Here is a 72,089-nt window from a genome sequence, read left to right as displayed (position 1 = left end):
AAGAGTAGAGGACTCAGGATGGAGCCCTGGGGAACTCCATAATAAAGCCCTCTCTCTTCAGATCGGACGTCTGAAATTCCAACAAATTGTTTTCTATCACTAAGGTTACGATTCGAGCTACTTGAGAGGCACTCCTCGCACCCCGTAATGTCCCAATTTGAGAATGAGGGAATGGTGGTCAACACAGTCAAATGCTTTCGATAGGTCGAGAAATACACTCAACGTGTCTCCTCGATCTTCCATTACTTCTACTATCATGTCGACCACACGAACGACTGCGGTCAGTTGTTGACTTTCCACTTCGGAACCCGAATTGGTTTGCTGATAGTAGGTTGTGTTTTTCAAAAAAATTCACACATCGAGTGAAGAAAGCTTTTTCAAAAAATTTTGCTGAAGACCGGCAGCATTGAAATTGGGCGATAATTTTGAGTTGAAAGGGGGTCGCCCTTCTTAAAAATTGGGGGTAACTTTCGCAATTTTGAGAGAGGGTGGAAACGTTCCCGAGTGAAAAGAGAGATTAATCAAATGCTCGAGTGGCCCTCAACAAATGCTTGGAGCACAGTTTTAGAAGCCACGTTGAGACATAGTTTGAATCATTCGATTTTTTCGAAGAGAGTTCTCTTATCACTCTGGCGATCTCCTCCTCTGTGACCGGGGGTCAGAGCCATTGAGGCTGCTGGACTTGGTATCAATGATGGGGATTTTTGGTTCTGAAGCGGACTAAGTCCTTGTCAGTCCCAACCGAGGCAAAAAATTTGTTGAACTCCTTAGCGATCCTCATTGGGTCACTAATATGTTCATTTTCAATTTGGAGATCGATTTTCTTGTCGATGAGTGAGGATTTATTGTTTATTATGGCCCATGCGGTTTTTGAGACATTTTTGGACGTGAGCAATGCTTTGTTTACATCATAAGCTTTCGCAGCTTGATAACCGTTCTGTAAATTCTTTTGTAATTTTGAAAAAAGATTTTGAACTCTTCATCTAATGAGTGCTTATTAATTTCTGAGAGAAACAATAATTTTTCTCTCGAAATTAGAATACCTTTGGTGATCCATGTGCACTTTTGTTGCCTCGTTTTTTGTTGAATTTTTATCAGGGGACAGCTCACGTTTTAAGTGGTGGTTAAAGGTCGATTCAAAACTACTGAATTGTGTTTTTCAAGGGGATCTCCAAAAATTTAGAAAGCTCCAATTTTTTTGAGCGAGAAAAAAATTTAAGAGCTTAATATTTGCGGGCCTTGTGTTTCTGATTGTTTTTTTGTTGACTGGATCCCTTGCTGGTTCATGACCATTGATTGTGACTTGTTGGCCATAGTGATCTGAAATGGCTGTGTTGACCACTAAAGCCTCGGTGTCTGACAAATTTGTGACGACATTGTCAATCGCAGTCGCCGAAGTGGTCGTAACTCTCGTGGGAGAGGTGATCGACCAGTTAAGGCCAAACGACCCCAACAAGTCAGCGAGTTTTTCTAGTCATTGGACTGTTATCATCTAAAATGTCGATGTTAAAGTCCCTCATGACAATGAAATTGCGCTTTTTCTTCGTCACGTCAGACAAAATTTGTTCGAAATTTGAAAAAAAAGATTCATCGTTTCCGTTGGGAGACCTGTACAAGCCAATCACATCAAATTGTGATTGACTTGTTCTTATCTTTACCCCTGTAACTTCAAAATGTTTGTCTACGGATGTGCCAAACGTGCGAGGGGTAAAGGAAAAGTTGTTTCTCAAAAAAAATTGCTACACCTCCTCCTTTGGAGGAGTTGCGGCAGAAAGAGTTTGCCAATTGGTAATTTTGAATTTTGAAAACTGTCAATGTTGCTGTTGTTGAAACCGTGTTCGGTTACAATCAGCAGGTCGGGATTGAGTTCTTCACACATGAGTGACAGTTCGTCTCCCTTATTTGTAGCCACTTGTGCGTTTTGATACACCCAGAGTGACCTTCTTTGAGGATAATTGGCTTTTCAGATTGGATTTTTTGATTGTTTTGTTTTTTCCTGTCAAATTTTGAGCGGTGCTATGAGTGGGGTCCCTAAAAAATTTTGCATGTTAATTTCATCCAGTTGAGATGCATGGCCGGGGTCTCGCGTAGTCGGCGAAGCAGCAGCTCCACTGAGAGCCTCTGCATAGGTCACGTCCTGGTGGTTCGATGTAGACCTCCTGATGGCTGGATGTCTGGTGGCTGCCGGAGTGGGCTCGAACGATGGCGGCACAGTCTTCACGGGCCTCTGAGTGGCTGTGAGGCTCTTCACAATAATTTCAGCCAGCACCCGTTTACCTCGCATGGAGAGGTGGTTGACCGTGCCTCGTGAAATACCTCCGGCTTAACTCGTGGAACTTCAGCACCCGAAAGTTTGTGCCGAACGGCCAGTTCTTCTATATAGGCATTCACGAGCACGGTCTCGTCATGGATGGGGTGGGCTGGATGCAGGTCGTGTCGGTGCGGGTAATGTGGCCACGAGGAGCTCGGTGTTGCTGGCTCTGGTTGTTATGTACGGCTCAAGGTGTCGGTAGATGTTTTCGCTGCGTGCCAACGGCCAGGTCATTGGTGCCGGCGATGAGCACCTCGCAGCGTGGCCCTGGTTCAGGGAATGTTGGGGTCGGCTTCAAAACATCCAGCAGGCGGGCCCGGGCATGCACTTGCCCTCCAACCGATGTCGCAGGGCAGGTCAGTTGGTCTACAAGCTCGGCGATGTGCCGAGTGTGGGCTGTCACCATTGATGTGGACTTTGTGGAGGAAGGGGATAGATGTTTGGGAAGGTTTTCGGTATTTTTGGGACGGATGTTTTTGTTTTGTTTTTTCTATGGGTGGACGTTCACTTTTGGGATGGTGTGGAGCTTTGGATTAGGATGTAATGGTTTTGGTTGGTGGCGTATAATGTCGGTTCATAGTTGTTTGTCCAGTTGGTTTTTTTTTATTTTTATTTTTGTTTTTAATTTCCGTCCATGCCTGTTTATGAGGCTGATCACCACATTCGTACGCTTTTAGTTGCTGTGGTCAAGTACTGGTTATCAGCCTCAAGGACTTCCGAAGTGGTTTTTAAGCTTTTATAGAGTTCAGCCGTTTCGGTTACAACCGCTGCATTGTACAAATGGTGGTTTGTGTAGGTACGTCACACTGGACCCCGCAGTCCACCATCACGGAAGCACGGACGTTCTGGTCGACGCGAGATGGGGTGTTCGCCCGTGAAGATCTGATCTGTGAACTGTAACAGCCTGGTGTCCTGACTCTATAGTATGAATTTAGCAGATCGTCCATACTCTTTTTTTAGGCGCTCAATCTCCCTCCTCAGCCGCAGAATCTCCGCTGTCAAGTCTCCAGGCGCAGATGGCTCCCGATCTGATGTAGACGTGGATGGTGTGGAAGGTGCAGGTGGTGCTGGCGCAGCGGCGGCGCAGCGAGTGGTGTGGACGTGGATGGCGCCGGCGATGGTGTAGTCTTAGTCAGCGGCGATGACAGCGACCGCATTGTGACTGGGTGCTCTCCCGTGTGTTTTTTGGTTGCACACCGTCACTTGTGTCATATTCGCATCTGTTTTGATTGATGCTCCACATCTCTTCCAAGACAGCGCCACGATACGTCTTTATTTTTTTTAAAATTCTCTGCTGTCTGTATTTTACATTGTTAAAAACGATACATGGCTTTCCTGATTTCGTTTTCCTCTCAATTGCAAAAGACATGTTTGTCAACAAATAAATAGAATAAATAAATAAATAAAATAACAGTAGATAAAATTTTAAATAAATATTTAAATATTAAACTGGGTACAGGCGTGATACTAATAAAATTTGTGATAATTAAAATAATAACATTATGTATAACGTGGTGATTTTTTTTTGGGGCAAAAAGATGCATTGATAGTCTCTGGGATCGAACTGGTGATCTCTGAACTTGAAAGCTGTACTGCTACCGATTGAGCCACGCTATCTGACTTGACCTTTATTGGCTTATCTGTTGTTGATAAGACGCGTCACTACCAGTTTCGTTGAACGTGCCTGCTTTTCAGTTTGCAAGTCTAACCTCGAATTAGTTAGGTGGTTAGCTGTACACTGGTAAAACTACTTACAGGAAAAATAAAAATGTGTTCTCATCACTAAAAATGCTTGTGGTTTCAGTCGATATCGTAAAATATAGTGTCCAAAATGGTCCCGAATTGATAAGACTGTCCTAAATTTAATAATGATATAGATCGATGTGAACAGCGTGTACACGATGTAGAACCAGGCCTACCAACCAATCATACATGCATTGAACTCGAATTTGCTATATAGGAAGAAGCTTCAAACAAAGTAAGAAGTGTATAGATAAGATAGTTCTTGGGATGTAGTATGGACAGTTAGGTAGAGAAAAATTAAATTTCCGAACTCCCTAGAGTGATAGGCTTCGCCGATGCTTAGGAAAATTATATTTGCGAAGTGTATATATTTGTTATTATATAGAATGTTAAGTAATATATGAAACAATATGATGAGACCAATTCCACAACTGTGTTTTTTATTCTACTCATGCTGAGTAGCCACACATAACGGCTGGTTTTGTTGTTAATAAATTTAATAATCTAAAAAAATTCATAATAAAATATATGGATATAAAACATGATTTGAAGTGATGTTTAACAATATTACATATTGTTAAGAAAGCAAAAGCTATGACAAATAATATTTTTATCCATTGTAAATCAATTGATTAAAAACCCAAAAAATATCATAAATATATATCGCAGAAGGTATTTTTTTTTTCTGAAATATAGAGACAAATTTCTCGTGCTCTTAATTTGGATACGCTCTTTTTATATTGAGGTTTTCTAAGTATTTTTCTACTTTAAATCATGATAAAGACGTACATTATAAATAGAGTTACAGTACAGAACCTGTCAGTATACAAATATTGACAGAAGAGAATTTTATTTTCCATTATTAACAAAATAATCGCATTAGTTTTTAATTCATTAACACGTAATAAACCAATTTATTTAAAACTTACTTTACGTAAAATAAATTTTATTCAATTAACGTTGACAAGGAATAATGGACATTTCGTTAGAAACGTCATGACAACAATGCATTGTTTAAACGGACAGTTACGAGTGATGCAGATGCCATAAACAGTCCATGGCTGAGTGAGCATCTCGGCCAACAGTTTGTGTGACATACAGGAAACGTCCATGACAACAATGCATTGTTTAAACGGACAGTTACGAGTGATGCAGATGCCATAAACAGTCCATGGCTGAGTGAGCATCTCGGCCAACAGTTTTGTGACATACAGTAACTTCACAACAACAATGCATTGTTTAAACGGACAGTTACGAGTGATGCAGATGCCATAAACAGTCCATGGCTGAGTGAGCATCTCGGCCAACAGTTGTGTGACATACAGGAAAAGTCATGACAACAATACATTGTTTAAACGGACAGTTACGAGTGATGCAGATGCCATAAACAGTCCGTGGCTGAGTGAGCATCTCGGCCAACAGTTGTGTGACATACAGGAAACGTCACAACAACATTGCCTTGTTTAAACAAACAGTTACGAGTGATGCCATAAACAGTCCATGGCTGAGTGATCATCTCGGCCAAAAGTTGTGTGACATACACTACGTTAGCTGTACTTGAGTGTAGTTCTATATTGACTTGTCTGACTATTGACGTCAATTTGACACTGTAATTGGCATTCAGCGCAGTCAAAGTGACAACCCCAATCATAAAAATTTATCAATTAAGTTGACAAAACAAAATTTGAGTCTACGTAAAATGCTGTCAAAGTGCATGATAACATGTCAATAATATGAGATTTTTAGTAATAATTAATTTGATATGTAATAAAATCAATCTTTTTTACAACATTATATAATGTTTATAAAATAAAATGGTGTATACAAGTGTATAAACGAACACTTTAAAACTACTATAATTATATAATGTTTTTATGCACAGTAGAGTTTTTTGCGCTGCCTATTCTTTTACAACTTGTTACACAATGTAAGTAGATGTTATATTAATATCATCTACTTACATGGGTACTTAGTACCCACTTACTTAAATAGGTACTTACATTCACACAGGGTTATAACACACGATGCCATTTTGATATTATACTATAAGCAATAAATGATGATTCATTTACTAATTCAGAATACGGTTATCAAGAAGAATAGAGGATTAATAATGCACGTGAAGAAAAGCAAAACTATAAAGACTTAAGCGATAATCAACAACTACTGTAAAGAGCAAAACAAATTTCTACTAAAATACCAAATGAATCCAACCAGGGGTAACTGATTTTCCAAATGGCTTTCCTTCCGGTACTGCTTTTATGTTCTTAAAGTGCTTTTAACTCCACCAATATTTTATTTAGTAAAAATTCTTGCTATTAAAATATTATTTTAAGTTGTATGATATTTTAATATTGTTTCAAGTTAAAAGTATATATCCAAATTAAACTATTATTTCAACAAAGAAAGTATGAAAACATGAACAAAAACTTTAGGAAGTAAAAAGTTTACTGTATTACGTACATTAGTTGTTAGGTAGATGTGTTATTGGCTGACTGTAAGCAAATCCTGGCATTCCATGGGGCAAAAAAAGTAATTTGTGTATGTCTGTTCGCACAATAGAACTAAGTGACCCATAGACTTTTAAAAACTGAATGAAGCTTTGAGATTGAATGTGTTTATTGGGATTAGACTAGGTGCTGGAAAACATTTTTAATTCATTCAACCATAAGGATAAAGGGAAAATTATAAAACAAATAAACAAACTATAATTCTTACACAAATTTAGTAGAATTGTATTACTCTTTACACGCGATAAAGTAACGCATATCATATCTACGTGAATGGATTCTTTAAATTTACAGACAACCTTAGTAGAACCGGTTACATGTACTGTGGCTTATTCTCACAATGAATAACTTAGTATATATAACTAAGTATATACGCGTATTTAAAAAATATAACTGTTTTAATTTTAGTACGGTAATTAAAACGAAATACAGCCACTATTTAAAAATGTGCAATTATTTAAGCTATATTTATTAAGAAATTCACCCAACAATATTTAATATATGAATTGCTTTTCTATGTACCATAAATTATTGGAAAATCAAATTATGCATTATAAAAGGTAGATGATGAGAAGAATAAATATGTAACATATACTTACAGAAATATCTACATCCTGAGGCATTGTGCATTGCATGATTTTTGTATCTTTCTTTTTGGTTTTTCTTCGAAAGTTTTGACATATGCGATAGAGAGCGGACGGGGGGGGAAATAGTTGAATCCATCCTATTCAATTCCTTATTCAGAATTGGACATGTCACTCAAAAGGAAGCACAAAAAAGTAAACTCTAATATACGGTTGGATCAGAGAAATAAATGTCAACCTCATCCGTTATTTATTAGAATATCAGATCTTCGGAAGTGAAACATAGGCCTACACTTTTTGTTTTTTATAATCTTTTACCTTATAATAATTATTGTTCTAAGACCGGTGAAATTTGGCATACCAGTTTCAAAATGATCTGTTTTTGAAATCAGTTAATTACTGTTTAAATATTTAACACCTACTTGCATTATTTTACATTTAATTGTGTGGAAGTAGAATGTAAACCGTTTCTGTGCTCTGTTTCTATAAACCATGAATGTGGAGATTAAAATAAATACTGAAAGGTAAAAGTGCTCTGCGTTAAAAATATTTTATGCATGTTTACTTATCAGCTGTGTGCAAAAAGTCCTGAATGGTCTCTTGGCAGGGATATACGATAGAATCTCCTTACTATTTAGGAGTACTGTTGGTCAACTAAATCATAACAGAAAAATAGGAATGATAATTTTGTGTGGTTAGGTTTAATACAATCTAACACCACTCTAATATTATTGTTTGCTAACATAATGAACTTCCTTTAAGGATCTGCGAATTAGATCTCTACACTCTACAGTTCTCTGGAGGAATAGTTCGCTTGTCTGATTTCAGTAATAGCCTCGTGTGATAGCTAGTCAGTAAACTTGTATACCCTACTGTAAGTACTGTATTACGTTATCTTACAATATATTTGTAGTGTAATTTTATGACTATCCCAATAATAAAGCCGATCTAATTTAATAGTGTAAGAGTTTTAATGCAATATAACAAAAGCATTATACATACATAAATATACAGGATGTAAAATAACTTATGTAAAATCTTCACCATACTTATTAAAATACCTTTTGAATTTCCTCCCATTTTTCAATAAGGGGTATGATAGACAAAACCAAATTTTGGGTGTGATTTAATTTAAAGATTCGAAAACAGGGATATCAGGATTGGTCATCTTTTTAGTTTTTTAAGTAACCATTCCACTTATTGTAAATAGCCGTGATGAAGAATTTGAACTTTAACCCACAAGATGCTAAAATGTACATGAGTTCACTCCTAAAATGGTGTCTAATAAATTTTATGAACACCCATTCAAATCTCATCAACTATGTTACTACTTGAGTAATTTTTTTTCAGTAGTAAAGTTTGATCTAAGAGAAGAGGATTTTGTATAGCTAACGCCAAATGCATTCGGCGTGAAAATAACCGAAGTATAGCTCATTTATGTCCACTAATCATTTGACATAAGTTTTCTAAGAGTAGACTGCGGGTATTTTCGTGCTGCTATAAACATTTAACCTCTAGTATTAACTATCCGTGCTGTTCCTAGATAGCAGCACAGAACAGCTGCACATTCATTTTCGAGCCTCAAAGATCCATTATCCAGCTTTCAACGAACCGCACTTTGTACTTAATGCCGTCTTAATCTTTTAAAATAGAGACATGATATTATCCAAGTTGTATCAATATAGTGAAGTTTTTAAAAATCTCCCCATATAACTACGAGTATGTAATCTAATTGTTAATATATTAATTAGTATAGAGTTAATAATAATACATTTATATCGTTAATTACTATAAGTTTTGTTTCCAGTAAAATAATACACGAAAGCCTTACAAATAATATATGATAATGAAATATTTTTTTATTAGTTCGTATCAATGTAAGGGCTAATATACTTTTTGGTTAAAATACCAACAGTTTTAATCACGTATACACTTATAAATAAACTTACATAAAGGAATATACTTGTACTAAAATTTAAACAATTGCATACAGTTACAACAAATTTACATAACCAAACACTTACTTAAATATATATACTTGTATTGTTTGGATATTTTGGACTCTATATACGAGTTATAAAAATATAAATTATGTTGAGAGCTACTTTAATCATAGTTTGCTTATGGACATACTTAACACATTCACTGCTGCCCGAATATGTGCAGTCTTTCCCCATGTGCTGCACTCTTGATTAGTATTTATACATAATATATTTATATAATATCATGTATATATATATTAGCTATGTCATTCTCACAATATATATACATTGATATATGATGGACGCACATGACCTAGAATTTTCATTGTCATATGCTGAAAGCGCATTTGTGCGTCCATGTTTATTTCACCATGACTACCAAAATTTCGTCTTTGGATATTCTATTATTAGCCAGTTTATGTAACAACTAATTACGATTGATAAAATTTTTGGTCAATAATGTAATTTTGTTCTCTTATGAACAAAATCGTGGTATAGATTTTGTAAAATACGCGTAGTTTGACAAATGGAAAATTAAAATAAAACATTCAATAATTTACAAAAATTTATTTTATATATTTACAGTAAAATATATGTACAACAATTTCTTGAATTTGATATCTGAATTTAGGAACTGGCGCTTCATTTGTGGTATTCCGTAAAACATGCCAAACATAGTCCGGGATAGCCGGGACAAGCTAGGCAGTGAAAAATTGTATCCACCCTTTTGCCCTTGGATTTGCAGTTCCTACACTTCTTCCTCATCCACTTTACTAGTAAGACCTTTGCCACCCAATTCGTCTTGTTGGCCAGTATAAATCAGAGTGTTGAGGACGAGTCCATTTGGTTCAGGGAGGGTATAAGTTTTTATACTATACTTGTGGCGTTTATTTTTTATGTACTTTCTAAAAAACAAACGTCCTCGCCACAGTACCATAGTCTCGTCTAGGCTAAGTTCCTTTCCCGGTTAGTACACATTTTTCATTTTGTCATGAACATGATCAACAATCATTCGCATATTGAAAAGCCGGTCATCATTTTCTTCATTGTTGTTCCAGAAATGTAAGCAACGCAAAATTATCAAGAAACGATCACGACTCATGTAGTCAGGAATGGTATTTTGAACAATTGACCTGTTTTCCAATAATCATTTATACATGGAATGATGATATTTCCCATGTGAAGGAAAAAAAATTGAATTAATTCATTGTCAAGTCCTTCCATTTATTTATACGGGCATGTACTGCCAAGTCTGCATTAGTGAAAAGTAGTTTCAAGTAGTTCATTTGGTCTGGTATGGTGTAAATTAACAAGATTGATTTGCTCATTCCATTTTACCTGAGGTAACCTATCCGCACGTCTAGGCCTAGGCCTAGGTCTTACAGGTTGATTTTCATTTTGGTTCTCATCACAAGCCTCATCTTGTATGTCGTCATTAGTGTTGATATTACCAATATCAAGCTCTAAAATCTCTGATTCAATTTGTGGATGTTCAAAAACCTAATTTTCAAAGTGTTTGCTCAAAATCATCTTCAGATTCAATGTTTGAGTCTTCTTCTGGCACATATTCATCTTCATTCTCTGAGAAAAAATCTTGATCGGAATCCACATACAACTCGTCAAATTCACTCACTGTAAGATTGTTTACATCAATGTACTTATTCACTGTACGAGATCGTTTGGACCCGGTAGACGGACCCGCTTCTTCATCACTCATTTTAAATATTTGTACTGACATTGAATTATAAGCAAACTGCAAAAAAATCACACAGTAGCACAGCCAACAACCTATCCAACAAGTTTTTCATTACCCATAATCCCACGAAACTGTCAGCTGGATATGAAAATGGCGGACAACCACGACGCTCCACGAAGCGCGCAAGTGCGCCTGCAGCACATCGGGCGAGCATACGCCAAGCGCGCATGTGCGTCCGCAACAGTGAACGTGTTAAGGGGATATATTACTAAAAACTACATGAATAATATTAAATTAGCAATATTAGAAACTTTTTTTACTGGATACATACACTCCACCTATAATAAAATCTCATATATTTGACAATTAAGTTCTAATATTTCTATAGATTCCTAAATAAATAAATATTTCAAAAAGTTTTGCGAGAAACTCGTGATTAGAATAAGCAATTTTCACAGCTTTATATAATAATATTCTCCTGTAATACAAAGTTAAACACTTTCTGCATATGCAATTTCTAATTACACACGCATGACAGTTTCAGGTATTACAAAAGCAGACCTAGTCGTGATATAATATTTACAAACAGCTGTGGACAAATATGAGGTGTCAAAGATCGCACACCACCTCTCAGTGGTTTGTGTAATATTTCACTTCCAGCTCTGACTCACTGTTAATGTAAAATACGTATCACTGTCCTTAATCGTCTGAAGATTCATCTACCACCTTGTAAAACCTTGTTTATAATAGTTACTATTCTCATTTTCTAAATAATTATCCGTAGGCTACATATGAGTATAAGGCAATAAAAAGTTTAACAATACTTATGAATGTGAAATGTAATTGACCGTTCTCTGGTACTTTCCATTTTTAATACATTAAAATTTCCTTGCAAAATATAATATTTTATACGAAGTAATTCAATGCATACAGTCTATTACAGTATTCTATATCTAATTCATACTATTGCAAAATATATAAAAACAATATCTTTGTAGGAATGCAAAACGAGTACATACGAATCATGCAAGTAAATTCCAAATTCTTCAATCCGATTATTACAGTAGTGGGTTGATGCCGCTGTAAATAGATATAATTATTTGTAATTAGTTTACACTTCAGTAGGTATAGTTATAAATATCTAGTAGCAGTCACATTATAAAGTTAGTCTGTTTTAATTCAAGCGTATGTCATCGGTTAGTTATCAGTTAGTTTAATCTGTCTTTAGTTTTAATGAAACTAATAAATAAGAGGTCATTTTTATAATAATCCGGGTTTAAATACTGTGAATCTCCAAATTAAATCATGTAAATTAAAACCAAGTTTCTTAGAACTTCTCTTGTATACTCCTAGAACAAATTACACCTAACTTCATTAAAACTTAAAAAAAACATTTAACTTTTTCCCCGTAACATATTAATGTGTTGTGAGATTACATAATATTATAGCAGCAATGACATTTCCATCTTCATATTAAACGGATTACTGCTTCATCTCATCAGCCTTTTATAAAAAATTTACAAAGCAGTAAATAAGAGATTATTCATTATATATACTTCTCCTATACCAGAATATTACCACATCACTGTCATAATACACTGTTTAATATTTCTTACAAAATTATTAGCGATAACCTTTCAAGCGTAGGTTTCGTTACCTCTATTACCTACCATATTAACCCGAGATACACGCCATCGTATTTTGTCTTTTTTAAGCAGCTGTTATTTAAATTCAGTACAATATATGATAGTAAATCTTTTAATCTTGAGACGCATTTTTATGGTTGTGGTAAGATTTTATCATAATCAGTATGATTGGGGTTTACCAAGTAAGGCTTTGTTGTGAAGTAAGATACATTTAATTAGTAAGTTCAATCGGAAATACAACACACATAAATTATTCAGCACATATTTTATTTTTATAAAAATCAAATTATTTAGAGATTAATTTAAATAAAATCAGAGATCAATAATATACAACTTGTGGCAACAATTTTAACATTAGGTATGAATAAAGTTTGATATTGGATTGAAAATTATACGTTATATTTCATTGACTTTAATTTTTACTTAAACATTTTTCAAAAATTTATTAATTTTACTTTATCTTGATTCATGAACTAAGAGTGGTGACATTTAATTTTATAGTATCGAAACAGTTACATATTTTTCGTAATTAAAATGTATGAGTTACTTTTCCAAATAAAGAAAATTTCCATAAACAAAATTTAAAATATATATAAAATATAAAAAATGAAAAGCAAAGTAATGTGTGAGATATAAATCAACTAGTTTGTTAAGCTTTGTCGGGATACCTTAGGAACCGTCTATTGTGTGTGTAACTAGGCGTTGAGAACCAACTAAAACAATCCGATAATCTTTCAAAAACGCCTGGAATATAATTAAACCAAACACAAAGCAATAAAATACTTCAACATTTTCAATTCTCAAACTTAAAATTAATAATAAAATTATTGATGATCCATTAAAAGTGGCAATTGCGTTTAATGATTTCTTTTCAACTGTTGCTGGAACAGACAGTTTTTTGAATCAGAATATACCCTGCGGAGGGTTATTGACTAGATCGGCCTCGTCCTGTGAGTGAGGTGGAGGTGGCCCGTATCATGCATGATCTCAAACCTAAGAGGTCTTGTGACATTAATGGAATGTCTATGTGGTTAATAAAAAAGTGCTTTAAGCATATTAGACACCACTCACAAAATTAATAAAAATTAATCTCTCTTTTGCACAGGGTGTCTTTCCGTCCGTATTGAAGATATCCACTGTGATTCCAGTTTACAAAAAAGATGATCCTTGCACCTCAAGCAACTATCGTCCAATTTCTATCCTCTCAGTTATTAGCAAAGTTTTTGAAAAAGCTTTTTTCAATCAGCTTGAAAAATTCCTGACCACTTCGAAATTCTCTGTCCGGAACAGTTCGGGTTTAGGAAAGACAAATTGACCATCGATGCCGTAACTGAACTTATTCATAATGTTGTCGATGGCCTGGAGAGAAGAGAACGTGTTATGAGCATATTTCTCGACCTCTCCAAAGCCTTTGAATGTGTGCATCATGCTACACTGCTGCACCAGTTATGGACTAGTGGTATTAGGGGTTTGCCGTACGATTGGCTCTCGTAGTATCTTAAAGGTAGAGAACAATGCATACGGAATGCATCTGTCTAATAGGGTTAAAATGCCCTATGGTGTCCCTCAGGGATCAATATTACAGACAGTTCTCTTCCTTATTTATGTCAACAAGTTGAATACATCAATCCAGAATGGAAAGGTGATTCAATATGCTGATGACACGACCCTCTGTATTAAATCGAAATATAAAACTGATCTTGAAGTGAAATCATTTATCGATTTAAATTCATGCATCGAACATTTCTCAAGACTCAATCTGAAAACAAACAGCTCAAAATCAAACTCAATAAATTTTTGACTTCGGCATCGACAAGAACAGGAGTATCGTCCCGCGGTAATGATGGACGATGTTCTCTTGGAAGAGGCCGAATCCGTTAAGTTCCTTGGAATTTACCTTGATCGAGGACTGACATGGGACTTTCACATTGACAGCATCTGCTCCAAGGTTGCTTCTGGCATTTATGTTTTGCGTAACCTTGCAAAATTCTGTTCTATTGATGTATTAAAAACTGCCTACTTTGGCCTGATACATCGATATTTATCTTACGGTTTGAGACTGTGGGGCAGCTGTTCTAAATAAAAATTCGAAAGAGTATTAAGAGCTCAAAAGAAAGCTATCAGAATTATTTACAAATTGAATTTCAGAGAGGCAAAGATGCCTTCAGAGAGCTTGGATTGTTAACTTTACCCTGACTCTATATTCTCGACGTCGTTCTATACTGTCGACTTAAATGCGAGTTGATCCAAGGCAGTGACGTCCACCAATACGAGACAAGAGGCAGGGACAACTTTCGGATTGTACAACATAGAACGAATGCATTTGAACACTTGCCGTCCTAAGTTAGTGTGAAACTGATAAACAAGCTGCCTGAGGGAATAAAACATATAATTGATTCTAAACTATTCAAATCTCGATTAAAACACCTCCTGGTGTCAATGGCGTTTTACTCCGTTGAAGAGTTCATGTTGAGTTGCTGGGATGAAAATTATTTAAAACTATTGAAATCAAGAATAAAATTAAACCCCCAGTTCTGTTATACAATTAAATAGCAATAACTGCAATGGAACTATATATTATTATGAATGTACTTGACGCATGCATGCAATGTAATAATTGTTGACGCAATAAAGATTATTATTATTATTATTACTATGTGGCTTGTCAGTATGTTTAACATGAATATCTCTCTCTCTCTCTCTCTCTCTCTTCCCACCCCCCTCTCAAACTCTCTCATTCTCTCCCCCTCACCCTCACAACTCCCCCTCCTCCCACTCACTCTCTCTCTCTTTATTTATATTTATTACACAATAAGGTATTAGTTGCTCAATATACATTATGCCCTCTTGTATCCAAGACTAAACACCAAGGCTGACGTCGGAAGAGAACTAAAGTCTCCACTACTTGCTTTATAAATATAATAAATTGTTGTAACCAAACGCTAATTTAGAGCCCGCTTTATTATTTCGTGGAAAGCCGAGTCTTAAACGCTAATTAATATAAAAAGGTACGTGAGACCTGGTTCGTGTTACTTTCTTTATATCCGGCAGTAAAAAGCGTCATTACTTCCAGTTATATCGTGACGACAGTAAGACTAATGCACCCAAGATCATTTTTAGAAAAACAGTTGATTAACACCTAGTTCTTCACTTTATTCTTTTGTAACTTGTATTTTTCCAAGTGTATAACTTTCTTTAATTTACTACACAAAATAAATCTTTTCTAATTTAAAAAAAATACTTTTGATACCAGGGTATTAAAATTACAAGAACATTATTACATAGAGTTTTTTTAAACCCCTTCATACCCGTCCACAAATATAAATATACTATTTATAAACTTATACCCCACCCATTTAGGTTACTTTTAGTTGTTTATATATTATATCATTGATAAACACAATTTTATTGGCCCCATGCCATCTTATATATTTTTTATATTTGCCGATTTATACACCTAAATGTAAATATTTTAAATTTTTCCTTGTTCCTCCTACGCTGAAATTTAAAGTGATTTAAAGTATGATATAGATAAAGTTTTGAACTAATTTTCAAAAATATTTAAGAATGAAAGAGACAGTTCAATGTCAATCATTATAAATTTACACAAGGCGTATTATTTTATCACTAATACGCAAAGACATATAAATGTTTAAACGTATCACTCAGGTTGAACTACTTTACATGTAAATGTTTACGCTTTTGTCTATGAAGCAGACGGAAACTTAATGTGTCATGTCTGTAAAGTCTTTCAATATTTCCGTTCCGTGAATATTAAGCAGTGTACTATCAAAAACAGTAACGGTTTAGTGTTGTAACTGTAACATAATACTGTGGAACATTACAATCACAATACATATACTACGTCACAGATTAGTTCTATATATTTTAGCTGGATTATTAATACACATTTAGATTATTATATATAGATTATGACCAGGTATGCAAAAGATTTAGTATATTATCGTGTATATTACGTAATTGCTTGTTTATTTTTTCTTCTTACATTAGATAATTTAGAAACTGGTAACAATTTTATAAGTAATTCCGGATATATTTTTATGTCGGTAACTTAAAAAAATAATAACCTCTTTAGATGATTTGAATAGTAAAACAATCTTAAATGTTATTCAATGCATAAGTAAAATAATGGTGGCTTATATTTGCAGTATCACGAGCACTTGAATGTGCAACTCTCTGTATACGGTCTGTGGTCACTCGACACGACAACCGCTCTCCTAGCCTCAAAGCTGCTTAAGAGGTACTACACCCGGTTCTGTCTCACCATTGGTTAAATGCTAAGTTAAGAGTATTTCCTAGGATTGCGTTTGGATGGTCTTTTAAACTAATATCCCTTAATGTTAAAATAAAAACATGTGCTTCATATATAATTTGCAAGATAAAAAATAATAAAAAGCGCCTAACCGTACCAAAAAATAATTAAAAAACCTCTGATCATTTGTAACGAAACACAGTGCAGCAGTTATTAATACAAACCTGCTTGCAGTTATTTAAGAAGAGAAAATTCATTATAGCATATCACATCACATTTACAATCTTTAAGAGAGTTTACGTCCTGGCTAACTCATCCATTCGTACTCAATATAGCATTGTTATACTCTGTTTAAAATCATGCACAATGAGATACAATTCGACCAAGACCCTTATTTCAAACTTTTAAGACATCCTGCGTGCTTAGGCCACTTATAGTGGTAAATAAATGGAGTACATTAAATTTTTGGTTGAAATATACTGCTTCATTATAAAAAACTAATATTTATTATTTTTCTGCTTTCTTAAGTGCTATCTCGATCTTCATTGCAATACCATAACAACTCTGCGGAAGACGTTAATCATTCAAAATCTTAAGAACCGTAAAAATATTTATCGGAAAAATATACTATTTTATATTGTATGTTATACAAATAACATTTAAGGAACTCCCCAAAAATTATGTAAACAAAATAATAGTTAGTGTTTCACACTCCTAAAATAAAGAGCAATAATATGTTTATGTTATTGAAGTGCCGTACCTTGGAATAAATGAAAGTTGAACCTGAGAGAAAACAAAAAGACAACAAATAATATACACACCACTAATTGTTTATTCTGTGGTCCAAATACTCCACCTCGTAGACGGGCATAATTTCTTTGCTGAATATTGCATTTTCACTTAGCTGTAATATCAGATTTATAGTATTTCTAATAACTTGTAAGGTATGGTTTAATTAATTTGTTTCAGTTTTGTTATTGTTGTAAGTTGTTTTAAGGGTAATAAATATACATTTTGAAATAAGTACAGGAACTAAAAAGGAGACAATTTATTTTGCATTTCCTTTTCCTACATCAAAGTATTTCGATTTTGCAAGTTTTGATATATGGGAATAAATTTTATTTCATTTAATTTTCATTGATATCTTGAAAAGATATCTCATAGTTACCGAGAAAGTGTTTTCCAATGTAAGACTCTACCGCCAAGTTAGCACCAACGCGTCACAAGGGACCACTGTAGTAACAAAGTTACAAAGAACTGTAGTAAGTTGTGCGTGACGTCAGCTCGAGTCTGCTGCTCGCTACGTGTTCACAACTCGGGACAGAGTTATATCCTCAGAGATATTACAGTTAATAATCCAGTAGCGAGGGCGATACACAGTTCTACTTCCTAAGCAAACTTACTTGTAATTTTGACGACCCCGTTTAAATTGTTAAATTTTGTACAATCATTTCACATTTAAAAAAGTGAAACACAAATAACGTGATCAATAATGTACCCTATACCTGTATGTCTACACAATATCTCGAAAGCGAACAGGAATGTACACATGTAATTTTTCCTTTGGCTTTACTTTTATATAATCACAATTATGCAAGTTGGCGGTGCATGCCACCCAATAGATTCTGGCTAATCGTCAGCGAAAATGTTTTAATTGGTTTAATATAACCATGATAGTAACGGTATTTTTAACGGCTGCGTAGAAAAAGAATAATATCAAGACACCACTTTTTTATTATACTACAATGCAAGCTTTACTGATGTACAGCATACAAAATGTGATTTTATTTTAAATATATGAGTAGTACTCTCAAGTTTCAAATATTAAAAATACTATATTGCATACACTTATTCTACAATAAATATTGAAATGGAATATTATCGTTTTTCCATTAGGTGATGGAGGCTATAACACAGGGAGGTATAACAGATACTATCTCAATTTGGAAGAAGTGGAGACTATCTCCTAGTCTCTTCCGGTCCTCATGTACAATAAAAGCCACTCTTCATCATATTTAGACGTTAAAAACGTTTTTAAGGGGGCAGCACTACCCTAGTAATAATCCTAAGTAAACTAGACATTTAACCTCATTATCTCGACATTTGTGCTTAAAGATATGCCGGTCTGGGATATTGGGTGATTTACCCAGATTTAAGTGACTCGTCATTAATGCGTACTCAGAAAACACCCCACTGGTAGGAATAAACCAGCATGAAGTAGACACTGCTGTAATATTTTTAAAATTTTCATTGATACAATATTTTCTATAATTCAATGGCTTTATACGTAAATTAAATATTTTTAGTCTCCTACCAGAAAATTTAACAATGAAATGATTGTACAACTATTATTAAAAGTAACATATGATAAATATTAATACTCTCGACAAAAACTTAGTTTTTTAAATTTATACCACTTTGACTAAATAATTGTTTTAATATCCAGAGTTTTATTGATTATTCTATCGAAATTTCTAACTGACTTTTCAGGTTAGAATACTTAAGAAATGTATATGAAGTCTTACCCTTATCCTACTTAGGTTACCTCAATCTGTCTGTTTGTGTCAAAGAAAAAGCATTATATCCTTAAGTGGAATTAAGTTACATAATTCAAACTTGCAAGCATATCTCATGAAAAGTATATGTGAAGAGTAATATATGGATTTCATTTAGAAGAACATTTTAAAACCAAGATTATTTCATAATGACAAATAATAGATAATTAGAACATATTTTACTGAGCGCCATACCTCAATTAAAATACACTAATGTTGTTTTCGATAGTAATCAGCTGATGTTTGCATTTAAAATTTGAAATTAACCACTCTATAGAGTCAATTTATACACTCGTTAAGCATTTTTTTTATTGTAGTACCTTTAATTTTGAGGAATTGTCTTTAATTTGAGTTATTAGTTTAATTATTAGCCTGCCTGTATTATTATCGCTTTATTATTGCAATGACTTTCATTATTAATTTTTACTCAATTTATTAAAATATTTTATACAAATATATCTAGTTTGAGCTATTATACCACTAATAACAAGACGATTTTAATCTATATTTCTATAAACTGTACTTGAAATGTTATCTTGAAACTGTCCTGAAATTTCTTTTATTAGGGAATTGAATACCCAATCATAATTAATTAATTCATTTACGTGATTTAGGTGATTATTTGTTAGCCTTTGAAAGCGTTTAATTTAGGTGTCCTATTTACTCATTACATAGTTCAATTAACCCATTGTGTTGTAGCTTCAGTAGACTTTGTCATGTTCTGATGTAATCAGTAGTAATTAGTTTACACGTCAGTTAGCGCAGCTCCACATATTGAATGACAAAGAGAGAATAGAGTTACTACAGGAGCTTTACTATCCACTATTGAATGCCTCATCAATAAACAGTTACAAGTACTTTGATCGATGACTATTAAATATAAGTAAAGTCGAACATATTATACCTATGTATCTGCATAGTTATTAAAGTATTTTTATATGCTATGTGATGATACTGCCGTGTGGGAAATAAACTGAATTAAAGTTATTTGGTTGATTAACAAAAGTATATTGACACATAATATGCAGGTACAACAATCTTGTACATTTAGATTATCCTAAATGTTCAATTACATGATCATTCTAACTCTAATTTACATACAATTTCGTATCAGTTGGGAAATGCCAATCATGTGTATTTGTCTGAGTACTAGTGAAGAGCTATAGTATTTTAATTCCTAACTGTATGTGAGACATCCGCCTGTCTAGCTTTCCACACAATACCTCAAGAACAAACTATAGATTTGAAATTTGTCATGAAGCTTAAAATACGAGCAATGGTAGTGAGTTAAGTTACATTTTTATGTAGTATAAACAAAGTATATATATATATATATATATATATATATATATATATATATATATATATATATATATATATATATATATATATAAATTCAACCTCAGCCTTTTACGAGATACATGATCTATCACCTAAGCTGTACAGTTTAAAACTGTGTAACTTATTTTGTTTTTTATGCAAACGTACATGCCTTTTTTGCATATTAAAAACTGTTATCTGCACCTTTACTTTTATCTTATCTAGTGTGATAGTTATATTTCTTATTTTAAACCAATTTTACTACATATTAGGTTTAAAAATTTACTTGCTTCTCATAATTTAACTAAAGTAACGTTCTAGCAAAAAAATTTAAACAGTAAATACACTGGACAGAAGTATTATTGTCGATCTAACAGCGAGATAGAACTCCAATATTCACTAACCACTCTGAAGGTAAAAACATAGATAAATAACATTTAATTGCACCTGTCGAACTCAGGGCTAAGAAGCCATCTCTGACACAAATAACGGCTCAGGGGTAACATCCGAACCACCACAAGAGGTTGAGTAGATGGGCTGCTTAGAAGGACAGGATTGCTCAGCGGTCACCAATCCAAGCAGTAACCACACTCGACGTTGCTTGACTCGGCTATCTTGCGATAATCGCCGTACCCACTGCACAGGCTTAATGTTTATTAACTTTCATAAAACTTTAATGCTTTCATGGACTATCAAAGTTTAAAACTCTGTGTTCTTTCGAAATTAAAATCAGAATCATCCAAAACTCATTATGTGAAGCAAAAATTATTAGAACGTTCTAAGAAAGAGAAGTTCGAAACTTATTGCTTCAACTTAAAACAAAGATAATTGCTTTTTTGGTTTGTTGTGATTCGCCTTGTCCGGACCGCAGAATTTCAAAATGAATCTTTAACAAATAATAAGAGACTATATGATTAAAATGTTTACAATACGTCAATCAAAACCATTTGTTGGTATGATTATTTGATGGGACTGTAAGTACTTATGTTTTACAATATGTCCAAATCTTTGAGACGAATTGTAAACTCTCATTTTTTTAGAACGTAAATATTTTACTAAATACCCCACAATTACTCGGATTATGTAAAAACCACTAGAACAATACGCAATGTAAGTACAATACAACAAAAGATCTACAGTACATACCAAACGCGGGTATATTTCACTGCTATATTGTACAACATGAGAAGTAGCTTCAGACTTCCGCAATATTACATCGTACATTGTGTGGAGAGGAGCACTAACAATACTGTACAATGTAGGGTAGGTCGCGTCAGACTTCCACAATCGCTCATCGCATATTGTATAGAGTAGAATCACTGACATTACTTTACAATTTGATATAGATCGTATCTGACTTGTCCTATCTCACAGTATATTTACTTTAATGCACAGGTCAAGCCAGACTACCACAATCTCACGTTGCACATTGTGTGGACAGGAAGCACTCACATTACTGTACAATGTTGGTTAGTCCGCGTTAGACTTCCACAATCTTATTTCGCACATTGTGTGCACAGGAAGTACTCACATTACTGTACTATGTTGGTTAGGCCGCGTTACACCTCCACAATCTTCCAATATATATATATATATATATATATATATATATATATATATATATATATATATATATATATATATTCAAGAAAGAGTACTTATCATCACATAAATCATTAGCGATGTAAAATATTTTCAGTTAGTGTATGCTTAAAAAAACAATAGATATTCTAAAACCTACCTTATAAAAGCATTGGAGCAATTGGAAAAGTTATGAACTAGACGTTAGTAAAGCATCACTTTTCAAATGTTATTCTTTTTTTTGCCGAGGCCTTTTTATTAGCATTCATCAACAGGAGACTCAACTAATACATTTTGGGTTAGAAAAATTTTTATTTATGAATTACTAAACGTAATACGCTAAACATCCTTAGTATAACTTTAATACAGTCATGTTTTAATTATTTGAAAATAAATGGTGTACAAATATTGCTAATTCTAAATGTAACGTTATCAAGTTGGCGGAAGCTTTTTATTATGCATGTGTGAGTTACAATTTTATATGTATATTTTTGCATCCATCCTAAAGTGATACCCCTACAGGATAAAAATAATCGAATCCATTTTTAGTGTATCTATTGTATGAAGAATTTGTTTTTTAATAACTTTTAATTTTGTTGAAGAAAAACATCATTGAATATGAAGGAAATTTTTCTAAAACTTTAAGAACTCAGTAATAAAGATTACAAAATATAATTTATACAAATAATTACGGTTTTATAAAAAATTTTAATACAATAAACTTTCTCTTTTTGAACTTTGCTGTAACAAGAATTTATAAAATTATCACATTCTACGGTTTAATGACAAAATTTTCGACATATATTTCGTTAATTTACCAATTCGTAGGTTATAATTTAACGACTACATTAATTTAAGCAGTAAGTTATCATAAATGCCCAATACATATTAGAGCAGTATAACTATTTTAATACAAGGCAGACGTTTCGCAGAAAAGACTTCACTGAGATTCAATGGAAAATTTCGAAGCTATAACTCTTTTTACATTTAAGGGATATCCTACTGGCAGCTGTACAGGCAATAATACAGCAAATATATTTTTACATCCCTGACCAAATATTCAAGCCACCCTACTGAGTGATAGACTTCAATGACGCTCAGCCAAATTCCATTGATGGGCGTAAAACATTATATAATCCTTCATGTTTATGTGGAAGATTTATGCAAAGTTTAAATTTAATAAGGAAATCTTTCTCGCCATTGTAAACTATAAACTGGAGATTTACATTGCATCAACCCTTTACACTATAGCTACTTTATGTATTAAAAATGCTGTTTACTAGAACTTGAGTGTGTGAAAATTGAATGATAATAATGATATGATTAAATATGAAAAAAATATAAATAGTTTCTGACGCATCATAATTGAAATAGACAATTTATTGAATAAGGTTTTAAAAAAACTAGTTTGGGAAAACAACGAGAAGTAAGAGGGAAATGGATGATACAGTTATGTTACTTTACAGTTAGTTTATAATTTGATACTTCATCAAATTATAAACTTGCTTTGTTCTTATTTTATGTTAGCTTAACAAACTTTGCTAAGACTATAACATTTGCATCGATTATTAATTGACGTTATAAACTAAACGACGCTAGTGAATTGAATTAAGTAGAGACTAACTTTGTCAAGTCGAGGATTAACAGTTTACTACATTACATTATCACACAATTTCTAATATATCATAATTTTAATTTTATTCTATAATGTTTGTAAAATTAAGTGTTGCACAACCAATAACATTTTAATTTTTAAACAGTTAAACATGTTGAAATCTTAAAATATATTTCATAACATACTTAAGTTATGGCTTTTGGTTTTAAGATCTTAAAAGCTTTAGTAAAACTTTCTCAAAGTAAACTGCCAATACTTCGCGTATGTCTCTACAGGACAGTTGAAAAGTTGCGGACGGAACTTTCCTTTGATTAGCTGAGGAATTATTAATAAACGACTAAAATAACAAAGACTGGTCCTTCTGGTTTCGTTACTACTAATTTTGGCTACTGAGGTTTTAACAATATCACTCTACCTTTTTTCTAGATAATTTCGTTATTTTTTATAATCACTTTTAATAATATAAGTGTGGAGTTTTATTTTATCGGATTATATTGAATGTTTACATTTGGACACTTGTTTTGCTATGGTCTATTTTCCCATATATATACTTTTGTATGAATCGTCACTCATTTGTTTGTGTAGTATAGAAATTTATCCGGTGGCAGTGAAGACTGTACTGTAATTCGAAATAAAGTAATAGAGATTTGCATGCAATACTAAGCACTTTAGAGGTACTCACGTTTTTTCATACTTTACTTAAAGGGATATTATGTATTGATAAGTTCATTAATTTCCTTTATAAAGTTTACTATAAAAGATTATTGTATGATCTACTTTAAAACAACATAATAATATTTGTATATTAAATTTGCACTTGATAATGTATACTTTGTTGTGTTGCGTTTAGTTTAAAAATATTTTATAAATTACATTATACAAAAATATATGCATATATAGTATTGTTATCGATCAACATGAAACGCCTTACAAAGAGATAAAGACAGAACGTATTGGACAGAGACAGTAACGGTAATGGGTCGACACGTATGGGAACAAATGTCATCACAAAGTATGGAACGTGGTCTGACTACTGAAACTCCTTACTTTACAGTTTTTCAGAGGATTTTGTTATGAGAGTGATAGTTTTATTTATTGGAACTCATAGAGTTGTTTTAGCAGTTACAATTAAGTTATAGTAAACTAAAATCTAAACTGTAAAATTAGAAAGTAGAAAATTTGTGTCTGGATGTGGTCTTTTTCATATTTTAAACATTTATCACAATACTATAGGTGATAGAAAGAGTCACATTTATCGCAGTGGCGGAATTTTAACAAATTTGACATACATAATGGGAAGGTGAATCCTTGAGATAATATTTTCGAAATATGTCTTAATACAGCAAGTTTCCTAAATTATTTACAAAATAACCCATCATTTAGTTTCAGAAATTTTGTCACTTGCATAATTTTTTAATTAATTTTCGAAATAGATAATTTTTTAATCTATAAAAAACACTTCTGCCTTAAAAAATCTTAAAATGGTTTTGAATACGGACATTTAATCAATATGGGCTACTAAAAAATTGGCTGATCACTCGAGAGGCTGAAAACTGTATATCTCTCTGTCTGTTGGTCAGGACGATATCTTGCAAACTAAATGACCTACAGTCTTAATATTTCTCAAACACTTTTATCTGAATATTCAAAACACTGAGTTCGGTGATGGTGAATATCAGAAATAAAAAAGAACATTTTCAAACTGTTCAAACAATTCAATCTACTTCTACTGTCTTTCAGAGAAGTTTATTTTTATTCTGAATGACTATTGTGTATTTGGCTGCTAATACCATGCATTAAGGTACCATTACTAGGTTTCATAAAACGTTTATTTTTGGGGACGTAGCTTCTTACTCATCAATTACCTGACCATTCCCTTAATAAAATGTGTCATCAATATAATATATACAGTATACTTATACACAAAATACATCAATACACAGATGCATTTATATAATGTATTGTTTGTATGCATTAGCAATGTATTCTTTTATTTGCTGAACCTTAAATTTTGTTGCTATGGAAAAAGGTTTGGCTAACCGACCGTAGTGAGGTAATACTCGATGAATATGTGGTAATTAGGCCCATGTACAAAGTAAGCTTCTGTAGTGAGAGTAAATCTAGGCGGGGATGTTTGATGTTGCCTGATTTGTAGTAATGACATGTTAAGCCTAACGTTTACCAGTAATCTGTTTATTTGTGAATTTTACACTAAACAGAGGCAATGCACATGACCGCAATATTTTAAACTTACAGAATTCTCCTTCCATAACGAGTTGGGAATTTGCTTTAATGATCCTTTTCTTGGAGACTTCATGTAATGAAAATCTTGCTTAGCACCAATTCCGCTATTTTTGCTATAAAACGTTTAAAACCAAGCTGTAGCAGAAATGTTCTTCTTGATGTGTAACGAGGCTGCTATTAGAGCCTACTTCGTAATGGAATCGCAGTATGGGATCCCCTACCTATTGGAAAAAATTACTCAAATTCCAGAAAAGGATTCTGAGAGTAATTTTTGGCTTATTTCTAAGACTCCTTGCAAGATGGTCTTTCGTAAAAATTATATTCTTACATTGTTTTCGCTTTAAATCCAGGAAATAGTAATATTTACATTAAAAAATAATTTAATATTGAAAAAACTGGATATTTTCAGGGGTTCCATACTAGAAAGGGATGGATGCTGAGTTATGCTTTTTATATAGTTTGCCAGACAAAAAAAGCGATTACTTCATTATCATCTTTAAAAACACACTGACATCTTGGCTATGCACCGAGGCCTTTTATTGTCTTCTGAATTTTTAATTCTCTTTAATTAAATTTTCATGAATATTTTAAATGTTGGTCCATTCCATTTTTTGTAACCGCATTGAAGTTGAATTAAATTGAACTCATTTTCTTTTATTTCAACCAATTATCTGTAAAACATTTTTAGATTAACTATTCCATATTTTGCATTTATATTACGATTAGTGACGAACCACAACATATGTAACAAGTCAATGTAGGCAAATTAAGATGTTAAAATCTTAAAGAAAGGTAATGGCTTCTGCTTCGACTGATTTTTGATCTTGGACTTGTCCTCTCAATTAGAAATATTTCAGTGACGTGCATTCTAAATGCGCCGTCTACCCTACATTCAAACATACTAACTTATTTCACGTTAATATAAAAACAAACACAAATTGGTTTACGTGTTTTTGATAGATTTTCCATGGACAAACTCCGCGCCGCCGCAACTGTTATAAAAGAGAAACTGCTTGCTGCTTTGAGATACCAGCGTAATATGAGTAAATTATTACTTAGATTTTTATTTTGATACTATATTTATATTATATTACATTTACCTTTAGTTTTTTGAAAAGGATGTATAAGTCATTAAAAAAATATTGTCTATACGGACAGAAACACACAACAAGGAATCTGCTTCTTCTGTCATAAAATTTCGGGAGAAGTGCTGTTAAACGCTCAGCCTATTAGAATAAATACTTTCTGATTTTAGTAAAACAATGCTAGCCTTTATAATCAACAATTTTATTGCAACATTTTCTTGTACATAATCTGTATTTAGGTACAAATATGCCGAGTTCAATTAGGTATGCAACACCAAGAAAATAAACCAATGTATAATAATTACAAGCTATTTTAACGTTTTACACGAAAGTCCCACCCATACGTTAGGCCACTGTCCTAGACTATAAGCAAACAATCTAGCAGAGTGTGTTGACACTCTCGGTACATCAGTAATCTAGGTTACACCCGGTCGGAATTCTACCCTTGGTGCATGTTACTCCACAACGACAGCTGTTTGCTTACAAGTTTATAACGTCATGTTTATTAAATAGCTTAAATAAACTTTCGTTCCGATCAAAAGTTTATGAGGAAAAACAACTAAGGTTTTATCCACATATTTCCATAATATCTTTATTTGTAATTAAGCTAAAAGAAATGGCTATTTAACGTTCTAGTATATAATTAAAGTAAGCAATTAATACACACAAATGAAAATACTAAATCCCACTTGGTATACGATCCATTTGGGATATGAATACGTCAGTCAAAAGAACTCAAGGAAACATAACTTTGTTGGAGTGTAAAATGATTACGTACAGAAGAATTCCCAGTTGACAAGAAGTGATTTATAAGTGATCATTGATGTTTGGCTTGATGCTTTATTATAGAAAATATTTGTAAGTGAGATAAAGTATTTACCATCCGCAAAGATTAATCTTTTAATTTAAAATATATTTTCCTTGTTCTTTGATGAAGGTTTTACTTAAATCTATTTAAGAATGTAATTTAAAAGAATATAGCTTAGGTGTGAGTTTTATCAAGGGAAATCTTTCTTTGAACAGGAAATTGTAAATAAATAGAATATTAAATTTCGTATAGAAGATAAGAGTACGCTCCACAACATCCTGATTAAAAGGCTTTGCTAAAGTTGCATGTAAAATTTGAAGTTTATAGTTGCTAATTTCCTCTTGACAGGCTAAGTTACATATTTTACTACGTCACAAGTTAACATTCTATGTGATTTTAGTCAGTTTTATGACAAATTACTCTGTGACTTTCTAGTTGCTAACTTGGTTACATATAAAACAAATAATAAAATGTTCTCTATTGCTCAGCCAAATAATAATGTAGTAAAATATTACTGTTTGCATACATATATAAAGGTCCATGGAAGTTTTGAAGTGTATACGTCGGTTCCTTTTTCAGAAATCGTTTAATCAGTCAAAAAAGGACAAATGACAGACTGAATGAACTTTTTCGGAACTCTTGAGTGGTAGGAATAGGAAATACTCCCTGATTTACATGCTAACTTTACTGTTTGATGACATTTAAAAGTGGTTACTGTTAGGAGTGCTTTTTGCCATTTCTAAAAAATTTAACATTTATATTAACATTCAAAAACAATTATCTTAGTTGTTGTTGGAAGGGTTCATTTAATATAAGTATTCAGCTTAGCTTAAGTTCACATTTTTCTTTATGGTAAGTCTGAAATCTGATGCTGCTATTTAACTCCTTGAATCTAGAGTCATGTTCGTCTGACAAAGTCGGTGATGAAGGTGGAAATGAAATTATTATATAGTTTCGACTACAGAGCCACCTAAACTACAAAATATAGTGTAGCCTAGGCAAAAAGGTGTTATCCTGATGAGCCAATAAAAATACCTTTGCAGGTTTTAGGATGTTCTTAGACGAACATGGCTTGAGATTCCAGGAACCAAATCAGATTCTAGACGTTGCTCTAAGATGAAGGTGAATCGAAGCTAAGCTCAACATTCAAATTTCAAAACAAAATAGTTTTTTTATAACCGTTTAGTTGGTTATCTTGGACCTTGAACATGTTCTTTATTTTTATGATATGAAAGAATTGATCGCAACAGATTATACACAATATGCCTATTGATAACTCTATCGAAAATCACCATATGATTTCACATGCAAAATAAGGATGGAATTTACATACCATATACCATTTTATTTCCTATTTGGCTTAGGTAAACGTAATTTTGTAATAGTTATTTAGTGGGCCAGAACAGGTTCAAATCTTATTAATGTATTACAACTTTTCGCTCCACTTTATTTATATATAAAGTCTTGATAAAAGTTTTACCTTTTTATTAATAATATTAATCATGATATATACCAAAATCAATTAAAATATGATTCGTAACTAGGCAATAACGGTTTTGAATTACGAATATTTTTTATTAATTAAAAAAATATAATTATAATACAAAATATAACAAGCACTTTTAAATTTCTTAAATTATTCATTAAACTAATATAAAACACTAAAGTAATATCAATAAAACTTTTATGTCACGAACTCAAGCTTTTTTAGACGTTTAAGCATGAAATATAATAACTGTACATTTTATGAAATGTTAAAGATGATACATAAAATAAATTTATAAAGGTTAGTGACTTCAAAAAAAACTTTCCAACTGACATCCGAAAGCTTGTGTGTATGATTTCTCTAGAGTAATATATAAGACAGAGGCAGGAAGACGCTCACAATTACATTATAAGCAGATTGAATTACTTCAAGACCTCTAAATTAAGAATAACCTCAATTTAACAGAACTGTTTGACATTGCTTTACATTTACAGCTTTTTAAAAATACAATGATGGTAATTTGGTCGTTTACATTATTGAATAAATACAAGAAAAAAACAGTAGCAACATACATTTATGTAAATTTTATGTATATTTACGATTCTAAAATTTTCTAAAAGTAGTGCTAATTACAATTTTTAAGAGTGAAACTTAAGCGTTTTATATCAATCTGATAACACGTATAGTATAAATATCAACTAAAAACAACTGTACAGTCTTTAGGATTACAATTTTTACAAAAGTTTATTATTTTACTAAGAATGTATTGTATCGTAAAGGATTTTAAAATACACTACATATATATTAAAGTAGTTCAGAATAGTCATATATATTAAAACCTAGTGGAAATGGTTTGGTTGATTATACATAAATGAATACGATCATATTGTGAAGACATATTCCTATAGCTTTGTTTGAAGTATCATTCAAAAGTGGATACAAGTATAACCCCACAGGAGTTGATTGTAATTGAGTCGTTTGAACTCAGTGATAAAGGATCAGATCGTCAAAGCTGTCTGATCTGTGATTGGTACTGTACTTTGAACGTCTGATTACCCTGTAAACACAAGAAATTATCGGATTGTACCTCATTAGAACTTTTATACAAACGTGTGCTCTCAGTTCAATGCTTTAAATGCTATAATTTAAATAGTATTTCTAAATTTTTAAAGACTTATATCTTGAAGCAGTAGGAACTCAAGGCTCCTTGGGAAGACGTCATTAATTCTGCCTATAATATTTCAATGTCCCCGGCACAGGGCCTGTCCTCCCATTACTTGTAGAAGGATGTCCTTCTCGTTACATATCATTTCACAACATTAAATTCTATTAACGTTTGGAAATTCTAATAATGAACACCCACACGGAGGATTAGAATTACTTTTAAATTTATTTGCATTTTTACACTATTTGTAAGTTTCTATGGAAGTGCGTATTTTCTAATGTTTGTGGTGATGAACCAATGCAATGGTTCAATCCTGCAAACTTCTTATCCAGTTGTTGGTCAAGTAAACTCAGTCTTTTGAATTCTTGCTATTTAATTACTGGAGCTTCTCAGATTAGTGGGAAGTATAAGCAATTTAAGTTGTTATGACCGATTTGCATTATACTCGCAAACACCTATTTTTAACTATAAATACAGGAGTTCGTCCAAAGACAGAAATCAATTTTAGTTTAAAGCTTCTTATTGGCAATGGAAGGTTTGATAGGATAACAGAATGTCAGGCATTTGGAATGTTTATGCTTGAAAAAGTATGACACAACATTTAGGGGATTGGAATATATCCTCTTCGTCAGGTGGGGAGATACACACAAAATAAAAAACAGAAAGAAGAAAAGAAGGGAAAGAAAAGTGTTCAATCATACCCAAAACCTGTTTGGAGTCTAGTCCTGATCACAAGTCATGAATAAGAAAAACATTGTGTGATGTATGTATGTTTATTTCAAATCTTCTATTGTTGGTTTAAAGGGGAATACTGACTGGATTTTATAATATTTTCATATTCAATAAGCCTTTTCCAAAATGTATGATATGAAAATTAAGTTTAACCCTCCAACTAGCAGTCATTTTTTCCTGTAGTGGCGGCATGTTTTCGAGCCTCGTGCAAGGGTTTTTTAAAAAATGTATTAAAAATATAAATTAAAAGTAATATATATATATATATATATATATATATATATATATATATATATATATATATATATATATATATATATATAGAAGTATATATTTTTGTGTTCAGAATTAAACATATAATAATATTAGTATTTAAATTTGGCCTTAAAAAAATGTTTACTAAATATTTTTTTCCATGAAATTCAAAATTTCAATTTTTTTTTTAATTTGGGGGGGACCATACCTAGCAAACCAAGTTATAGTAAGAAAACTATAAAAGTGAGATAGCCATTTTGTGTCAAATTTATTCTAGTTTCAGAAACACATAAGCATTATACAAATTTATGAAACTATAATAACACTATATAACAAAAAGCAGCGATGCGCATAAATTGTGAAAATAGGGTGTATATGTAAGAGTTTGCTAATAAAAGTTGTACTAATACAGTTTTACTTCAATACATCTTATATTGCATATTTTATTACTCAGAATGATGGAAACTATACAGCAGTAGTAAAATAAATTCCATAACTTTTTTTTGAAGAGTCGAAAAAAGTTTCATTTTGTCATTACTCAAAATTTTTGCGAAAAATTTTCGATAAATTTATTTATTCTAAAATATATTTATTTGCACTACTGCAATATTTAACAATTCACCACACACTAAACACAACACTAAAACACAAATAAACCTACTAAAACTTACTAATAAACACGACTCGTCACATCAACAACTCAGACGGCATCGACAACTCACAATGAATTGCATCATCTTCTTTTACGTTCCAAACTACGAACTTGGTACGTTGCAACTACAATACAAAGAGGAATAAAACTATAGTATTCCTTAGGCTTTTTTCCCCGAATCCAATGGTGCATGAATCGAATCGATACGTTGCCGGAATATACTGTAATGAGTGATTATGCAAGGGAATGTTTGATCATCAAAATTTTGACGAACAACAATCCACAATGGGTTGTGTTCATCAAAATTTTGATGAACAACAGTTGGAGGGTTAATTAAATTATGCAAATATTTCATATACGTTTTTAAGATTTATTTAGACACGTTAAATATATAATTTAATCAAAATGAAACGTATTACACAGAGATACAGCTAGAGCGTATTGGGACAGAGACAGTTACGGTAATGGGTAATTATATATTCGGTAATTATGTTACTTTTTTCCATAGTAAAATAATTCAACTGGGCTAAATTCGTCCCTATGCACCAGGTATATACAAAAAAGTCCAGCTGGTACATCGAAGAATGGTCCCACAACTGTATGAAGTGGGGTATATAGAGTGTTGATAACAATGTAACCTGTTCTACTGAGGCTTCCTAGGTCACTAGTAAACAGTGCATGAGAACATAATATGTGAACCACTCTCAATTCTGAAAAACTACTTAAAATCGGTATTTTTATTCACTGATATGTTCATGTGCGAGGTGTTAATTAAGCGTATTACTTCAGGTTATAGATAAATAAAATTTCTACTAATAGCTCCCTAAAAAAACATATTTCATAAAATGCACTCGCTAGTAGATTTTGCATGATATTAAATATCTATATTGACATGATGGAGTTCGATTATGGTATGTGTCACTCTATGGGATATGTTTGATCTTTAGCAAACACTTTTTCACTGGTCTCATATATAGGTCTCACTAAAGCTTAATGTACAGGATGTGTACAAGATATCTCTTGACTGAAACGAGCTATAAATTTGAAACGAAATTGTAACAAAGTCTATTACCCGACATGTGACAGGTATATTGTACTCCAAGTTTCAATCTCTGTATACAGTTTTCATTTCTGATAGCAAATTTGTACAAATCTGGTATTTATACATGAAAAATAAATGCTTGTTGCATACAAGTTACGACAAAAAACTTAGTTAACAAATTTAAACTATAATATCATACAGGAAATAAAAAAATATTATTAATGTAAATTTAAATATAATAAGATGTATCACTGTTAATTTTGTTATCTTTAAATTTAAATTAAAAGTGTGTAAATTATGTATAAGCATAATAAATATGGAAAACAAAAGTTTTGAAGTTCGAACGACGGAAATGGCACAAAGAAAGAGACTCTCTCTTTGAAAAAAACGGGTGACGTTTTCAAGGCATTGAAAAAGTTAACTCAAGTGAAAAGTGAGCGCTGACAATAATGATTTCTGCACCACCGTGATTTAAACTATCCTTGCAAAAGAATAGAGGAATCTATACTCTTTGCTCTTGACGCTGTTAACACAACATAGTTGGTGACGTCATTGTGTTTCGTCTTGACCTTCGTGTAACGGTTTCAACAGATTTAATATAAGAATTAATATAACACGGGACAAGGTACTGTAAGCCTTAGTTGTGGTAGAAAACTGTTGTTTAATACATTCAGGCTGAGGTATAAAGTTTAAACTTCGCATGGGTATAAAGGATTTTGTGCGATATCACTAGCTTTAACGTCATTTAACGCAATTGCAATTATTAAGTGAGATCTCCTCATATTATAATAAAGAATAAACGTATGGACTTGCAATGGTATGTCTAATACTTCAACTATTTCTGTTTACAATAAAACCTTTCTACTCAAATGTCATCGTTTAAGAGATTGGAAAATAAAACATTTACTCACTTAGTGTAAATTCTGTTGGGTAATAAGATTGTTATAGCAAGTGTTACAAATATTGTTATTTATGGATGTCACAATTATTTGTTTGATGTTTCTAAAATTGTCCATACAATCCTTCAGAAGTAATTTAATGTTATGTGTTGTGCGTTTGTGTTGTGCTTTCCTCTTGTTCAGTCATTAAAAACATGTTCAAATCATCTTGTGGTGTCTTTTACACACACAAACACACACACACACACACACACACACACACACACACACACATATATATATATATATATATATATATATATATATGTATGTATATAATATTTTAGTAGGTTTCAAAATTTATTACAATCCTAAGGGTTTTAAATAAAACCAATCAGTTTTTTCTTTGCCATACTTGAGGAAAAAAGTGACCGAACCAAAATCTAAATAATGTTTATTAGAAATAGGTATTTATACTTATTTGAGAAATAAATACTGCTATAAGATTTAAAATTAATTTCCCATAGACCACTCCGAATTTTTGTGAGATTAATTAGGTGTTAATAACAATGCTTTAATCCGCCCAGTTCATATTTTCAAACATATTATTTGAAGCAAACATATAGGGTTAAGGAAACAGCTACACATGTTTCAGTTACTAAATAAATAAATAACAATAAACAATAATAAGATAAATATATCTGTCAAACGATGAGGAAATTAGTACAATTTACACTTCATTGTTTAGTCTTAAAAAGACAATTAGACGATTTAATTATTCAAGGTTAATGCAAAGTCCCTCAGTACTGGTATTTAAAACATTCATTAAAATATTAGAGGTATCTGCATTCGATGGAGAAATATTTATCGAATGCAGTGACATAACATTTTTTTTACATATTAAGAAACTTTAAAAAATGTCTTAGATCCCCGAACATACCCCGTCATGTATGAAGAGATTTTTGTATTCCGTAACTCATTAACACACTAAACTAAAAATATTAGTTTTTGAAGTTTATAGGATGTCACCTATGCATATAATTTGGTACTATCTGTGAAAACGCGTATGTGCCAGCTTACAACCATGAAATATAATCGCTGCAAATGTGTCTCAATATTAAAAGTTGGTAAGGTGGTATACCTGGTCTATAATATGTCAAAATTAAAAAGGTAGGAGGAGTTCTGCACACCACGTATTACGTAAAGCACTTCACTGAGATTGCATGCTATCAGGCATAAAGTCGTCACCTCATTTTATTAGAATGCATATGTTATATGTTTAAAATGTCCTATTGATTGTAGTTGATTTATTTATTCTGAGATTTTATCATTGCATTCTCAACGTTCGAGGATTTATAGGCATTCTAATCGTTTTATAATAGTGTATTTTAAGCTATAACGAGTGTTGGGTGCTACGTTATTCGTTATAAGAGAAACCGGGTAGGGTACGGTAAGCGGACCCGGTTTTTTATCGAAATTGGTAAACGGTATTAATTAATAATAAACATCGATATAATCAACCGGTACTAAATTAATTTTGAACAATTAACTTAAATAATCTATTTCAACAGCTGAAAACACTTTCAAATGATACTTGTAATGCAATATTTAAATTTTATATAGGTAGCCTAACATTTAATTCATTATTAAAAAGTGCAGTCAATTTTAGAAAACTACACAACGTTGCTTTGAAAGATAACAAGACATGTTTTCGTGAGTTCAATATGTTGGACTCGTACCGAAAACCCCATTAGTGAAATTTGTGGGAAAGAAACAACTGTAACTGTGAGTGGCGCTAATATGTGTCGTCTTCAGTTTTCCTAATTTTAGTTACAATAATTTGTTTTATCTCTGTAAATCATTCATATTTTAATTTAAAACATATGATTGTTATCGAGTACTATAGATACTTTTATATCGATTGATAGTCTAGGATTTAGATGCGAAAATTATGTATCGATGATTACATTCTTCGATATAAAAAACCGGGTCCACTTATCGTACCCTACCCGCGAAACCCCTAAGTTTTGTAAAATCCGAATAGAACATAAAATTTACAGTTGATATTGGAATGGTGTTACCAACCAAATTATAATCGGTCATTATGATACTGACCTTCCTGTTCAGACTGATAAAGTACGTAAAATTTGTGACAATGCATCAATTGAATATGCATTGTCACAAATCCAAAATTCCAGTTTTATTTCTACGAATACTTAAAATCTTTGTTATACACATATATTTTTAAACAAATTAATTTTCAGTTGGAGCAGCTGCAGTGTTATAAAATATGGCCTAGCAAGTTGGCCAATGAACTTAACTGATTTATTTACGATATAAATGTTTTAATTAGTTTTAACTGGTTCTAGCGTTTTTCTTTTAGTTCTTGTTGCTCAAAGATTTCTTAATAAATTTACAGTAATCAAATCCCACACGCTTGTGATGTAATTTTTATTTTATATTATTCAGTTAACACTTTATACCACATTTCAACTTGTTTAGGCTCTTTATGAGACATTTACCATATTCACTAGCCAAACTCCATAGCATGTTGGATGAAGTATGTAGATGTTCTCCTTTAGTGTTATAATCCGGAAGATTCATATATGAAGTATTTTGAAAATTTGACTAATTAATTTCAGAAAAGATTTCAAACTGTTTTAGACGTTAATTTAAAAATTACTTAAATGGCAGTGTGATATGGTTGAATAAAATTAGTACATCTAGTACTAAAATCTCTTGTCGACATTCTCCAGTCTCCATTTAAAACATGCGAAAATGCTGAGTCGTGATAATTATGTTTTAAAGCCGTAAAATAATTACAACTTTTAAAATCTAATGCGTTAAAATTTTGAGATAAACTAATCAGTTTTTACAGTACTATATTTGTTGTAATTAAGAATAAACACAGTGAAAATGAGCTTATTTACATGTAAAATTTTGTTAGGCTACTGTTTATATAAACTAGTACTGGCTATTTTAGGTACTAATAGTTTACACAAAACAAACTAGGTACTAAATTAAAAGTGTATATTGTTTTATTCGTTTGGCTTTACGTCCTGGTAGGAAGGAAATAAACGTTGGAATGGGTCCAATAAGTTAATACGTAATAACGTAATGTATTGTGTGGTACTCTCAACACACACGGTTTAGCTTCTGATGTGATATTAAATCGAGGCAGAAATGAGTTATGTCGCCTAATTTGTAGTAATGACTTGTTAAGCTGAATGGTTACAAATAAATGTTTGGTAATGGCTCCAGCTTCTACTGATTATTCATCATGGTAACTGTGTCCTATCATTACAGAGTTATTACAGTGGATTATTTCTTAAAAAAATTAATGCACTGTTTATACCAGTTTTTCACAAAGAAAGCGTGCATTCACATAATTTATAACTAATAACAGTTACTTTTTTCAAAATATTTATATTCTTATATCAAATTAAGAAATATTTAGTGCCCATTGAGATAACTAAGGGTATAGAAAAGCTAGATTCATGAGATTTACAAAGTACACAAAAATAGTATAGCAATTGTTCCCAAAGTGTGCGCCGCGGGGCCTTGGGGCGCCTAGAAATTCGACCAGGGGCCTAGGTTGAACGACAGTGATTAAGAAAATATTGATTGAAACATTTTGGGACATTATTTATTAGTTACTTCACGGTATGCTAAATGTTTAATTTCTTACCATTTATATATGTACTCCATAAATTAATTAAAATTGCCTTTATATTAAGACAAATAAGCTTAAACCAAAGTGATTGCTTCGTGATCGTATTAATAGCGTTATGATGAGAGACTCGCAGGGGCACATGAGACGATTTCTTGGAACGTGTTGCCTTGACGCTACACATCACTCCAACCAGACAAGCCAATAAGGATGGCAGTGACTGGCAATAGTGTTGTAATAAGTAGTCTACCAACAATATAATAATAATGTGCTTCTTGATAAACTAGTAATAGTAAATACTACATACTTTTGCGTAATAAAAGAATACAGTATATACTTCATATTTGTACATTAGGCACACAAGTAAATATTTCACTGATCTTAATTATATAGTCACAAACCTTTATTGTTATTAATCATTGACTAAATAGAGATTAGCTGAGTAGTACGGACATAAAGGGGGCCTTAACTCCAAAACGTTTGGCAAACAATGACTTACAGTAATAAAAAATATACTATAAATAGTTTTGTTAGACTGCATATAGACGGACAGAAATCTCCTTCATAATCAACTAATGGGAGAGATTATGTTCATCACTAAACTTTTATATTTATATTATTATATATATCATATATATGTATATGTATATCATTCAACAAATAAATAGGAATAGATCATTATTAAAAGTTAAAAGTTATTAGTCACATTAATAACAAGATTATTATAGGTTTTTCTACCAATACACAAAGCAATATACTAATATATTTGTAGAGAAACTCAAACTAAAATATATTTAGTTGTTATCAAAAATTATAGAATTACAATGTTTTGACGTGATATAACATTTGACAGCTTAAAATTATCTCATAAATGACATTCGTATTTATTATTTAAATCTAATTAAAATATTCCTGAAACAAAATTTCATTACGTGTTAGTATGAATTCATTATCACAACCCCACAGTTGTCTAGTTAAATGGTACAACTTTTATTATATTTGGCGAAGTTATTTCTCACCCAGTGTAACAGTAGCAGCGAGTGTTGGCAATCTCGGTGCTTCAGTAATCTAGTTTACATCCGGTCTGACCTCTACCCTCGGTACATGTTACTCTACAACTACAGCAGTAGCAGCGAGTGTTGGCTCTCTCCATGCGTAAGTAATCTAGGATACATCCGGTCTGACTTCTACCCTCGGTACATGTTACTCTACAACTACAGCAGTAGCAGCGAGTGTTGGCTCTCTCCATGCGTAAGTAATCTAGGATACATCCGGTCTGACCTCTACGCTCGGTACATGTTACTCTACAACTACAGCAGTAGTAGCGAGTGTTGGCTCTCTCCATGCGTAAGTAATCTAGTTTACATCCGGTCTGACCTCTACCCTCGGTACATGTTACTCTACAACTACAGCAGTAGTAGCGAGTGTTGGCACTCTCCATGCATAAGTAATCTAGTTTACATCCGGTCTGACCTCTACGCTCGGTACATGTTACTCTACAACTACAGCAGTAGTAGCGAGTGTTGGCTCTCTCCATGCGTAAGTAATCTAGTTTACATCCGGTCTGACTTCTACGCTCGGTACATGTTACTCTACAACTACAGCAGTAGTAGCGAGTGTTGGCTCTCTCCATGCGTAAGTAATCTAGTTTACATCCGGTCTGACCTCTACGCTCGGTACATGTTACTCTACAACTACAGCAGTAGTAGCGAGTGTTGGCTCTCTCAATGCGTAAGTAATCTAGTTTACATCCGGTCTGACCTCTACCCTCGGTACATGTTACTCTACAACTACAGCAGTAGTAGCGAGTGTTGGCTCTCTCAATGCGTAAGTAATCTAGTTTACATCCGGTCTGACCTCTACCCTCGGTACATGTTACTCTACAACTACAGCAGTAGTAGCAAGTGTTGGCTCTCTCCATGCATAAGTAATCTAGTTTACATCCGGTCTGACCTCTACGCTCGGTACATGTTACTCTACAACTACAGCAGTAGTAACGAGTGTTGGCTCTCTCCATGCGTAAGTAATCTAGTTTACATCCGGTCTGACCTCTACCCTCGGTACATGTTACTCTACAACTACAGCAGTAGTAGCGAGTGTTGGCTCTCTCCATGCGTAAGTAATCTAGGATACATCCGGTCTGACTTCTACTCTCGGTACATGTTACTCTACAACTACAGCAGTAGTAGCGAGTGTTGGCTCTCTCCATGCGTAAAGTAATCTAGGATACATCCGGTCTGACCTCTACCCTCGGTACATGTTACTCTACAACTACAGCAGTAGTAGCGAGTGTTGGCTCTCTCAATGCGTAAGTAATCTAGTTTACATCCGGTCTGACCTCTACCCTCGGTACATGTTACTCTACAACTACAGCAGTAGTAGCAAGTGTTGGCTCTCTCCATGCATAAGTAATCTAGTTTACATCCGGTCTGACCTCTACGCTCGGTACATGTTACTCTACAACTACAGCAGTAGTAACGAGTGTTGGCTCTCTCCATGCGTAAGTAATCTAGTTTACATCCGGTCTGACCTCTACGCTCGGTACATGTTACTCTACAACTACAGCAGTAGTAGCGAGTGTTGGCTCTCTCCATGCGTAAGTAATCTAGGATACATCCGGTCTGACTTCTACTCTCGGTACATGTTACTCTACAACTACAGCAGTAGTAGCGAGTGTTGGCTCTCTCCATGCGTAAGTAATCTAGGATACATCCGGTCTGACCTCTACCCTCGGTACATGTTACTCTACAACTACAGCAGTAGTAGCAAGTGTTGGCTCTCTTCATGCGTAAGTAATCTAGGATACATCCGGTCTGACCTCTACCCTCGGTACATGTTACTCTGCAACTACAGCAGTAGTAGTGAGTGTTGGCTCTCTCCATGCGTAAGTAATCTAGGATACATCCGGTCGTATACATTGGTCTTGTGAGTAACTGTTTTAGTAGCTGTTACTACTGCTGTAGTTGCAGTGTAATATGTATCGAGGGTAGAGGTCAGACCGGATGTATCCTAGATTACCTACGCATGGAGAGAGCCAATACTCACTACTACTGCTGCAGTTGTAGAGTAACATGTACCGAGGGTAGAGGTCAGACCGGATGTATCCTAGATTACTTACGCATGAAGAGAGCCAAAACTCGCTACTACTGCTGCAGTTGTAGAGTAACATGTACCGAGGGTAGAGGTCAGACCGGATGTATCCTAGATTACTTACGCATAAAGAGAGCCAACACTCACTACTACTGCTGTAGTTGCAGAGTAACATGTATCGAGGGTAGAGGTCAGACCGGATGTATCCTAGATTACTTACGCATGGAGAGAGCCAACACTCACTACTACTGCTGTAGTTGCAGAGTAACATGTATCGAGGGTAGAGGTCAGACCAGATGTATCCTAGATTACTTACGCATAGAGAGAGCCAACACTCGCTACTACTGCTGCAGTAGCGAGTTTTGGCAATCTCCATGCATAAGTAATGTAGGATACATCCGGTCTGACCTCTACCCTCTGTACATGATACTCTACAACTAAAGCTAATGTCATACAAGTTTATAACTCTTTATGTTTTATTTGCATAAATAATTTCTCATTCTACGAAATTATATCCTTTTTAGAAAATTAAAGTCATTTTGTATTATAACCAAATTTTACTTCATAATTACAGTTAAATACTTACATATTAAAAGGCAATCTATAAATATTAGGAAGTAACATGTTTAGGTTTATTTTAACGGTTTAGTTTCTATAAGCAAATTAAGGAAAAAAAATTATTTCTTTTATTTCATAAAAAAATCGTATTTCTATGTCTTTCTTTGGAAATTTGAAAGACATTCAGATGCATTCAAAAGTTAAAATTTGTCTTGTATGTGCTATCTGCAAACGTAAATCTTAAGATTCACTATGAATTTTGAGTGTGTATTTAAATTAAAGTTATGATCTTTAAAATTGACGTGTTATTAATATACTTTCAACACTTTCAATGAAGTTTGATCTTAATCAATCAATGTGAATGATGAGTTTAGCTCGGATCTACCATTTGTTCAATCAATCAGTTAAAATGGACTTTTGAAAACACATCTAATGTTAATGAAACGATTAACGTCATAAATTATACTTTCAAATACATTAAAATATATCCTTGTATTTCAATCAAAATATGTTTTGATAATCCAGTATCTCAAACTTTACTTTACTTATTATTGCTTCATTTCATCACTATAATTGTATATGTTATTGTTTAATCAGCCGTGACACCTTTCCTGTAGTATAACGTAGCAGAACTTAGTCACTGTCTCAATATGTATCATTACTTAACTCATTCATAAAATAGTACTCCAATTGTTAGAGCCTAGAGTTTTTACACCACTCATATCACAGTTATACAGTGGTAACTTAATTAAGCTCAGTGACGTGTACATGAACCTGCATCTGTTCAGCTTTTGTCGCACTGCGACGTATTCTACGCAGTTGGCAGGTGTTACACATCATATATAACAAGGGTTAAAAATCTTTTATTTTATTATATTATCCAGCAAATAGTTTGTGCATGAGTGGTCTCCAGTGGTTGCATTAATATGTGTCAATGAGGAATAAAAAACCGTGTACAGAAATACTGTTTACTTCAATTTACTGCGAATTACCTCAGTAATACTATAAATAAATTTTTGTGAATGCAAAATTTCACGTTGATTTTTAGGGTGACTTCCTATAGTGCTTCATTTTTAGGATATAATGTACTATTACTATAACCTACTTACATAACTTGTCGTAAAATTTTGGGGAGCATTCTGCTAATCATGATAACATTCATGACATTCTTTTGCAATTCGATGTTGGGTAACAAGAAAGAAAAGTTTTACATATGCATATTTTGCTATTTTAACTCAGCAATAGAATCTAAGAAAGATTCAATTGCACTTAGTGCTAAAAGAATCTTTGCACTTTCTAAGATCAATTATGTTAACGAGGAAGAAGAAAAGGCCATCTCTGTTCCAGTCAAAGCGAGCAAAGAACTACACTCCCTGTTAAGGAACCAGGAGCCCCAGGTCATCCTTATACTTAGATTCAATTATTTGAAGCTTTTTCAATGCAAAACTCCAAAAGCATTTAAAACACCAAGTGTTTGTTTCTTATTCCTACAGCTGGAACAATTGGGTTGCAGACAAATGTTGCAAATAAAGTGTAGTTTCTTCGTTTCTGAAAGTTTTTATACGACTTATTTATTAAAAGGAAACATATGTTTATATAGAAAATTTTGAGTACAGCTTGTTGTCAGTGGATTGAATTTTTCTGAAATTGTTAATTAGTTTTAAGTACTGCACAATCAATGTAGTAGGCTGGTATGATTATAGAGTTCAATTTGCTCAAATATTGGCTAATATAAGAAGACTTCCAATTAGAAACCGATTGTTGGGGACAACTAGACAAAATCTTCTCTTATATCCAGGCAAAATCACTGTAATGTTTAACAACTAGGTAGGAGTACTCTACACCACTTGTGGTATAACAGCCTTAGCTGGTGTTCGTGGTTCGTTTCTTTATTACGACATTTAGAGATAAATGTTACACACAAGGACGAATTTTGCCAAAACCATCGTTGACAGCTAAGTAAAACATATGAAGTTTCAAGCTGATATCTCAATTCGTTATCGTAATATCATCAGCTTTGGTAACGCAATTAGGCACAGCTTTGCTAAACATTGCAGAGGTACAATAACCCAATACCCATAAAAGAACTCTGCTTGTCTATATAGGTAAATTAATACAATGTGATATGGAAGGCCCCGATGAAGTGTAATGGAAATCTAACTTGACCAATTAAAGAAATAATATTGTTTTCTATGATTTTTCTCTCTGCTAAAACAGTTACTCACAAGACCAATGTAAACGTTTTCGTTAACGCTCAGCCAAATTACATACAGTGACATCAAATTGATGTTCCTCCTATATAAAAATTACGCTTCATGTAATATTTCAATATTATAGCTCAGTTCCTACTCGAGATAAAGTGCGGATATACAGACATTCACAAATCAATCTTTTTCAGAACCTCAAGTCATAGGTTTCGCTAACGGTCTGCTAATTTATTGATAAAAAATTGTTTTAACCTAAATATTTTTCATTCTTTATTATAGATTTCGTCTAATAACACACTGCATATTTGTGAATTTATTACAGCTTTATATAAAAATTCGAATTTCTCAAGAAAAGTTTTACTTTAATTCTTCTGAAGAGAAAGAGAATGGTATGTATAACAAGTTTAAGGAGTAGCATTACTTTGATTTCCTTCAAAGAAATATCTGAGACTTTCCATCTTGGTTTCGATAAAACTCCTTGAACCATGTACTCAAGTACAATATACATGTTATATAATATAATATATCAAGCCGTCTCTAAGATATATTAATAATGTTAAATAAATCTTATTATCATGGGAAATAATACAATCTGTACATTTAAAGCGTTTTTCAATATTATTTTTTCTGTTATTTCTTCCGTTGTTATCTGATTCCAAATGTATAAAAGTTATTACTTTTAATAACCACTATAATTACGATTACTTATTAGTTTTTCTAACTTCATTTACCGGAAATTTTGAAAAGTTAAATGAAATTTGGTAAGTTTGTCCTTAGCAGCTGCATGTGTTCTGGAATGTAGAAAACTTAAAATTTGAATGATATCTATTCAGTCTATACTACGAAATATGTTACATTGTAATAATATTAAAACGCCCCACAGTACTTTCAATATTCCTCTATGGTCGAAATTATATCCTGCACTTTTGAGCACAATATGACTCTTCTTCAGAGTGTAGGCTTCTAACAAAAACTTGTTTGAATAGTTGTTACTGTTCAGCAACTGTATGCACAGCTTTATACTTCCTTCGTGAAGTTTAATAAATATTATAAAGCATCTTGGACGTACTCAACTCTCAGATAGACTAATAATTTCCTTATGTCGAGTATAATGTATAACATTCACACTTCAATTCAAACTCACATTGACAATGAAAAAAATACAGATACTGAACGTAGTTCCAGGATTGATATCTCTGTGTTCAATATTTACACCATTAAAGTACATAATATGCTGTTTTAGTTTACTTATTAATGTAATATGCTGCGAAAATTTACATTGTAATGTTACAGTTATTCAAGGAACTAATAACTAATAAGTCATTGTATGTTTTATCCAAAATACCACTTGGTATCAATATGTTTCATCTCAAACTATAATATATAAGAAGGGTTTTTATATTAATGCGCACCGAATTGACGAAACACATGAGATTGGATATCTCTAAGGTCGTAGGAATATATACTTGATTTGCAAAGTTTAATTGTGGCAATTACAACCAACAAGCACAACTTTATGAAAAAAAGTAAAATTATATTTTGTCACTTTGCTGCCAAAATAGAATGATAATGTACTTAACTGGTATATTTGGGGTGGGCCTAATGTGTCTAATGTTCTTTTACATTTTTCCTACGAACTTAATTATTAAGTAAATATTTAAAATTTACTTCCATTTACGTCGACGTCGACTCACACACCGTAGCGTCAGCATCTTGGCTCGACATTGCAGTTGTAGTCGGAAAAAGTGAATATTACTAGACTAGAAGTCTATAACATGAATACTGGAAGTATGCGAAGTTACACTAATAATTAAATAGCATTTGTAAACTCACCTGAAACAAAATTTCGATGGTATTAACCATTTATAAAGACAACTTATAATCACCACAATGTGGTCTCGTCAGAAGGACACTACTAAAGCTGTTATCTGTATTAACCTTCCAAATAAAACAGTATGAAATGTAAGTTACTTTAATATTTTACTTTATATTACATTCAAATTAGATGTCTCGTATTAAAGGGATAATTTATAATACGAAAATGTAAATTTTATTCACGGACAAGTCGCGAGAGGAGTTACTAGGCAGCAATATGTTCAGTTACAAAGTTCTAGAAACAAAAGATTATTACGCGTCCCAATTAAGTTTAAATCCGTTAAAAATTTAGTTCCATGAAAATCAGATTAAACTTATGTTAACCAGTAAGGGGTTATGAAAATATGCATAACTTAAAATGGAACTAAATAACGTTACCAATAAATTTCTAACAGTCGTTTGTGCAATATAATGTCCACATTAAATCTATAGTGAAATTAGTTGATACTCTTTATTAGAGATGCTATTTACGGATCTAAGTTACTGAAGTGTGTAAAACCCGTCATGTAGAAGAGGAAATGGAAGATACTCGTATACCGTCTCTGTCTGGACGCGAGCAAAATTAATAATTCGTCAAACTTCAAAGACACGTGAGGTATGTGTACTGAAAAATCTCCTTAACTTTTGCTGTGCTACTTAGTAGCTATGCTTTCGTGAAAATTAAATCTGCTTCAATTATAGCGATTTCACTTTTTACAAACTAAATAAATTACACTTTAAAAGCCTCAAATTTATATTTAGAAATTGAAATAGTGCGATTTCCTAACTCCAACAACTCTTATAAGCAAACATGGCATTTTCATATCATTAGTCACAAAGATTTCTAAAAAGAAACAAAATAGTAGAAAAAAATAACATCATTAACAAATAGGTACAGTATGCCTACATAATAATAAAAATAATAATTTTATAAAATTTAAAATTTATATGTTTATATACTTGTGCAACTCTAAAAATAATAAATAATAATAAAAAAAGCTAAACTGCACAAAATTCTGCAGGGAAAGGACTATAAACCACTTAAATACGAATAAAAACATTTTTCAAATCAATAGGCCCCTAACTTTTTACAACACCCAGCATATTTGAAAAGATACATATTCCTTCCATTTATATCGTTGAAGGTATGTGGATTTTGTGTTAAAGTTAGTCAATATAATTAATATTTTGTTTAGTTATTGTCGGTTTTATCTCGGAATATCATCTTCGTATGTGTAATATTTATTAGTACTGTGACTGAAGTAAAATATAAACAATGAATAACAGTGAAATACCACAGTTCAATATCGAAGCACAACACAGTTTCTCCTCTGCCGGAGACACAAAGCGGATTCTGTAAGAGGATTGATACTGTCGTCAAAGATGTCCTGAAACAGCGGGCACACAAAATTCTTTCCAGAAGTTATTGTTAAAATAAGTGTTATTACAACTTTCATATTCCTTGAGAATGTTTTCATAAAATGAAAACAAATTTAAATATCATCCTCTGTCCAAATTAATAATAAATGTAAATAATAATCATAATCAGAACAATGTATCTTTTTTCAAACTCTTCATTTTATTTTCATGTTTTAAGATGCAGAGTTAGGTATCCTAAGTATTCTCAATTTCATCAAAATAAATTTTCTCTTGAACCTTTTAAAAACTGTAATTATTGGTAGAAACTTGTAACTACACCAATCAGGTTATTATTCGCTACGTGTACGTAACTGGCTTCGCTAATATTACAAGCAGTATATGAAGTGTACAGTTCATGTTATTTAAATCACCTATCGTGATACTGTACCACAAATAAAAATGTGATTTTTACTCATTTTGTTTGCAAATTTATTTATTTTTCTTATTTCGTGTTGCTATCACGGTTATCCATGAGACAAATGAAAACGCATTGGATAACGCTCAGCCAAAAGCCATGGACTGAAATGCGCCGCCATCGAACTTGATCTTGATTATATATAAATTAATCTTTTTGCAAAATTTCAAGTATATACGTCAGTTTATTCTTGAGGTATTTTACGGAAGGTGAGACGTATATAAATAAAATTTGTTCAGCCCCTATAAGCATAAGCTTCACTATCGTTTAGCCAATAAGCTGATTTCCTCTTACATTTCTCTATTAAGGAAGTCACTTAATCAGTGCTTATAGCATATCAGTACTCGAAGTCTGGCATTACTTTGAAATCAATTAATGCGTTCGTTTGGACACATTGTCAAAGTCAAAGACAAAAATCTTTTATTCAACAAATTTACAAATCTTACAATGTTTCCTACACCCAAGCACCCAAAAGGGTGCGCAAGGGTTAGTGTAATACGAATATACAAATACCTTATACTATTTAAGCTTTGTAGTAGCTAGCTATTTTTATTGTATTTAGTTTGAATACTAGAAATTTTAATTTTAAAAAAATATGCCGAAACTCAACAAACTCAACAAAAATACAAATATCACCTTTTTATAACAATCATAAATAAACGCACAATCATACAAATTTCAACACACAACATCGAACAGACACCAACAACGAGCTATAGAACAAACATGCCAATAAAGTTACATTTTACTAAATAACAACGAAATAAAATATAATAAAACAATACAACCATACATATACTAGTAAGTGGTAAAATTATACAATTATTTATAAGTTATATAATTTATACCCCGTATCCGAGCCAACATCCTGTTCCTGTCCATGCACTAGGAGTAAGCTCCACACTCTCTTAAAATAAGTTATATACAACGCAATCTGTAGACTATATATTAAATAACAAGGATATGTTCTATAATGTGATAACAGAGACATAAGCTAAAGTAATAACATAAGATAGACAATGTAATAAATAACAAGGAAATGTAATATAACGATATAACAAGACATAAATTATAAAGTGACAACAACAGATAGACTATAGCGATATAACATAGACAAAACTATAAAATGATAACAACTTATGAAACAGTTAACAGAGAAAACGTACAGTATAACATATTTTGATTAATTAAGTCTGCCAGTCATTTCTTTGGAAACCTCAAGTTGGAAAACGGAACGTTTACTCAGTAAGCACATATGAGGCAACTTAATTTCATAGTCTAATGGCTGAATACAATTTCATAGCGTTGGATTTTATATTGTTTCATATTTTTTAAATTTTTTATCAACACTTTTTCTTTTAGGGTGGATTGGATTGGAAGATAGCTCGGCATATAACATGCATCCTAGTGAGCAAGCCATCTTTCCAGTCATTTGTACCGCATTTCAAACATGTACCAAAAAGCATTATTACAATTGAAAAAGTACATTTCAATTCATATATTGCACTTTAAAATAATGAATGACAACAGTATATAAGACGAATGACATCCAATAACTCAATAATATAGTTCAAAGCTAACTACTATAATTTTGCACCGTCTCATAAAGTTGGTAGTTTGTTCGTTTTTTAAGCAAATAATACTGAAATTAACAGTAAAATTTAAAAAAATGGATGTATTTTTAAGGTGCTAAAATCCAAATGTTTTAGAATATCTAGATCGAATTAAAAACATTATTCCTAAAGAGTAGAAAAGTCAAAGGATATAGTATAAATAGCAAATTAGTTAATGTAACATAACTCTTGGCTATGATAAGAAATTATTTGTCAACAGAATGGGATAGATACAGTGATTAAGCCATACTAATTTACAATTACAATACAAATTCAAAAAAATATGAAGATAGGCAAATATTACTTAATTATATTAGGTTACAAGTGGGCAATTTTGTAATTTATATCATAGGTGGCTATTATGAGATTATAATTAATAATCTGTCTTGATCTTCTATTATAAGTAACTTCAACCTAACCGAAAAATAAATTAAATGAACTATAAATGGTCTTGTTCTTAATGATTTGATTAAATATCGGTTCGACCTCAGGTGGAAGTATTTCTTATTATTAAAATCAAAGTTAATGATATTGATAGGCGAATTTACTTTTATAAGTAAGTAAATTCCTACAATAGATATAACATTCACCAAAATTAATCAGTCTAAAAACAATACCAATGCAACGAACACCCTATAGCCTTTCTCAATTCCCTTGGTTATTAGGTTATTAGTTATTAGGCTGGGATTCCACCCAACCAGGATCAATTTCTTTAACTCTCGGTCCCAAGTTGTGAACACGTGCGGAACCAGCAAACTCAGCACAGCAAAGTACGAGGTGACGTCACGCACATGTTACTACAGAGTCTTTAATTTAGTTACTACAGCGGTCCCTTGTGACGTGTTGGTGCTAACTTGTAATATCTCTGAGGATATAACTCTGTACCAGCCAGTCCCAAGTTGTGAACACATAGCGAGCAGCAGACTCAGCACAGTTTAGCAGGAGCTGACGTCACGCACAACTTACTACAGTGCCTTGTAACTTTGTTACTACAATGGTCCCTTGTGACGTGTTGGTGCTAACTTGTAATATCTCTGAGGATATAACTCTGTACCAGCCAGTCCCAAGTTGTGAACACGTAGCGAGCAACAGACTCAGCACAATTCAGCACGAGCTCACGTCACGCACATGTTACTACAGAGTCTCGTTACTTTGTTACTACATTGGTCCCTTGCCACGCGTTTGTGCTAACTTTACGGCAGAGAATTTCTTCTACCAGCTCCTACCTCTGGAATATTGCATATCATTCCTTCAAAATTTAGAGGATTTCGCCAACGTTAGTAACTTTAATAACACACAATGAAATGTGAGTGACTTCAGCTCGAATTCACCCTCCTCTTACGGACAGCATCTGAAATCCATCTGAAGCCTGGGCTATTTCTGTATAAAAAATCCAAATAATTGAATCTTACTACTTGTACGTAGTACGTTTATAAAAATCTGAAAAATTCCCAGGCACAGTTGCAATTTAGTATTGTGTAAATATTTATAGGAATGAAAGTACTTTACCGACCTTATCCGTCAAATTCCATGGAAATGCGTCCTTTTTGGTAGGAACACCTGGAGTATTCTCAAAACTATTCCCTAAGAGCTGGATTATGACTAATTTTGAAAACATATTACTACTAAAATCATACCATAGCAAAGGAAACAGGATTTTTTGCGGATATTTTCCATTTTTCAGCGAAACAAAAAACAGTAACACTACGTTTCGAGATCTCGTTTAGAGTTAGTGAAGTTGACACACAACATGGCGGTTGTGATTCCTGACATAGGCGTGCTACAACGCATTGGTATGATTTGTTTATTTTAATCTTGTTTGTAGTTATGTATTAGGTTAATTATATACCTGAAGAAGAAATTAGATCGGAGATCTAAAAACGTATTGTTACTGATTTTTTGTTTCACTGAAAGATGGCAAATGTCCGGAAAATCCTGTTTCCTTCACAATTCTTCCATCGTCAAAAATAAACTTCAAACAAAGAATACGATAGCAATTAAAATTTAAGGCACGACAAAAAATTTATATCAAGATACACGCTACATTGGTAATACAACCGCTAACGTGAATAAAGCGTCCTAAATCGAAAAAAGTACAAGTTCTGTACAACGAGTAGTCTTAGTGACATAAAAATTTCAACTAAAAACTGTACCTTATTTTACAATATGATTAGGTATCACCTAAAATAAAAATTAGACGAAAGTATGGAAATTGATTTTTGAAAGAAAAAATTATTAAATACAGTACGTACTTCAAAGACTGAATATTTAATAAGACCTTAATGGAACTTTTGAATACACTAAGGAATTGTCCTTAGGTTAAACCGATTGTACGAAAAGGAACCTCGCTAAGTGAAATAATCCATTCATATCTTATAGCTCTCTCAGTAGAGTGGCTACTACTTTGTAGCAATATTTTAGTATTTTCGATGCCAAAGTATTGTAATAATAATAATAGCAATAAAGATTAAAAACCGATCTCTCCGCATATGTATTGATACGTTTGTGCTATAATTCTGAATACAAATGGTTTTCTGAATCTCAGTTCAGGAAGATCTCTCTTATTTTAGGATAAAAACATTTAACGGGGAATTCGTCGGTATGTTTCCTACATTTCACGTTACTCCTGACGGATTATTGTACCGGTTTCTTATTATTAAGAACTATTGCCTCAGAGTATTTACGACAGGAATATGAAACAAAATAACTTAAATATCCATGTAAGCGAATCGTTTACACGATAGGATCTGAAGCATTCTTTCCTACTTGGTACGTGATATCCTGGGATGTATAATTGTACAGTAGATTGAAAACCACGAATTTTACAATAGTAGTTTCCTTTGACGACTGTTCGAGATATTAGAAAATTGCAGTCTTTGATTGAAATACACAGATGTTAAAAGTAAAACTTTATTTTAATGAATAGGTGAGGTAATAACTAAATTGGATCAATGGGGTATGTAATTATGGATAAATTAAATAATATGCATTCTACCAAGGAAAATATTTTGAGGTTTATTTTTGCTGTTATATCTTAAACACTATCATCTACATAATGTTAAACGCTTGGCTGAAAAAATATTTCACAAATATTTGTACTTATTAAGCTATATTCCTAAAAAGGTTAGTCTGGGGATTTGACAATAAAATATGCAAAAACATATTTTGATGCTACCCCACCAGTATTTTCAATTAATACCTACGCCCTTATTCCTACAGCCAACTCAATGTTAGTAATAAAAACAAAACCAACCATTTTAATGCTGTTAACACCAGTTTAATAATATTAATGAAGTGTAATATAGCAATACAGGATTATTGATTTGTGGAAGCTTATCATTTAAACACTACTGGTATACTACCATATGCACATGATGGTGGCGAGTTACATCAATGAGCATAGCATATAAACCTTCTGCGCGAAAAAAACGTATACATACAAATTTTCATAATGGTCGGTCAAATAGTTTAAGATTTTATAATGGTCATACAGACAAACATCCGTTTTTATATATATAGAAGATATGGAAATACCTTATTTTGTTATTTAAAATATTAGTTTGTTTGAAAGATCGAGAGTACAGTTTTAAACTGTAATGAGAAACATACAATATCGTTTATACACAGAAAATTTTAAAACACAGATATTACAGAATATGGGAATCAACAGTGATTAATGTTATCAACATACATTACAATAATAACTGGTCGTATAAACAAGCATTAGCTCCATCACACTAATTACCATTGTTAGTTCCATTTGTCAATATTACTTCCATAAAATAAAAACTTAACAAACCATACTTTCTAATAATAAACTAGTACAATAACTGTGAACTGAAATTTCAAATAAACTTTATTGCATAAGACAATATTAAATACCTTGCGTCAGAATAATACCCACCTCGATTAATTAATAATAAGCAATAATTGTATTTTAACCTTTTTCAGAGATTCAAGAGTAGGGGGAAATTTCTACCAGTACCTAGAGGATACCGCCTAACCTTGAAGGTTCCCCCAGGCATGTGAAGTTCAAACCTACTAAAATCCTCGCCCTATGATCTTAATCCTACAAGAGGACCACTAGTCGGTATTACTTCAGCCCTTGCAGGGTCTTTTAGCTTTCATTTAAATCATTGCTTCAATTTTAGGTCGGTTTATTTCCATGCCTTGCCTCTGGCTCTACGTGTCATGGTTTTTCTTAATCATTCGAGCTCTTCGTTCCATGCCCCTTTACTATTATTGGATATTTAAATCAAATTTAATTTATACAAATATTTCTAAATTAAAGTAAGTCTTTGGAAACGGTAACTTTTTTAGCAATGTATCACGTACTGATCTCTTTTAAGGAACAAAATCTTGAATAGTTATAGTAATTTCAGATCCCAAAATGTGACTGTTAAGAGTATTATTTTTTATTGAATATAAAAACATTTTATGCAATCATATCAATATAACAATAAAAACTAAAGGTCATATATAAATACGAGAACTTCCTGAGGGAGGTTTAAGAGTTATTAGATGTAGCTTTATTAGCGCTAATAAATGTTATCCTTAAAGCAATGTACGAGTCAATTCAGATTAATATAAGTACTTCTTTCTATTGCCTTGTGAAATAAATTATCTACAAACGTTTGAAATGTTATGAGTGTGTATTCACAATTGTGTGCCTACATCACTACACCTAAAATCAGTCGTATAAATGATAAACAATTGGGGTTCAAGTATAGAGCCTGGAGGCATGATGATTTGTTACGATTCTGGTTCTAAAATCATAGCAAAACAAATAAATTTCAAATTATATTAGTACAATAAAACAAATATTAAAGAGAATTTCCATTTTTTCTATATTCACCTACCAATGAGCATATAGAATACCATGTTAAGAATAGTTTGAAAGATTTATAAGTGAATGAGTCTGATAGAGTAGGAGGGTTTGTGATTCAAACTCCCTCAATTCTAAAAGAGTTTGGTAAAAATTTGTGTTATCTCAAATAAATTCCTATCTGGATAGCACTTTCCAGCTAAACCTGTATATCTCAAGATTTTGTTCCCACAGTTTGCGTCGCGTCAACCGGAAAGTCGTAGCAATATCCTTGTAATTTTAAATCAAAATTATGTTGCTGCAATATTATTGTATTACTTTTTTTAAAATCTGTAACTACTATGAATTTTATGGAACAAGACCGTTTCTGTTATAATTTAGAAATACTTCCATTCAAAACCTTTATCTTAAAAACTGCTATATGAGAGGTTAATGAAACCCCAACGTACTTAGATTAATGAAAATGTCTAACTTAGTAGTGGTGCATATACTACAAACATAAACATATACTATATATCAAACAAATCCAACCGTGGGTAGAACGGCGGCATGGCGAGGTGGATTACTACCTCACAATGTTTTTGAGTGGACACGGCTACTTCCGGTCGTAACTACACCGAATGAGCAAGGCCGTTTTGCCGGATTGCATTTATTGTTCAGGCGTTCCCGACGACGCAGAACACACTTTCTTCCGCTGCCCGCGTTGGAAAGGCCCCGCCTTGAAGTGACTCAGACTTTCGGTATGATATCGGTGGACACGGTCTGTGACCGGATGTTGGAGGGCGAGGAATACTGGTACCGCTGGCCCAGCTTTGCACAGGGTATACTCCGCGCCAAAAAGAGTGATCTAGACCGGAACGCGGGACAGATCCAAGATCCGAACGGCTAGATAGGTGCGAGCCCTCTGGGCGCAAGCCAAAATTAGGCCTAGCCGGAAGTTTAAAGTGGTAAGCGGTTTCCAGGTAAGAATCCTAAAAGTAGAGGAAGTTTTTAGTGGTTATTCTACGTAAGTAGGAGTCCCACACTACCGGCTGGCCACCTGTGTGCGCAAAAGCATTTTCCTGTCTCCCCCTGAAAAAAAGTTGTGCTTATACTAAGCAATTAATAAATTATAAAAGTCTACTCATGTATGGTTTTTTTGGCTTTAGTAAAAATTAATTAACTTCTATCAACCAATATTTTTTTATTGTGTAAAAATTAAAATTTTTCTTCTATTTAATTATTGATTAACACATTATAAAAACTTTAGAACACAAAAATTTAGCGCAATTATTTTAATACGTAATATTGTTCAGGTTTTTTTTATGTAGAATATTACAGTAGTTAAATTTTTATGAAACATTAACCATTTATCTGGATTGTTTAATTCTTCAAAATTATAATTTTAAGTTCCTTATACATTTAAGGTAAATAAAGTGGTTGTTTCAAGCACCGACTAATGTAACCTATGTGAAAAATAAACAATAAAATACAATATTATATTACATTACTTTAATCTTCTGTTTAGCATCAAATTATATTAATTTGAAGATTTATTACCGTACGTAGTAAAAGAGTCTTTGATATCGATTAATAATGAAAACTTAAACTGAAATTAAATAAAAATAACGCATTGAGCTTTTGAAACTTGTAATTATTTTACTGACTTTAATAGACATCTATTATTTAGAGCGTACGAATTAACTTAAACTAATCTTTTATTATTCTTCTATGTTAAAAGGAACAGAGATATATTTCATTAAGTACGGTTTCAATACACATGAATACCAATGAAGAGGTTAACAAAGTGGAAGTACAGGCTTTGAATACAATTCGGTTATTTTCACGTTCAACTTTAGGATAAAATATCGTATCTTCCCAACTGTTATGGTTTTACTAATAGATACAATAAAAGGCTTATTTCATTAATAATTATATATTTTTGCTAACGGTCATCCAAATTCCATGGACCATCGTAGAACTGGTTCTGCAAAATTTCTAGCACATAGGTCAATTCATTTTTGTCATATGGTATGGACAGGCAGAAAAAAAAAAATGTAAACATTTTCAACCCCTCGAATCATAGTTATCACCAATAAGCTAATGCGTGATATTAGTTGGCTTTGCTCATATATCTATATGAGTCAAATGCTTTATGCAAAATTTTAAATAGATAGGCAAATTTGTTTTCAGAAAGGACAGTCGGACGTACAAACAGATATAAATACAATTGTTATAGTTCCACGAGTAATAGGATTGGTTACCACACCAACCATCGAATTCTTTCCCAAATACCAAAATTATTTTTCAATCCGTATTATAGAAAATCAGTAATGCTACCAATAGACAAAGGAGATCAAATACACGTTTACAGTACGAATTAAACAAACAGTAAGTTGATTGCGTTGTCCCATCAACGATGTACCTGCCCAGCCCTAGCATCACACGCCGCAGGGAGCAATATCGTACCTGTCACTGCAGACATTACATATGTATCACACTACTTGCCCTCCATTGTGCACTCAGGGAATACTGTCAGCTGCGTGATGATTGCGTTGTCTCATCAACGATTTACCTGCCCTGGCATCACACGCCGCAGGGAGCAATATCGTACCTGTCACTGCAGACATTACATATGTATCACACTACTTGCCCTCCATTGTGCACTCAGGGAATACTGTCAGCTGCGTGATGATTGCGTTGTCTCATCAACGATTTACCTGCCCTGGCATCACACGCCGCAGGGAGCAATATCGTACCTGTCACTGCAGACATTACATATGTATCACACTACTTGCCCTCCATTGTGCACTCAGGGAATACTGTCAGCTGCGTGATGATTGCGTTGTCTCATCAACGATTTACCTGCCCTGGCATCACACGCCGCAGGGAGCAATATTGTACCTGTCACTGCAGACATTACATATGTATCACACTACTTGCCCTCCATTGTGCACTCAGGGAATACTGTCAGCTGCGTGATGATTGCGTTGTCTCATCAACGATTTACCTGCCCTGGCATCACACGCCGCAGGGAGCAATATCGTACCTGTCACTGCAGACATTACATATGTATCACACTACTTGCCCTCCATTGTGCACTCAGGGAATACTGTCAGCTGCGTGATGATTGCGTTGTCTCATCAACGATTTACCTGCCCTGGCATCACACGCCGCAGGGAGCAATATCGTACCTGTCACTACAGACATTACATATGTATCACACTACTTGCCCTCCATTGTGCACTCAGGGAATACTGTCAGCTGCGTGATGATTGCGTTGTCTCATCAACGATTTACCTGCCCTGGCATCACACGCCGCAGGGAGCAATATTGTACCTGTCACTGCAGACTTTACATATCACAGTACTTGCCCTCCATTGTGCACTTAGGGAATACTGTCAGCTGCGTGATGATTGCGTTGTCTCATCAACGATTTACCTGCCCTGGCATCACACGCCGCAGGGAGCAATATCGTACCTGTCACTGCAGACATTACATATGTATCACACTACTTGCCCTCCATTGTGCACTCAGGGAATACTGTCAGCTGCGTGATGATTGCGTTGTCTCATCAACGATTTACCTGCCCTGGCATCACACGCCGCAGGGAGCAATATCGTACCTGTCACTGCAGACATTACATATGTATCACACTACTTGCCCTCCATTGTGCACTCAGGGAATACTGTCAGCTGCGTGATGATTGCGTTGTCTCATCAACGATTTACCTGCCCTGGCATCACACGCCGCAGGGAGCAATATCGTACCTGTCACTGCAGACATTACATATGTATCACACTACTTGCCCTCCATTGTGCACTCAGGGAATACTGTCAGCTGCGTGATGATTGCGTTGTCTCATCAACGATTTACCTGCCCTGGCATCACACGCCGCAGGGAGCAATATTGTACCTGTCACTGCAGACATTACATATGTATCACACTACTTGCCCTCCATTGTGCACTCAGGGAATACTGTCAGCTGCGTGATGATTGCGTTGTCTCATCAACGATTTACCTGCCCTGGCATCACACGCCGCAGGGAGCAATATCGTACCTGTCACTACAGACATTACATATGTATCACACTACTTGCCCTCCATTGTGCACTCAGGGAATACTGTCAGCTGCGTGATGATTGCGTTGTCTCATCAACGATTTACCTGCCCTGGCATCACACGCCGCAGGGAGCAATATTGTACCTGTCACTGCAGACTTTACATATCACAGTACTTGCCCTCCATTGTGCACTTAGGGAATACTGTCAGCTGCGTGATGATTGCGTTGTCTCATCAACGATTTACCTGCCCTGGCATCACACGCCGCAGGGAGCAATATCGTACCTGTCACTGCAGACATTACATATGTATCACACTACTTGCCCTCCATTGTGCACTCAGGGAATACTGTCAGCTGCGTGATGATTGCGTTGTCTCATCAACGATTTACCTGCCCTGGCATCACACGCCGCAGGGAGCAATATCGTACCTGTCACTGCAGACATTACATATGTATCACACTACTTGCCCTCCATTGTGCACTCAGGGAATACTGTCAGCTGCGTGATGATTGCGTTGTCTCATCAACGATTTACCTGCCCTGGCATCACACGCCGCAGGGAGCAATATTGTACCTGTCACTGCAGACTTTACATATCACAGTACTTGCCCTCCATTGTGCACTTAGGGAATACTGTCAGCTGCGTGATGATTGCGTTGTCTCATCAACGATTTACCTGTCCTGGCATCACACGCCGCAGGGAGCAATATTGTACCAGTCACTGCAGACAATACATATTACACTTGCCCTCCATTGTGCACTCAGGGAATACTGTCAGCTGCGTGATGATTGCGTTGTCCCGTGAACGATTTACCTGCCCTGGCATTAAATTCATTAAAAATGTATTATTGTCGTCTTACTGATAATCAGCTTATCATTAGATTTAAAGTGTATATTTCAAGTTATTTGTTATAATCCGCAATTTTGGGATACCTTGAAACAAATTTGTCATCGGTATAATAAGGCTACACGAAAATTAAGATTTTCTACAATTAATAATTTTTAATAGATTTTTAAGAGACAAAAACAATAATCTTGTTTCGGTTACCGAATTATAAGCAATTCTCATGCACACATTCCCTTACAACCAAACGTAATATACGTTATAGTATTATTTAATTACCATCACAAGTCTTTGTGGTCGCATACAAACTAATATTATATTTTAAATAACATTTTATTACAAGAAATAGAATTTTTTTCCCACTGCTACAACAAATATTATTGGGGCCGGAACAGACTATTATATGGTATTTATGGTCATTATTGATCGGAAACCTATTTAAACTTTTTACACACTCATTTAACAAAAAAATTAACAATATTTTTTAATTGTTATAGTGTTTATTTTGAAAAATGTTTTTTTAATAATATTTCTCGCGTATCATTAAAAACAGATTTTCTCAAGAAGGTGTTAATAAATTTTTAATCTGTCTAATAGAAATAAATAATCAACTGTATAAAAAGTATAAGAAAACACTTGTTTAATCGTTATTTAATATTGTTTTGGAAACAGAAACTCATGCACTATTGTATATTATTGTAACATTCTGATATATTTTCCGATATATAAAACATACGAGTTCTGTAACGGAGAAGTATCGCATTTCTCTTGTCAACATGTAACAGTAGAACCTATACTTCGTAACAATATTAAATCTGCGGTATATCCAGAGAACGTTATTGTTGATTCTCGGAAACTGATGTGCCCACGTTACACCTCAATACACTCTGGGTTATTGTGTCGGTATTGTGGTGAGAGCTCAGTGTTGGGATTTTAGAGTAGAACATGATACACCACACATATTATTGTTTAGGAACAGTACAAATATTACACCAGTTATGGGTAATTAATTACTTGTTTTCTGAATGGGTAATATTGTTTATTGAGGTGAATAGTTTCACATGGCTTTTTAATACGAAGCGATGACGTCACAATATGCTACTCTTGCTCGCACTAAAATAATTTACGTTTAAATGTTTTATGATGACTCTCATGATCATGTATGACATTATACGTTAATTTAAACCTTTACGATCATATAATTGTAGTTCACATCCATTGCGTGGTCCTGAAAATGAAGTGATTTAAAAAAATGTTTGTTCTTTAATTCAAATTTTCTTGAAGAATTAATTTTCTAGTAGACAGTAATTACTACGATCAAGATAAACCCTGTTAAAATGCCAGATCGGGTAAGGACATGTTCGCAGCTTGGCGCGTTGCGGCACGCTCGTCCACCCGCGCATGCGCACCAACTCCAACAGACGGAGCGACCATCTAAGTCTTCGAGTTATGATCAAAACGTTAAGACATAAGGAATGCCGATATCTTACCTTTCATTGCTCATGGTGTATATATATGAAGTGTTATTCGCAAAAGTAAAGGATTATATAATGAGTTCATTATTAAGTCCTGAACACCTAATTCTGTTGTCTACCTTTACTTAACGTTCGTTTTACGGATCTGACAAATGCACATTGTTCTGGTTGTTATTGTACTCCTAATTCTCTTACTGACTTAACTATCCTATGTTCGTGTAAGGCGAATTTAACGTTTAAGAAATTTTAAGGTGTATTTTTACATGTCTCACGAAACTTATGTTCGTGTGATAGGGACCTATAATAAAAATATTGTATTCGTGATCTTTTACTTATTTACTATATTACTTAAGCTTTGTTCGTACGATATGGACCTAGTAAATAAAATCATGTTCTTAACATACTTTATTTGCTTTCTATATTAACCTACTATCGTGCAATATAAACTTAACACATCAAGTATTAGTCTTAGGCTCATTTTACTTGTCTTCCTTAGCCTTTTTTGTGTAATGCTGATATACAGTTTATTTTGGCATTCGTAACTTTACGTACTATTTGCATCAACACGATACTGTACGTTATCAAGCAATGTGTACCTAACACTAACTATTGTTCATAATGTATTAATTAATTCAGTAAAATAGTTAAGTAATCTAAATGGAACGGTTGAAATAGCTTTTATTTACAAAAAAAATGGTAAGTAGAGTAGTTTAGAATTTGGTAGAATCCATTTTCTACGATAAGTAATGAAATTGATTTTTATTTTGTTACCATGTTGTAAAAATGTTGCATTTCTTAAAGACCATTCAGATAATAATAATAATAATAAATTTAACGCTTTAATTTTAAAATTATCTTATGGGATACTAATGTATCTGAACCCTACCGCAAATTTTAGACCCTCAGATCGAACCTATTATTTTATTATTAGTCATCCTGGTTACACAATACAAGCTTAATACATTACATTACAATACACGTAATATAATACATTCTTAACTGTAACGGGTATTTTTTTTAAATACACGTCAAGCCATATTTCTATAGTTAAAACTAAATTTTTTCAAGAATTGGATTTTATAATTTTTATTAATTTTAAATATCATTAGCTGAATATTTTCCACAATGGCAATGGGAAAAATTGTAATTAAATTAGTTTACAAACAATTGCCCACGCACCTAGGACACTTTAAAGTGTGACGTAACAACACATGGTGTTGCGTAATTTACCTTCTGCTGTATGTAGACAATCTCCAGAGAAGCAACAAGCTAACATAGGCAGAATACATTATCCGATATGGAGTTCAAAATGCCCTTGTTTCTTAGACGTAGGGAACTTCCATATTTTTTGTTTTATTATAATAGAATAGACTTCATTTATTCACTAATAATACATGCATTTGAGCCCGCTAAGTTAGAACTTGTCAGCGGGGTCCATTAATACTAGTTTTCTTTATATGCTAGTCGAAAAATACATACAATTATTACTATACAACATAAGTCCTAGAAAAGTAAATCTATGCCGTCTACTAGTGGCCCAAGTGGGCAAATCCATGACAACAATCTAAAATTGGCTACTTTTGTGTACATCTTAACTGCTGTCACCATTAAAACTACTCTAACACCAACTGCAAATCGTAGCGGTGTTATATTGTAGTTATAAATAACTGTTATAGCTTACATTAATTTTACTTATAATGATATGATATAAGAATCATGTGAGGGTATACCGTAAGCAGTGTGCACGGTCTCCGGTCTCTCCCACAAATACAACTTAAACAAATTTAATTTTATATATATATAACGAAACCTACAAGAATAAATAAACAAAACAGTCACATAAATTAATTTGAGACATGTTCATTATCCAGTACATAACGGATAGATTTTATCTTGACTACTTTGAAACAATAGTTCATTAATATTATAAACAATAAATCTGTTAAAACTCTGTGGACCCAAGTAACTAAATTAACGCTGAGATGAGTTCCTTTTAAACAAAAGTAATTGTTACAGACCACCCGAGCTACGGGTTGTTCTATCTGTAAACCACAGCTCAAAGGTATTAAAATGTTTATGAGTATCCAATAATAAGCAAACTTTTGCATCCGATTGAAATGATACATTTTTGTTCCTTATTTATTGCACATTATCTTTTTATTAAGCCCTGGATTCTTTATATATTTAAACTATAATATTTGACTCGTCTTAAAGAAAAAAAGTTCTAAGTCACTTGTAAGATTAGGGCTTTAAGTTATTAATGCTAAGAGACATAGTTAATAAGCTGATGCTCCCTCATTTTCCTCACTAATCAATAAATATATAAAACTTGTTTTTAAGGTGGAGGACATTGATTATTGCTATATAGATCACCAGGTTTATCGAGATAAATAAATGTGCCTGATGAAGTTTTTTCCTAGGCCACGCTTTGTTATCTTAGCTAGAGACATTGCAGTACAAGGAATATAATGTAGATCCTTTTATGAAGTCGATACTTTACGTTTAGATCCCCACCACAACTTATGTTACCATCGATTTCCTTCTTTCTTCAGATAAACTCCTTTTTTTGTATTTTTCAAAAACTACGTCATGTTTCAAAGTCAAAGTTTCGATTCATGATTCTGGTCCATGTCGTATTTTTGTGCCTGAAGAAAACTTTGGAAACTGCAGTCACCTGCAATTTTGGTTTCACTGAAAAGAAAAGGGATAGCAATATCGTAGCATAGACTAAGATCCCTTCCAAAATATGAAACAATATTGTAGATAGGCTCTGTTATACCATATAAGTACTTATATTTTACCCTACAAGCAAAAGAAGTCCTTGAGCAGTGGAAGTTGAAATATTTTATGGATAACTAAGCCAAAAGTCGCTCTGCTTCTGATATGTATTTTTAACGTTACCAATAAAGTCTTGTGTATTGGATAATATTATTTTGTGTTCTAAACACTTTAAAATTAAAACATACTTATTTCGGAGTTTTACTAAGGTGCAATCCAATCATTGCTTGTGTTTACAGAGCAATCAGACGTTCCAATTACAATAAGAGCGATAAGCAATCAGAGTTCTGACAGCTTTGACGATCCTGATCCTTCATCCCTGAGCTCAAACGTCTCTTTTAGAATCAACTTCAGGTGGGGTTTTTTTCTTTAGCCGCTCAGAGGCTTTGGATGGTAATTCAAGGAAAATTAAAGAACAATTCGTTTCTGAACAAAAATATGTTTTACAAACTAAATAAACTATTCTGTACAGTTGTTATATATTTAATTACCTGATACTAATAAAACTTTGTTAAAGTTCATTATAGTAATTTTAGCAATATTTAAAATTGAATAAATTAAGATTAATGTTACGTACACTATAATATTTTAAATACAAAAGAATATTTATTTGTTATAGATGGAGCAATTCATAAAATCTGAATTTTAACAGGTAAGCTTATTTTATTTTAATATTAACAGGTATTATAATTACATACAATATAGGTTAATATACTGTAACTGTACTCCTCAAACTCTCTCTCCTTCATTGGTTTGCGTTTTTAAGGCCGACAGCCATAATGCAGTTATGCATTAATTAATAGTACAATGTTCGCCTACAACCACCCAGTTCGTAAACAAGTGGACGTAATTTTATAACAGTGAAAAATTCGGGATTCAAATATAATTTTCTGAAGTTTAAAAGTGACATTCAAGCTTTCTAATAACATAAATGGATTATTTTAACGGCAGAACACTGTAGTTTCTGTAGAATAGAAAAACATTGTATGTTAAATAACAAGTTATAAAAATAAGTAGCAACTACTGAAAAATACCTAAGGTAGGAATAAATAAAATTGCAGTAACCGGTTATAATCCAAGAGACGAGATAAGATTTACTCCGTACCTATGTATGCAAGGACTCATCAAGGAAATAAAATCGTTTTCAGCCAAGCTAATTTTGGTGAAGTAGAAATGAGAGGTTTTTTTTTAATAGTCTTAATAATAAATTATGGTATTTTTCTTGACATCATATTTTTCTTAGGTTGACATAATTCAAGCCAACGTCTGGTACAAGTTGATACGTTATAAAAAGCGATAAGATTTTGTAATGGAACATGTTGTATTAGAACTCAAATTCCACATAATAACGGTTTTAGATTTGCTTACATTCAATTCACGCGTGCGACTTCTGTAATACCGATTAAATATGTACGTATCTTACCTTTTAACTGTTTTAATATATTTTATTTCTCGAAATAAGTAACAAGATTTCGTTTTATTGGCAAATATAAATCATGGAAATCTTGTTTGCTTCTCTCATACGTTCTAAATTCAGGTGCACAAAGATTAAAAAGTTTAATTTTTAATAACAGCACAATGTTTTCATTTAGGTAGATAAGAACATGTATTGTCCCTGCATTTGCGTTTCTGTACGTAAGAGTAAATTTTTGTATGTTGAAAACGGGGTTTTAATACAAGATTAAAGAGCAGATAACAAAACATTATATTCTGAAATGTACTTTCTAAGATGAATTAGAAAGTTTGAAGTTGCCACAGCGCACCTATGAAAGATTTTATAACAGGATAATTTTACCACTTAATAAGGAAATGTTGTCCAACATTTTCATTAATTATACTTTTGCTCTAGTTTTCCAGTTGCTTAATGTTTTATTGCTTGATACGCTATTGCAACAAAATATTACAACGCAGGAATATTTACAATTAACAATTAAGTTAATAACAAACATTATTTAAGATCGAGTAATATTAAGGAATATGTTAATAATAACAATGTTTAAATGTTTTTTATGCTTTTTATTGGTTTGTGTAAATATTATTTACTTTTCAGAAGATTCGCAAGGGAGCATTAACGGAGACAGCCTGTCATTACGTAATTACATCGTTAAAAACTTAAAAAATTACATACAATATAAAAAGTTTAATATTTATACTGTATTCTAATTTATAGCTTTTTTTCTCAACTATTTATGGAATTAGTATTTTCCCTTATTTATTATGCTCAACATTTGATTTTTTTCCTCCGCATAATTTAATGAAAATCTAGCTTCAAGTTAATAATGATTACTAGGTACACTGAATGTATATATAATATAAAAATACAACAGCTGGCTTGTAAAGTAAACAGTTGTAGTTTCACATACTCACTAGACGCTGTGAGAAGATTTATTCTCGGTCTGGATTTATTTCCGTCAAAGCTTTTGTTTCAGCTTCAGCCTCTGTCGTGTAGAGGAAATGCATTTATAGTGTGCAGCTCCTTTGAACACACCAGATATTTCTAATTAGTTAAAAAGTGCCTTAGATTTAATTTTAGCTAATATCTCAGTATTACAAATTTCAAATTTACTGATACTGGCAAATTATTTGTTGAAAATATTGTATGCAGTAATTTTGTATAACAGGCTGTACTAGCGGCTTAATTAAAGTCTTACATCATATGTAATGTTAAATTGCATTGTTAGGCAGCTTTTAGAAACATTGTAATGTATAGTCCTATAGTTATGAGAGATCTCTGATTTTGAAGGTAAATTTTAACGCTATAATAAAACATATGGCGCACTAATTATGACTCACTTATGAGACACGTACAATAACTCTACTATATAACATTTGGCACACTAATTATGACTCACTTTTGAGACACGTACCATAACTCTACAGATAATATATGGCACACTAATTATGACTCACGTATGAGACACGTACCATAACGCTACAATATAACATTTGCCACACTAATTATGACTCACGTATGAGACACGTACCATAACGCTACTATATAACATTTGCTACACTAATTATGACTCACGTATGACACACGTACCATAACGCTACGATATAACATTTGGCACACTAATTATGACTCACGTATGAGACACGTACCATAACGCTACTATATAACATTTGCCACACTAATTATGACTCACGTACGACACACGTACCATAACGCTACGATATAACATTTGGCACACTAATTATGACTCACGTATGAGACACGTACCATAACTCTACGATATAACATTTGCCACACTAATTATGACTCACGTATGAGACACGTACCATAACTTACTCTACTATATAACATTTGGCACACTAATTATGACTCACTTTTGAGACACGTACCATAACTCTACTATATAAAATTTGGCACACTAATTATGACTCACTTATGAGACACGTACCATAACGCTACAATATAATATATGACACACTAATCACGTCTTATATATTAAACATATACAATAACGCTACAATCTAGCATATGGCACATTAAAATGTCCCAAAATATGGGACACATTCTATAACGCTACGATAGATATATTATAATACATGGGCATAGAGTTCTACGAGATCTGGTACTGTTCTTATCGAAAAACACCCAAAAAAGGTCCAATAGTTTCAGTGGTATATAGAGTTTAATACAAGCTTTCGTCAATTTGTTTACTATTTTATTGTATTTATCATTAGATTCTATTGGTCTATACAGAATAATTTTAAGACCATCTTATCTTAACACTAAATGTATTATAGTGATTTAGAGTAATCGTTAATGTACTGTATTTTAAATTAATTACTCTATACAGATGTGGTTTAGACTATGATGATTATCGAATTACACCAACTCCAATATTCAGGTTACAACAGGGCAGGCCAGGGAGATTATTGACAGACATATTAATAATCATAAATGATATGATAAATGATAAATGAATTTATTCCATCATAATAGTACATTGTACAAAACATAAGACTGACTTCGAATTAACTGACCACTTCTACAAGTAATGTGGTCAGTGGACAACAATACAAAACATGATTGTTATCTGAGTCCAGAAAGACAGTACAAGTTGTTATCAGCCTGGCTGCTCTCCGTGGCGTCTAAAACACTTATCACTTGGATATGGTTTCAACAGAAACTTTTCACTGCACACAACTGCTATGCTTAATATTATTTACAAGAGCAAATGGTTAATAAACAAATTATTATACTTATATATACTAAAGACTACAGAAGCTATATACATATGAATAGTGAAATAAAACATTACCTACATTATTGGAAATTTATATAAATATATCCTATACCTAATTATGCAGTATACTATTCGTAAAATGAGTTACAGTTTTCATTTAAAAAGAATAAAGTTCTAAGCTTGTTACAAAAATTTCTACTATTTACAGATAATTTGACTTCGAAAGGCAATTTGTTGAAAAAACTCGGACCCTTATAAAGAAATGATCTTTTAAAAATGGATTTATTAACTTTTGGTGTTCTGAACATACGACGGTTTATGCTTCTGGTGGCATAATTAAGGTCCGTTGTTCCCAAGTTACCACTTTTAATGTAAAATAGTCTCAGAACATTAAAAATAAATAAATGCTGTAGTGCATTATCTTTAATTGACAAAAAATGGGAAAGGAGCTATCCCGTATTCGTTTGTATGTTATAATTCTTATAAAATGATTCTGTATTACTCTTAGCCTCTCTATTAAATATTTAAAAGCCCCTCCCCAGCAAAAGATTCCATATTGAAGTCTAGAATTTACCAGAGCAAAATAAAGAGTTTTTAATAAGCTTTCATTACAGAAGTTTCGCAAAAAATAAAATTTTCGAGTAGTCGATTTAAGTTTGTTTTTGCAATAGAGTAATATGGTTTTCCAAAGTTAATTTGGAATCAAAAATTACTCCAAGGTATTTAATCATATTAATCATATTGTACATGCTCAAACACTAAGCTCAGTTTTAGGACCAATCATGTTGTGCACATTAAATTATGTATAATATGCTTTCTGATAATTAAAATCTTAAATTTCGCCGTTTAAACAATTTATAAAATGCTCGATTCATATATTTGTTTATATACTGTGAAATAATGAATAATGATTACCAAAATCTAATAAAACATTAATAAAACCGCTAATATTTTATCTAAAAATATGATTTTCCGTTCAAAAAGAATGTTATTACAATTAAAAACGCTTAATCTATGTTACGTACTCGATGGATATTTATGTAATCGGCCTTATGGTAACTAAAGAAATATCGTGTATATTTAATACGAACGAAAACTTCCTCCATGTATGTAAATTGTCACAAAACCTGTGTCCCAACATGTAATACTTACAGAGGTTTAGTGGTAAGATAAGAAATGAATATAATTTCGTTAGTTCTTGATTAAAGGCAATTATGTGATGAGTACAAACCAAAAACGGTTCCGTGTTATGTAATGTATAACTTTTATAACCATACATTATTCACTAAGATATTTTTAAATACTATTCTCAAGCTGAATAAAACTTATTTAATACATTATTGCACATTTACAGAGCAAATTAATGCTTCTCCCAGTTGAGGTTTAGGTTATAAAACACAACGTGGTTCGTATAGACTGCCTACAGATGACAACCAAGTCATAAACTGTAGCCTGTAAGTTAGCTTTTGTCGATAATGATTTTGACGATAAAAACGTTGAGTATGTCATGCATTTTTACGTGAGAAAGTATAGTCTAACTATGATTAGGCTATTTTATATACTATTTTAATAGTCCAAATCCTATTAATAGCTCCGTTTTTTTTAAATATTAAGGTAGTTTTTCACTTTTAAATATTTTATAGTGAATTCAAAAGTAATTAAGAGTAACTTAGAAGCTTCAAAGCTTAGAGTTCACAAATGAGATATTTTGTAAATAAGGTATGAAACTTACTACATTTTATCCACGCTCAATTCTCAAGTCAGGCTTTACAAATCCATATTCAGGTCGCTTGGTTAAAACATTAATATACATTTGTGGTCCGTTAAACAACAATTAAATATTCTATTAGGCTATATTACAAATTAATCGCAGTTTTTATTATCAAATTCATATGCCTTCAATATGAGTAACAAATGTATTGATCGAGTTTTCATTCTACGACATAAATTTTGGTCTCTCCCTTTAAAATATATACCTCATCTTACCAGTACATTGTACATAGTTATGTACAATGGACTGGAATCGTAAATTAAAATACACGTTGAGATTTATTAAAATACGCTCAACTCAAATTTAGACGTTTTTTGTAAGGATCAGTGAATAAATAATAAAATCGTCCTTTTTTCACTACGTAATGAAATACAAACAACTTTAATATGCATTAACTGATTCACAAACAGTGTAGGTAAGATTGTATTACACCTCGCATGTATAATGTAGGTCGTACCATGCCGTCTGCATGAATGTGTTAACATTAAACATGCAATAAATCGTTAAAGTTAAGTTCTATAATCAATGACTGTAAATTACATAACGCTGATACTACAAGTTGCTGTCTGCTTATTAACTAATATGATCATGAGATAATAGGTCACATATGTAAATGACGTGAAACTTAGTTTTTTTAGAAAAATACTTTAATTTTGGTTTAATATTTTAACAATACTTCAAACAACAAGGTTTAATTTTGCAAACACTCTGTGCAATTACAACACTAAAATGATTACGTGACTATAGCACTTCCGTGTGCTGTATAGAGGTTGTATTAGTGTGCGGGTAAAGTATGTCTTGTAGTAAAGTAGGTCTAAAACTATTTTCTAATTATTAAAAAGATCTAGACACTAATAGTTTAGCAGACCGTGTCGGTTCATGTCGCATTGGCGAGAAATGTATTAAGCTGTTGTTGATCATTGATCAGTTTGCTATCGAGACCAGTCCATGTTGCTTTTTTACTCATCACAGAAATGTTTCATCAACTGTACTCAGATGGTAAATAAGCATTAAGTAAGTACGTCCAAATTGGCTGCCAGTCAATTATAACAACAATAATTATTTAAGCTGATTTACATGGCATTACATTAATATGGTATACGATGTGTGGATTGAACCCCACAAAGAACGATTAGTATGTAACGAAGTATATATGAATGGTATTCCAAATGTGCAACACAAAGAAAGTGAAAAATAAATATGTCATAAGACATATTAATAAAATGCAAATACATTCAGTTTTCTTAATTGGAATCTTTTGGCTTAAAAATCCCAGGAAACCGAAAATAATCATTATAAGAACAGTGGAGCGGTTGACCTTGAATGGAATACTCCAGCTCCGACGCAAACTGATATATGTGTTTTCTCAGATATTATATAATTATAAATCCAGTTGTTAATACATTTTCTCAATATCTGTTAAGGTTTTAAGACAGAAACTCTTCAAAATTTCGAAAAAAAATCGTATATCTCCATTATTATTTACCATAACACGAAAAAATGTTTCTTCGAATATTAGGGTCATTTACAACAATTTTAGTCCAAACATATTTTTTATATGACGTTTGGTTTCAAGATGACAGAGTTTGAACTAGTATAATTCCCCGATTTGTGATCACTACAGTATCTCCTTTGTGTTTTGTTTTTGTTACGGCTATAATATTAACATGCGAGCCAAATTTGAGGGCAATTATCTCATCAGTGTTGTAAAAACCAAAGATAAAATTATATATACATCTTCAGTTTGACATTCGACATGGTGGCCTCATATTCATATTTCTCCCGACTGATTCAAAAGGAATTCTGTTTGTTTTTAAGGAGAGGCTCATCTTGGTTTTAGCCTTTTTCTGCCCTTCCTCGTAGACTGCTTGGCCTGTTCAAGGAACATAGCAAGGTGGAGAGTCAGTATATTAAATGGTGTAAAATACTGATATAAAGTGGAATGGTCACAGACAGAACCTACACCCAAACTCAGACCCTAATTGCGAATCCCTAGGTCGCTGTCCCTTATAATTACCATCCCGTTGAATTAATAACCATATACAAAGTATGTTGTTCGTATTTATCTCCTTATAGCCATACTTTACTTAAGAAAATTATATAGACTTTTTGACAAACGGAGAAGAAATACAAAGTAACATTTCGAAAACAATATACGTGTTTACATTGAAAATTTACACGAAACTTACAAGAAAATTACTTACAAGAAAATTACTTACTACGACATAAACGGTTATCAGAATTTAACGTCCAGTCAAAAAGAGAAATGGATCGAAACTGGGTAAACTACACAAAGTAAATAAGCTTTGAGGTTGGAGCCGTGGTTGCCGTGTCGAGTGACCTCAAACCACAGCCGAAGTATGTAGTCACGTGATTGTGACATGGTCTACCTCAGGTTCCCTCAGGTTTACGTTTCAATAAACATCTAAGAGAGTTTGACCATCCCAATTTTCCATGTATTCTATTTTGAGATATATATTATATTTCTAGTGAATTAGTTAAAATTTGACTCTTTCCTTTAAAAAAACTATAATTATGGAAATTTTTACCATACATTTTATGTTTCATTGTTATGCTCCTTTGAAGGTCACAGGCAAATACGAATATTTAAAGTCAAGCAGATAGCTTTTAAATGTGTGCTAAATTTCTAAAGAAAACGAAGCAACATATATTTATAATGATAGATAATTAATGTTTTTATTCGTTATCGAACTTTTCTTTTAATGCCCTAAATTAATTAAAGTACAATTTTGGAAAATTAGGCACTAAAAATATCCCGAGGCCAGGCAGGAACCAATCTCATTGCAAGACTTGTGTAATTATATAATTTTTTTTAGATATACGTTTTAAATTTATTAGAGCATTCACGGTGTAATGGAATAAATTTATTTTTAAAGCCAAAAGTAATCAAACAGCTCTTGGAGTGGCTGAAATGTTACATAAAAATGTAGACTTGATCTCCTATACTTATATTTAATAACATTATAATAGTAATAATATTATCAATATGCTTATATTTAACACAATTTCACACGAAAAATAAGGCTGCACATGAATTAACTTTTGTCTACGTAGTTCTTAAATGTCAGTTCTTAATGTAATAACTTGTAATACGGTTGTACCTGATTAGTTCATAACAGTGATTCTTCCTTCAAGTTCTCCATAGAATAAGT

The sequence above is a fragment of the Homalodisca vitripennis genome, chromosome 6, assembly GCF_021130785.1.
Source record: "Homalodisca vitripennis isolate AUS2020 chromosome 6, UT_GWSS_2.1, whole genome shotgun sequence".
NCBI lineage: Eukaryota > Metazoa > Arthropoda > Insecta > Hemiptera > Cicadellidae > Homalodisca > Homalodisca vitripennis.
Note: the sequence above shows the minus strand (reverse complement) of the source record.